Raw genomic sequence first — 72,089 nt, 5'->3', positions numbered from 1 at the left:
CTCATGAAAACCCCAAATCCACAATCTTAGAAAATGAGAATATTGTGAAAAGGTGCAATATTCTAGGCTCAAAGTGTCCCACTCTAATCAGTTAATTAAGCCATAACACCTGCAAAGGGTCTCTCAGTCTGGTTCAGTAGGAATCACAATTATGGGAAAGACTGCTGACCTGACAGTTGTGCAGAAAACCATCATTGACACCCTCCATAAGGAGGGAAAGCCTCAAAAGGTAATTGCAAAAGAAGTTGGATGTTCCCAAAGTGCTGTATCAAAGCACATTAATAGAAAGTTATGTGGAAGGGAAAAGTGTGGAAGAAAAAGGTGCACAAGTAGCAAGGATGGGGGACCCAGATTGTTGGGGGCAATATGCTGACTCTCTGTAAACCGCTTAGAGAGGCCTGAAAGGCCTATGAAGCGGTATATAAGTCTACTGCTATTGCTATTGCTATTAAAAAGGATGATCGCAGCCTGGAGAGGATTGTCAGGAAAAGGCCATTCAAAAGTGTTGGGGACTTTCACAAGGAGTGGACTGAGGCTGGAGTCAGTGCATCAAGAGCCTCCACACACAGACGGATCCTGGACATGGGCTTCAAATGTCGTATTCCTCTTGTCAAGCCGCTCCTGAACAACAAACAACATCAGAAGCGTCTTACCTGGACTAAAGAAAAACAGACCTGATCTGTTGCTCAGTGGTCCAAAGTCCTCTTTTCTGATGAGAGCAACTTTTGCATCTCAATTGGAAACCAAGGACCCAGATTATGGAGGAAGAATGGAGAGGCACACACTGCAAGATGCTTGAAGTCCAGTGTGAAGTTTCCACAGTCTGTGTTGATTTGGGGAGCCATGTCATCTGCTGATGTTGGTCCACTGTGCTTCATTAAGTCCAGGGTCAACAAAGCCATCTACGAGATGATTTTGGAGCACTTCATGCTTCCTTCCACAGAAGAGCTTTATGGGGATGCTGACTTCATTTTCCAGCAGGACTTGGCACCTGCCCACACTGCCAAAAGCACGAAAACCTGGTTCAATGACCATGGGATTACTGTGCTTGATTGGCCAGCAAACTCACCTGACCTGAACCCCATAGAGAATCTATACGGCATTGCCAAGAGAAAGATGAGAGACATGAGACCAAACAATGCAGAAGAGGCCGCTATTGAAGCATCCTGGTCTTCTATAACACCTCAGCAGAGCCACATTGCATTGAGGCAGTAATTGCTGCAAAAGGGGCCCAAACCAAGTACTGAGTACATATGCATGCTTATACTTTTTAGAGGTCCAATATTGTTCTATGTACAATCCTTGTTTTATTAATTGCATGAAATATTCTAATTTTCTGAGATTGTGGATTTGGGTTTTTTTCATGAGCTGTAAGCCATAATCATCACAATTATGACAAATCACAGCTTGAACTATCTTGCTTTGCATGTAATGAGTCTATCTCATATCTTAGTTACACCTTTTAAGTTGCATTACTGAAATAAATGAACTTTTGCACGATATTCTAATTTTTCAAGTTTCACCTGTACATGAAAAATATACAGTAGAAGACCAAAGCTGTCTATTTGGTCTGCCTTTATAGAAGGAGAAGGATATGTAGGGGATTGTGAACCAAGCACAACAACAAAAAAGGCAGAAATTTAAAAACTAAGACATAAATTAAATTGCCATTGAAACATACATACATACATACATACATACATACATACATACATACATACAGTACGTATGTACATACCTACATATATATACATACATACATACATACATACATGAGACATGCCCATGTGTATGTTCATTCACTTACCTGTATAAAATGTCTTATCCTGGGACAGAAGAGGGAGAAACTGCTATACTAAGAGACTTATCAGAAGAGAAGCAGCTTCAAAGGCTAATAATAATTAACTAAACAGTTTGCCTAGAGTCCATTCAATCTACTCTAGCTGGTCTGATTCGAATAAAAATAAAACAAAGCAAAGTAAAGCAAACGTGGATGGAAAAATGTGCATGAGATGTTTTGAATCCTATCTGTAGGCAAGGCTTGTTGAAAGTGTTGTTGCATCCTCTATAGTTAGAGCTTGTGTTATTGTTAACACTATTGCCTGATCTTTCTGTCCCAACCCTTCCTTATCCACCTACTTAATTCCCCCTCTATTCAACAGTTTACAATTTTCCAATTTCCCAAAATAAAGACAAAACAAAACAAACAGATACTGGACACAGAATAAGATCAGGAGAGTTGAATGTTTTTAGCTGGATCCAGACTTTACTCAGCATGGAATGTCTGCCACAGATATGACACTTATTGGTTCCTACTAAGTTTGTATTTTTGTAAACACAGCCAATAACTCAATGGCTTCAAGAACAACTTATGGATTTCTTCCCATAAGTCCTCCTGAATTTAATAAAATGTACTTTTTGGTCAATGAAGGAGATACAATTGTATCCTCAATTTTTTTCACACATCCTGCCAAGCTGTTTTGTCTTTTCACCATTTCTTAAATACATATATTTTCTTGGTTTGTAAACAAGCCACAATTAATAGACTTCATGATGATAACAAAAATAGAATAAACAAATAGGTGGTTAGTTTCTAAAATCAGTCTCAATCCAAAAAAAAATGCAAAAACTAATAGAAACAGCATCCTAATAGCCCCTAGGACCATTTAAAGAAATGTGCAGTTGTAAATATATACCATAAATATGAGAGGCATGTGATTTATCTTCTTGCATATCAGACTTATCCTTCTTCTAATTGAGAGGGAGGAATTTCCAAAAGGCACTGTGATTGTCTGAGAGCAACAGCTTTATGGTTGTCCTCCAATGAATAAGTTTTAAAGTATTTCCAACTTAGCTAAAAAACTTTTTGCCTTTGGGACTTTACACCCACATGCATAAAGGAAACAAAAACAAAAGCTTCTTGTGATGAAGAATTTTTCCTTGAGGGTATAAAGACTTCCCCTTAACTCTTGGAAAATAGGACATATTTGTGTTTTGTTCATGAAAAGAAGATCACCATCTACAGAGCTTGAAATATCAAGGATCCAATTTCCCTCAGAAATATTTGTAGTGTTATAAAATTAGACCACTGTACTTCATTATACAATTAAAATCCTTGATGGCTGCCACTTTGTTGGAAAATGTTATTTTGAATGACCCATCATGTGTCTGTTTCCATAAACATTTCTTTCGATGTTACTTCCTCACATGCTCCTAATATCTTGATGTACTAAACACAATACACGTCCAGGTTTTCATTAGAACACATTCCAATGGGTTCATTCAATACAATAAAGACCTTTCCCAGGGCTGAGTGGAAATGCTCTCCACCCATCCTTCAGTTGACAGAAAAATTATACTGGCATGAAAATTTATACAGCCCTGCCAATCCCTATCCTGCCTCTATTGCTTCTGTATCGTCAGCATCAATTCTCTTTGTTGGAAAAAATGTCCTTCTGGGTTCAGTTCCAAGTGGGGAAAAACACACTGGAAACATGGAGGCTGCTTGGAAAGATGGTTTAATGGTAGACATGAGCACATGGTTTGAGGTCGTGGGGAAAAGGGGGGAATCACATGCCTCAGAGATGTTGAAGAAGAGGAAGAAGAAAGGCTGGCTTGCTGAGCGTCCCTGGGTTTTATCCCCTCTGTTGAGCCCCACCCAGGACCTCCCACTCCTGTGCAAGAAATGCACTCTGGGGCATGCAGGAGCAACTCTGTAAGCTTTGCTTTGAATCCAAGTTTGCTTGAGCCATAACGTAATATAGATTTTTGTTATATAGATTAGGCTGCCTCAGGCCATTGACAAAGGTGGGGCTATTAAGAGTGAGTCTGTTTCCTGCCTAAAAACATGTTTCTCTGGCCCGGGCCTTAATGGCCCATTGATAAAGGTGGTGGGGGATGAGTTTCTTCCTCCCTTTTAGGGGGAAATATTTTGCCATTTAATATTTCCTAAAATACTCATTTCCTAGGAGAGAGACAGGTGCTAACTTTCTACACCTTCAAGATAATTGAGGATAAAATTGACATATTTGTATAAACTTTGAGGCCGTGGTTGGAATATGGAGATAGTAATTAATATAGCCAGAGTTATTTCTTTCATGGACTAAATGAATGGCTTCTCAACCTCAGCAACTTTAAGATAGATTGACTTCCATTCCCAGGATGCCCCAACCAGAGTGCTAGGGAATTCTGGGAGTTGAAATCTGCCTTAAAGTTGCCCTGGTTGAGAAATAATTGGTTTAAGATGAACACTGGGAGGGTCTGCTTGATTTTTGGTCTTTGTAGGCTATTCTGAACTTTCTCAGCTGGAGTAGAATAGAAAAAGTTTGGAGTTGTAACCATCTGAGGTTAATTTCCCCATGTTTTAATTGATGCTGCTCCATCCAGTCCCTACTCTCTCTTATTGTCTGTTCCTCCCCAATTCTCCAACAACCAGACAGTTATTATTGCCAGACAATGCTCTGCAGATGGCCTTAAAAAGAAATTAAATGTTTAAGAGATTAATTTCCATGCCCTCTAGAGGAAAAACCCTGCATGTGTCTCATCTGTGACTGGAACACAAATAACATCCCCAGCTGTGCAAGCTAAGGATAAAAGAATTTTAGCTCAAGGCAATAACATCTAGACTTATATACTGCTCACACTGCTTTTACAGCCCTCTGTTAAGTGGTTTACTGAGTCAGCATATTGTTTCCAACAATCTGAGTCCTTATTTTACCGATGTTGAAAGGATAGAAGATTGAGTCAACCTTTAACCAGTGAGATTCAAACTCCCAAACTGCTGGTAGCTGGCAGTCAGGAGAAGTTGCCTGCAGTACTGCAGTATAATTGTGATAGTTCCATGTGAATACTGATTTAGTATACAATAATTCTCACTAGTTTTTTTTAAACAATTTCTATTTGTTTTTGAACAAGGACAAACAAACATAAAAATAAAAAATCCATCTTCCATTACAAATTGTAGAAAGTGTGTCAGTTGGTTATAGTATTTCCATGCATCTCTTCCATAGTCACCACCTGCTTTTCATATCAAATCGCATATTTCAAATTCACCTATATTTATGTATATCACAATTATTATATCTCTTAATTTGACTATAATTGTTTTTACGTCCTTTTATATATAATATTCAAAATCTAGGATTATATAACATTCCATTAAATCATCCTAAAATCATCCAATCACAATACATCTTTATAATATATTCTAGATAAAAGCTTTTAAACGCCTCTCATAATCTCCATACATTGTTTATTTAAATTTTATATTATAAAACTAATATATTTATATGTATTGTTATCATTATTAATCATCATTTAACTATAGCTATTGTCGCTTCATTTTATACATACTACTAGTAAACTAAATTTAGCTTAATTTTTATTATACATTTTCATTGCATCAACCTGTATCCCTCCAGCATTAGTATGGTCTTATATCTCTTGCAATTTGCAGCATTAATGTTCTAGTTACTTTCTTAATAAATCTTGTATAAATCTCCCTTGGCAACATGCTGTTCCTTTCGTATCTCACAAAAGTTTGAAACCCAACATCTGCTCTTTCCATCAGCTTATCTTTGGTTATTGCTAGTGCTTCTATCAAGATTTATCTCCTTATCTCCGTCAATTTTTCTCTCTTTTCTTCTTCTGTGCTTTAAAGTCTGGGGTAGAGTTCCAATCTATCCATCTCCCCTTTCCATATTCTGCTCTTGCCATTACCAACCACGGTCACCTTGTTGTCAGTATCCACAGTTTTCTTATCTCTTTGCTCATTTTCCCCTTCCATCTTTTGAACTCTGTCCTCCACTTTCTTCATTGGGTAAACATCCTCAGTTTCTCCATCAGATTTTTCAGTTTTGTATTCCATATTCTCCAATCTCTTTTCAATTCTCTCTGCACAACTAATAGATTTTGAATTTCAAATATAATCATTTGCAATGTTACAATTTCTTTTTCCTGCTGGGGCATTTTTTCAATTTTGCAGATACTGCCACTATAGGGTTCAAGGCTATTTAAAAAAACCTCAAACAGGTTCATTTATTATCTTTCAAGTCAAAATGTTGTCTTCTCTCCAATAGCTAGTGATAGAACTTCCAAAAGGCACCTATATAAACAACTTGTGCTCTTCCTACTATCACTGTCAGTAAACAAGCTGAAAGAACCTTGAATCTCAAGTGATCAAAGAGAAAGAAGAAAAAACAATGAATCCAGCCTCCAGCCTCTAAGTGGCAGTGTAACTGCTTTTCCTCCTGTTGTTACAACCCTCTTTATAATGCTTCTTATTTTCTTCTTTATAATCCAAGCTTAAGAAAAAAACCCTTAAATGGAGATCAAAAACAATCCAATCAATCAATCAAATCAAGCATAATTTTAAAAAAGGAGAATCTTAATCCATTGGTATAAGCAAAAGTGAAAAAAGAAGAAAGAATTAATCCATTCAGTTTAAAAAATAGGGAGACCCTGCAAAAGTTCCATTCATGAAAAAAAAAAGAAATTAGAAACTAGATAACAGATTAAGTTCAATGCAGATCAATCTCGCCGCCTACAGTCTTTTGTCTTCAATCTTAACTTAACTTAAAAAAATTTCTTGGGTAATCTCTTCCTCTAATAATAAAATTTCCTCACCAATTGAACACACTTTCTCTTTCCGCTTAATTCCAGTCCGAGAGCTGCCCCAACTTCAGCAGCTTCATTAGCTGCATTTCTGTTGCTGGGAAAAAAGGCTATTCCTGGATCTTTCAGAGACTTTGCAGTGTCTCTGAGATCAGCATGAGGTGCCCTTCTCAATCACTGATTCTGTGAGATGGTTTAGGTCCAAATGGACCGTCCAGCGGCAGAAATTCGACTGCGATCTCGGATCGCACGTCGTGCCATTGCGACATCAGCTCTCTTCTCCAATATATAACTCGTTGACTTACCACCATTCGTTTAGTGACTGAAATTACAATGGCACAGTGACTTATGATTGGTTTTCATACTGAACAACTGTTGCAGCATCAGTTATCAAAACTGGGCGCTTGGCAACTGGCATATATTTATGACGGTTGCACTATCCTGGAGTCATTTGATCACAATTTGTAACGTTCCCAGTAGGCTTTTGACAAGCAAGTCAGTGTGGGAAACCAGATTATTTAATGACTACATGATTCACTTAATGGTAAAAGGTCATAAAATGGGGCAAAAGTGACTTAATAATTGCTTGCTGACCAGCTTAAATTTTGGGCTCAGTTATGGTTATAAGTCAAGGCCTACTTCTAATCATTATCTTTTTTTATCTTAGTATAAAATATAAGGTGGCCATTGTAGTTAATCCTATCAACTAAAGTTTAGAGTAATGACTAATCTATCAAATAACTTCTGGTTTTATCTTATAATCTGCACACATACAAAACACACACGAACAGGTGATCTGTAGACTTAAGCTGCCTCTCCTTTTTTCCCTTTTGTGCCAGACATTACTGTAGCTTCTAATTATCTGTATTTTTCTAATTATAATAAACTCTTATCAATGTCCAACAATAAATTAATATTTCCCAACAAAATCCTTTTCAGATGTGTGGAGTGACAATTTTTGTGAGACTTTGGTCATTGTGATTGGGAATTATGGAAGTTGATATAATGGAACCACAAGAAAAAAAATGATACCATGGATTATCTTCAAATAAGATCATATTTTAGATTTCTCAACCAAATGTGGTAGACATATTGCAATTTATGAGTGAATTATAGCCCTGTCATAAAATCATTGACGTGCAGTAAGGTTTATGGCTGGTGAGGCACTGACGTCATCACAATCAGATTTACAAACATTAAAATCCTACAAATTATCTTATCCAATATTTGATTGGCAGCAGTTAACAGGTTACATTATCAACATTCTTTACACATACTGTAGCATACAAAAAAGCACATTTAATTGAAAAAAAATTGAAGTTATTATGGGTCTTAACCTTTATTTATAAATGAAGTCCATCTGCCGCTCCTTCTGAACAAAAGCATCTATAACTTGTTGGTAGAATTTTTCATTGTCTTCTTTTAGTTTTAAAAGTCTCTCTGTCTCGATGGTGATCACGGACAGGGAAGAAAGTCGTCCTTGATGTCATCGTGCTCTGTGGCTGTCACTTACGCTGTTGCCGCTGAATCACAGCAATAGCAATAGCAATAGCAATAGCAGTAGACTTATATACCGCTTCATAGGGCTTTCAGCCCTCTCTAAGCGGTTTACAGAGAGTCAGCATATTGCCCCCAACAATCTGGGTCCTCATTTTACCCACCTCGGAAGGATGGAAGGCTGAGTCAACCCTGAGCCGGTGAGATTTGAACCGCTGAACTGCTGATCTAGCAGTAGCCTGCAGTGCTGCATTTAACCACTGCGCCACCTTGGCTCACAGGAAGAACGAGCGCCCTCTACTATGAGGCAGGAGAACTGTGTGCCTTACCTAGTCTGACTTTTTAGGCGTTTCATGATTGCTCAGCACAAGAAACATGTTCCACACATAGTTGTTGACAAAAAACACTCCATTTTATATTATATACATCAGCTAAACTATTAAAAGCAATATATAGAGAGACAGCAATACGGTCTCATTACAGATAATGTTAAGCAGAGTTAAGCAGGTAAAACAGTTAAGCAGAGTTATCCACGGCAAGGCAGCAGCTAGCTCAGCCTCACCTCAGCTCTCGCCTGGCTAGTTGAATGGTAAATGTGAGAATTCTGCAATTTTAATACCAAATAATGTAAAACTGGTGAAGTTAAATGGAAAATAACTTTATGATACAGATCAGTAGATAAATACAAGCATTTAATTTATTTTTTCCTTTTACATTTTCTTCTTTTCATGAGAGGTGAGGCTGTGCCTCACTTGCCTCAGCTGACTGCACATCACTGCATAAAATGGTTGCTGAGGGGTACTGTTACTTCATACATTAACTACCATTAAAACCAGACAAGGCCGTGCTGTGCAATGCTTCAAATTCAACAGACAAAAGAGAGCTTTAATGGACCTAGTGGCACTTATGGAGCACCTGTTGTCAATTCCTAAAGAAAAGCCAAGGCTATTTCCAGGATTGGGTGACTGTCTTCTCTAGCACATGTGAGAGTCTTGAAGAAAGATGGCTTTGGTTTAATAAGTTGTTGAAAGACAGGGCCTTCTGTCCTGGTGGGCATCATCTGGACATGAAAAAAAAGTTGTTGAAAGGAGTTATGTATATTTGTTAAAGCTCTGCATTATTTTAATATAGTTTTTTCAAACTTGGCGACTTTAAGTTTCATGGACTTCAACTCCTAGAATTTCACAGAAAAAAATGAGCCGAGGTGGCGCAGTGATTAGGGTGCAGTACTGCAGGCCACTTCAGCTGACTGTTATCTGCAGTTCAGTGGTTCTAATCTCACCGGCTCAAGGTTGACTCAGCCTTCCATCCTTCCGAGGTGGGTGAAATGAGGACCCAGACTATGGGGGTGATATGCTGACTCTGTAAACCGCTTAGAGAGGGCTGAAAGCCCTATGAAGCAGTATATAAGTCTAACTGCTACTGCTATTGCTATATGTTGTCTGAGGAATTCTGGAAGTTCACATATCTTAAATTTGACAAGCTTGAAAAACACTGCTTTAATATTGTACAACCTTCTGAGCAGAATACTATTTGCCATCCTTAAGATTACCTTCCACAAAGCACCCTTTATTACCTGGATCCTAGAAGGGTGGATAGGAAATCACCTTTCTGAATGATTCTGATTTCATTTGAATCATTTTAATTTTCTGAGACAATTTATGGGGCCTGGAGACATTTCTTGCAATGAAGACAACATGAGAGGGCAGTACTTCCCTTTCCAGTATTCAGGGTAGGATCTATTATCCAAGTTAGGCTCTAATATCCAAGCTAGAAGGGGCAGAGGTATTGATAAACACCAAATGAGATGTTTTATCTTTGGCTTACCCCAAATGCTATGTTTAAGGTCCTTTTTGTTGCATACAGAGGAATAGGGACACAAGAGTTCAAAATGCTAAGACTTGCTGTTGCACGTTTCCCTGACCATTATATCAAAAACCAAACTAATATACGCAAACTGCTGTAGGTTCCTTAAAAGTGCTTATTTCAATTTAAGTATGTAGTTCCACTACATATAATTAGCATAACTGGAATCTTATTTGGGGAGATGTAATGGCTAGACTGGCTCCACCTTATGGTCTAAGCTAAGGACTTGTATCTTCTGATCCCCTTCTTCACAAAATGGCTACTCATAATATAGGCAGCAAAGGTCACAGACATTATTGCATTCCAGAAACAATGAAATGCACTTACACCATAAAACACATCCTTACAATTAGAGGAAATATTTTCAATTGGGCTTCTTGAACATAAGAGAGGTTCATGGCATTTTGCTAACCCTTTTTGCTTTAGTACCACAAAAACATTTCCTTATTCAATGATAGCAAGGAAAGATCAGAGATTTTAAAATGTTTATACACACACATTTATATTACTCTGCTGGATATGTTATTTATTCATACTTTTATATAAAAACCTCAAATGCATTTCCCCCTAAGTTATTTAAGAGCCAATCAATACTCAATAGAGATGACAGTGCAAATAAATTACTTTTAAAAATAAAATGGACACAATTAATTAGTAATTAAGGCATCTGACTAGAAAGTGGGAGATTCTGACTTCTAGTCCTGCTTTTGGCAGAAAGCTACCTGGGTGATTTTGGTCAGTCACTTTCTCTCAAGGCAAACCACCTCTGAAAAATCTTGCCAAGAAAACTGCAGAGACTTGTCTTGAGAATTGGGCTTGACTGAAGAGAAAGAAAAACAAATACATTACACCCAACTCAAGAGAACAGAAAACATTGCATGAGAACACTGTTTTCAGCAGGCCAGGATTATATAGAGAAGTGAAGCTCTTGCATTATAATTAACAAAATCCTTGATCAACTGTATGCTTGAATGTCCATATTTTGACTTCGTAGGAATAAGCAATCTTATGTGTGTTTAGCAACAAGAAGATAAACAAATCCAGCAAGGATTCTCAAAGCAGTCTATTCTGAATATTACATGTTTGCTGTTCACATAGCTTAATTTTCAACAATAGTTTCTTAAGTACCTGGACTAGTGCAGGAGAAACATTGAATAATATATTTATATAACCATAGAGTAAAGCTGGAGCATCATTTGCAACTGTCTGTGCCAACAGAAGTGCAAATGGAATTCTCAGTACATCACAGTGAATATACTGGGGAGTGCTGCTATCAGATGTCTTTTAATCAAGGACACCTTAATGTAGATGAGATGGCAAACCATTTTATCTATGTATCTGATGGCTTCACTAGTATCACAGCAGATTGGATGGATACCCAAAGCCCTTCTGGCAGGTAGGTCATTAGAGAAGGGTTTCCCTTCTATGTACTCTGTCATGAACTGACAGGTAGGCCAACTTTTTGAACACTCACCAGTGTTGGCATTGGTGAGATTGTATAATGCTGTAGACCTATTGATGCTGCAATAGGAAAGGAGATTCAAGTTAAGGCTCTGTGGTAAGCCCCATAAACACAGGGGACTGGTATGGGAATGATGAGGGGGCTCCATTGTTCATAATCTGATGCTCTCTTAGCCTTTTCATAATTGTACTATTTTTTTGATTTATTGAATAATTTCATTTTTATATGCTTGTATGCCACTCAGTTATATCACATGGGGTAGCCAGAGAAAGAGAGAGGGTGGGAGGGTGGGAGGGAGGGGGGGAGAGAGAGGGGGGCGGAGAGAGAGAGGGGGAGAGGGAGGGAGATTTAGTCAATTTAGTCAAACTAAATTTCATTGAGGGCTGCACCAGGATTGTGTTTGACCTCAGGGGGGTGGACTGGACTGGGCCTAGTCAGGGTGGACATGGCCAGCTCAACATAACTTGTGTCGGGGGCACCTGTGATGGCCAAGTCCGAAGGCAGGACTTCCCTCAGACCTTCCCTCACTCTCATTAAATTTCCTTCCTTCCTTCTGTAGACGTTATCACCCAGCCCTCTCCCAGAAAAATGAAATATCCTAGGAAATATTGAAATGGCAGAATATTACATTTCCCTAGATGTGAAAAGGAAGAAACATGTTTTAAAGAGAGAATAGCTCCCTGCAGCTTCCTGCCCTCACCCACTTTGTCAATGGGCCATTAAGAAGGCCAAGGCAGTCCCTTTACATAATAAAGAATTCTCCCCTTCAGCTCCAGGGGGATGGGATTAAGGCATGATGATATTGGCCTTTTACTCAACTTGCCACATGGCATCTGAGAACTCAATCAAACCTGGATTCAAAACACAGCCTAGAGAGTTGCCCCTGCATGGCCCCATGGGAGTCTGACAACCAATCAGAATACAAGATCAAGATCAAAGGCCAGAGGGGGATAAAACCAGGAACTCAGCATCTCTTCCTCCCTTCTCTTCTTCTCCACCAACATTGAAGCATGTGATCACCTTTTCTTTTCTGGAGCTCAAGCCATGCGGTCCTGCCCACCAATAAACCATCTTTCCAAGCAGCCTCCATGTCTCCAGTGTCTTTTTCCCCACTTGGAGCCGAACCCAGAAGGATATTTCTTCCAACTCTTCCTTCTTCTTTTTTCTTCCTTCTTCCTTCTTTCTTATTCCTTCCACTCTTTCCTTACTCTTCTTTGCTTTCTTCCCATCTTTCCTTCTTTTTCTTTCCTCGTTCCCTTTCTCCTTTCCTGTCCCTTCTTTCATACTTAAGTGCAAAAGGAGAAACATTTCTCATTTGTTTTGTTTTTAGTTTGTTTGGCTAACCCTATGCCAGCGAAACCGGAGCCAGGGAGTGCCACATGCAACACTCCCGGGCTCCATTTTTGCTGGCAGAGGCACCCGCAGACCAGCCCTTTGCTTTTTCCAGGGAAGGTCCGCAAACCAGGAAGGTCTAAGCACCCTATGGGCCAGATTCAACCTGCGGGCCTTGAGTTTGATACCCCTTTCCTATGTGAATGTGCTTGTGGGAATCCAGGGCACTGGACTGTTTGAAAGCTTTTCCACAAACGGCACAGGAGAATAAGCATTCACCACAGGTGCATCTATTTATGGACACAAAGGCTGCGTCTTTAGACCCAGGGCTTGCCACAAATGCTATTAACGTGGGACTTGGCATCACAACACGGCCTCTTTTGCAGAAGAGGGGCTCCTGCCACCACAAAATTGTTGCACCCACTGCTCCAAGTAGATGTGGCAATGTGTGGCTTGATTGAATGCCTGCTTGAAACACTTTCTATAAAGCTCACAGTGGTGCCCAAGGGAGTGGCTTTTGAAATCAGAATGGGGTTTAAGTGAAGCCTGAAGTGGGAGAAAGGAAGCAGGACAGAAAGCAACACACCAGCCAGCTGCTGAACAAGCTCCAGAGATCACCTGTGGGACAGAGAAAAACAGTGGCTTGTTTGTACACATTACCAGCAGCTTCTTTCATCTATCCAACTGTCATGACTATGTAAATTTACAGGGGGCTTGCTCTTCACTTTAATAACAAAAGATCTTTGCTTGGTCAAGGAATGCTGATGGCTTTTGGGTGGCTGGTGGCTACCAGTTATTAAACAAAATGGGGAAAGGATGCTGAAAGACTGAACAGCCACAAAAAGAATGAATGAGTCTGTATGTACAAGTGAGTGTAGGCGGACAGCTATGGGAAAATTTATAGGTAGGGCATTTTACAACTCCCCCCCCCCCCTGCATCCTTTCAATTTCCCCTTTTTGTACTGAATACACTACACTTCATTGTCTAGCAGCTAAAGGATGTAGTCAGGCAGCCTTGAATGCAGCTGCAAAGGGGAAAGTTGAGTAGCTGCTTCCAAGAATGAGTAGGATGAGGGGAAAGACTCCAAGGGATTGGCATTTATTTGTGGGAGGGGGCAGCTGATGTTTTAGAACTAGCTTGCTCGCCCACTCCTTGCTCAGTATATCCAGACATATTCTGTATACTGTCAAAAGTCACTAAAAAAGTTCCTTTCTTTGATACCTTCAAAAAAAAAAACTGGATTTAAGTGGAAAGCATGGAGCAATATCCTTGATCCTTCCCAGCTGTACAAAGCTCTGTCTGAAAGCAGTGGTTTAATTTTTAACTCATTCTAGAGGCTCGTGGAGGAAACAATAGTTTGCTTTGTGTTCCTTGTAACGTATACCCTTCATTTCCTGGCACTCCAATATCTATAGCTCAGGGAAGATTACAATTTCAGCCCACCACATGCTTCTTACCCACTCTTACTCTCTCATCAGACACGGTTGGCAGCAGAAAGGGTGGTTCTCATTGTGTACCACCTCATGGTTGAACAGCTCCCAGGCCTACTTAAAAGCCCTGGCACAGATGGCACCCTGGAATGGCTTCTCATCTACAATAACTTGTTGAGCCTCCAATTCCTTCCCATCCCCACCGCTGCCCTCTTCTGCAGATAGGACAAGAGCATTGCCCGTGTGGCAAAGTTAGCCCTTTGAAGATAGTCTGGATATGAAGCACTCCAAACAGTACAAGTAGTTCCCAACTTATGACCACAATTGAGCCCAAAATTTCTGTTGCTAAATGAGACATTTGTTAGGTGAATTTTGCGCTTTTTTAATGACCATTCCTCTCACAGTTGTTAAGTGAATTACTGCAATTGTTGTTAATAACATGGTTGTTAGGTGAGTCTAGTTTCCCCATGGAACTTGCTGTTCAGAAGGTTACATAAGATGATCACATGACCCTGGGACACTGCAACTGTCATGAATCAGTTGCCAAGCATCTAAATTTTGATCACATGACCACAGGGATGCTGTAATGGTCCTAAGTATGAAAAATGGTCATAAGTCACCTTTTTCAATGCCATTCTAACTTTGAACAATAACTAAATGAATTGTTGTAGGTCTAGGACAGTAGTGGGTTCCTACCGGTTTGGATGAATTAGTAGTGGTTTGGCGGCCTGGGTCATTGGAACTAGCAGCTACCCAGCAGCTGCCACAGCCCCAAACTGATTCCCCAGATGGCGCCGCCATCTTGTTTTTCAGTTCTGTGCATGTGCAGAACAATTTTAATTGCACTGGGCATGCATAGCACGCACACAAGCAAACCAGCAGTAGTGCCTGCCGGAACCCACTGGTCTAGGACTTTCTGTACTATCTCTATCTTTAATTGTAAAATTAGAATTAACAAAATTAGCAAATCTGAAAGTACATCTCCCTCTTGCCCTTTCAGTCCAAGAAACTAAGGAAGGTCCTTTCTGAAATGTCTCCATTGTCCCATTCTTCTCAGGGCTTAGCTTATTTCCATATACTTTAGAGGTAGGCACCAGCTTGGCTCAGGAATGTACTTCTTGTTTATCAATTAGTTGCACAGTATCATTTGTATATGAAATATCATGTGATTCTCTCACTATTTGTCTATTTTTCCCTGCTCTCTTCTTCTGAAGCTTTAGACACCTCCCAGGGGATGGTCCTGCTCAGAGGTGGTATTCAGCCGGTTCTGACCAGTTCTGGCAAAACGGTAGTGGAAGTTTTGAGTAGTTTGGAGAATTGCCTCCTGAGTCCCAGCTGATCAGCTGGGTCTTCTTTCGCTGCCCTGCATAGGAGAACGGAGCTGGAAAGCAGATTAGTGGGATGGGAGGGAATGGGGATATCCTTCCCCCAGGAGTGGGGTGGGAATGGAGATTTGCAATATTCTTCCCCTGCCATGCCCCCCAAGCTACGCCCCCCCCAAGCCATGCCTACAGAACAAGTAGTAAAAAAAATTGCATCCCACCACTAGTCCTGTTTCATTAATAACAATCAGGGATTGATATTCCTTCCCACCTCTTTGGCCACAATTCCCTTTAACCACTGCTGGTAGGGAAACAAGTGAACTGCAGGGTAGCAACGGTGACTTCTTTGTCCCCACCACCAAGAGACATGAAGATACTTGGAGATTTTCCATCTGAAATAATCTTCTTTTCATCACCACTATAGTCTTTGAAGAATACTGGCATTTCTTGTCAAAACAGAACTTTTTTATTTTTCTTTAAAAAAAAACACAAATATGTCATCATTTGTCAATCATTAAGACATTGAAGTACAATTTTTTTTGTTGGGTGTGCCCCTCCCTCCCTCCACCCCCACCCCCCCTCCTCCTTCCCCCCCCCCCGACTTCCCAGAACCCGTACACGGTATGGATTTTTAACTAACACAGTCTAAAATCTATTGAGAAAAAAGAAATAAAGAAATTAATGACATTCTAGATTGACCTTAGCTTCTTCTTACTGAACTGACTTTTAACAGTTTAAATCATTTCTGATCTTAAGCATAGGCTAACTGGAATTTCTTAGTCCCGTATTTATTTTGTATATAGTCAATCCATTTTTTCCAGTCTCGTTTATATATCTCATTTGAATGATCTTTGAGATATGCCGATATTTTAGCCATCTCGGCTAAGTTTGTTACTTTCAATGTCCATTCTTGGATTGTAGGCAAGTCTTCCTTCTTCCAATATTGCGCCACCAACAGTCTTGCTGCAGTTATCAGGTGCAGAATCAAATTGGTCTCTACCACTGTAAAGTCAGTACATATACCTAGTAAAAATAACTGAGGAATAAACTTTATCCTTCTTTTAAAAACATTTTGCATGACCCACCATATTTTTATCCAAAATGCCTTAACCTTTTGGCAGGTCCACCATATATGATAATATGTAGCATCGAGAGAACCACACCTCCAACATTTAGGCTGTACATTCGGATACATAGAAGCCAACTTTTTAGGATCTAAATGCCATCTATAGAACATCTTGTAAAAATTTTCTCTCAGATTTTGAGCTTGTGTAAATTTCACATTTCTTACCCAGATTCTTTCCCATGTATCCAACATTATTGGTTCCTCAATATTTTGAGCCCATTTTATCATACAATCTTTAACTAATTCTGTTTCCGAATCCATCTGTATTAATACATTATATATCCTCTTTATATGCATTAAGCTTTGATCTCTTATTTGTTTAAACAGATTATCCTCAACTTGGATAAAACCAATTTTTTGATCTATTTTCCACCTAGCCTGTAATTGCCCATACTGAAACCATGTTTGAACTACCTTCTCCTCTTTTAATACCTCTAAAGATTTTAATTGTAATACCCCCCTTTCCAAGGTAAGAAGCTGTCTGTAAGTAATTCTGTCCTGTTTTTGTGCTGTATTCATATTTTCAATTGTGTGTCTAGGAATTGCCCACATGGGTATCTTGTCATTTAATTTATATTGGTATTTCTTCCAAACCCGCAATAAAGCATTTCTTAAAATATGACTTTTAAAATTCTTATCCAATTTTTTGTTGAATAACAGGTAAGCATGCCAACCAAATACCAGATCGTGTCCCTCAATATTCAATATTCTATCATTGGTTAAATGAGTCCAATCACTAATTACAGATAATGCCACTGCATCATAATATAGTTTTAAATTAGGTAGTTTCAATCCTCCTCTCTCACGTACATCTTGCATTATTTTCATCTTTACCCTCGGCTTCTTTCCTGCCCACACAAATTTGTTGATACCCTTCTGCCATTCTAAAAGGTTCGCATCTTTTTTAAGTATAGGTAACATTTGGAAAAGAAATAAAAATTTTGGTAAAATGTTCATTTTCACTGCCGCTATCCTACCCAGCAAAGATAAGTGCAATTTCTCCCATTTTTTCATCTCTGTCTGTATGCTATGCCAAAGTGGTTCATAATTATGCTTATATAATTTCCCATTTGAAGTTAAAATGTTAACTCCAAGATATTTTCCATCTGAAATAATCTTCTTTTCATCACCACTATAGTCTTTGAAGAATACTGGCATTTCTGATCCAAGTCAATCTCAGGCATATAATGTGGTGAAACATCTAAGCCTACTTGTGGGTGAGAGGCAATGTCTTTCATAACTGATACTGTACTGATACTTTTGTGAGCAGGGTTAGATACAACAATAAGACACTTATCTAGTACTTTAGTGCTCAAAGAATTGAACAAATTTTGAGACACCTATATAATATTTCTTGGCCATGACAATTTTTTTTCATTTTATTTGTACTACAACAATGGCTGAGAGACGAGGGCTTATCTAAAACTATCTTGAGAAGCTGTGCTTTTGACGAGATCTCAATTTGTGGTTCAGAAACCCCATTCAAAGGAAGAGTTTTCCAATATGGTTAGGATGACTCTCTTCCATTTCATACATTTCATCATTGACTATATTCTGGTTCCCTAAGATGCTTTGACATCCTATTTCAGTAGATTCTAGACTTTACTTCAACTATGGTTCCATGAGAAGTTCTCAGTGTATGAGAGTTCATGAATAGGAATAGACATGGTAACAGGTCAGCCAATGGGGACTATTTGGTGACTCAGACGGCTTGGAGCCTGGGTGTGGCTTAGCTTGACTGATTTGTATATACTGTAGGAGTTGCTTTGCCTTGCAATATTGCTGCTGTATTATATTGCTTCTGTGAATTGATATAAACAAAGTAATATAGATGATTTTATTGCATGTTTGGCTTAGTGGTTAAGGTATCATGCTAGAAACCAAGAGACTGAGCACTAGCCCTACCTTAACCATGAAAGTTGGCTGGATGATTTGGATGTCAGTCACCCTCTCTTAGTCCATGACTTCAGACTCGGACAACAAGCGGATTATTCAATTTTTGTTGCAACCAAATCCTGCACCAAAACTAGGAAGAAAAAAAAGTACATGTAGAAACATAAGTACTCCAAGCCCACAAATGCAAAACATATTCTTGTATAAACATCATATGCATATACTATATGCAATTAATTGACTATTTCCAAAATAGAAGAGATGTCTTGTACAGATTTTTTTTCACGTTGTAAACAAGCTTTAAATTTCAATGAAATCTTGCCAATGAAACTTCTAAAATCAATGAAAGAATGCATGCGCACACATATATGCATATACAAACACACACACACACAAAAGAAGATTTACCTAAACATTCAATAGCTGCAAAGAAATTCTGTTGCCAAGCACATTTGTACACTATGGAATTACTCAAAAGAAAATTAATTACACAGATTTTGAATCAAGGAAAATATTTTTTGCTTTTCCTCTTTGTTTTGTGGCAATTTTTGTCTGGAATAACCATTGATCCTGGCTTGCCTGGGAACATATTTGTAAATCTCATATACATTGGAGTTCTACTACCACTATGCATGATTTCAGAAATGAATGCATTTTACTCAGGATTGCAGTGCCAAGCTCTGACATTTCCAGTCGTTGTTTTTTTTAATTCCCAAAAATGTCAGATAAAATGGCAGCCAATTATGGTAGTATGGCACTGTTATCTCAGGAATCCATTACACTGGATCAAAATTGATAAAAGTCTGAAAGTCATGGTATGTACTATATTGTTTTATACTTACCTAAGTAAAGATTATAATTCAGCTATTGCTGAAGGAGATGAAATGCAAATATAGGCACAGCAATTCTTTCAAAACAAATATTTTCTATGTCTCTCAAGCCCCCATTCAAACCAATAGAACCATAAATATATAATACTGGATATAGCACTGTCTCCCAATATTTATAAAAGTAGGGCTGAACCTTCATGAACTTAATGAAACATTAAAAAAAATACATGAAATGAGCCAGTAGTCTGAATGACTTAGCATATTTTGTAATAGGCTTCAGAGGCCAGACAAACACATGTGATTTATGACCTCTTCTGATAATCTCCTTTTGGCATGCAACTGGCTTTAACATAGCAGCATCCATAGCAGACCATGATGATGCCAAAATGATGACACAGGAATGAATTGGGATGTTATCACACAATCCCTGGCTTTTCAGATTTGTATCCCAACATCTGACCAAACTGTGTGCATGCTTCATTATATGTTCCCACTTACTGCTCCTACAGACATCCATTTTACAAAAATATGCTATGTTGATTTTACTGCATATTATTCAGATAGTCCTCAATTTACAATCATTCATTTAGCAACTGTTCCAAATTAGGGCACTTGGCAACTGGCATGTATACACAATGGTTGCAGCTTTCCAGGGTCATGTGATTGCCACTTGCAAGCTTCTCAAGTCAGTTTCCAAGCAAAATCAATGCGGGAAGCCGGATTCCCTTAATGACAACTGCAATGATTTACTTAACAAACTAGCTTGGTGCCTTAACCACCAAATCTAATTGGCAATATACATAACATAATTTTATAATATCACATGAAATCTTATTTATAGTTTGGTGTAATTGTAATATATATTATAAATTTATAAATTATAATATATATTATAAAATATAAAGTACAATTATGTGGAGGTTGCATTATTAGTTGTCATGGGTTAAACATGCCTGCCTTAGGCAATGAACAGAAAGATCACCCTGCATAATTTAAAGGAGTACCGGCAGTAGAAATTCTCCCACCAAACTGATAGCAATTATAGTTTATCTTTGAAATGTAATTGTTTTTATTTTATTTATTTTATTTATTTATTTTATTTGCACAATTTATAGGCCACCCAATCCTGAAGGACTCCAGGCGCCTTACAACGAAGAAAAAAGAAATAATAAAAAATGGAAAAAAAAATCCTTCTAATTCTTCTTTCTACTGGTTTTTAAGGTCAATGCTCCACATAGTTATTGCAGACCTAAGGAATGCAGTTGAAACTCAACATAGCTGAGGATACCAAGTAATGGTTAGATAAAGGACGATGAGTTTCATATTGTTTTTGGGAGGACAGCAACCTTGAGGTAAAAGTAACAGAGGAAATCTGGGGGCCTTTCGCCAATATTCCTAAATTACTTGGTCAGCAAATTAAAAAGTGCTGTGCATGTAGACAAAACATTCAGGGTAATCCCAGTTCTCCCTGTGGTAAATTAACGCCACCACTTTCTTACTGAAGGGATGGAGAAAGAAATCCATGATCCCTCCCCCCAAACTCGATGACGACGGGGTGGGGAAAACACAAGAGCTGCTTGGAAATCCCCCTCAAAGGACAGCTCCACCCTGGGCATCAGGTGCTGCAAGCACACAGTCCCCTTTTTGCTTCCTGTGGGAGCTTTGGCGGCACTCATCTTTCAGCCTCCACCTCCTCCTCTTGCTTTCTCCGCCCCTTTTCACGCTTGCACCACTTTGCAGCTCCCCCCCCCCCGCCCAGGCAAAGAATGTGTGCTGTCCACAATTTACAGCTCAGCCCTCTGTTCATTTTTGCAGATCTGGCAGCTATTCCAATTACTGTAATCTCTCCCCATCTCTGTAGCCTGCTCCCTTTCCCTCCTCTATTTTTCCACCTCCAATACTCTTTAACACTTTCACGGGTTCCCATCCTCGCCGGTCTGCTTTGACTCCATCCATTTTTTAGCCACTCCGCTACAGGTTTCTGTACTCCAGATTAGAGTACTGATCAGCAGTCTCTGTCCCCCTGCTGGTTAACCCGTAAAAGTGGCATTAAGAAGGGGGAATGGAGATGAGATGGGCAAAGGCCCTCTGGATCTCTGATGGCACATGTGTCTCATTTCCTCTCCAGACGAGGAATTATATTTCTAAATCTATTAGTTCTCTCCTGTGTCTTTTAAACAAATAGAAAATTTTCAAGAGGGATCAAACCGTGTCCATACATGAGTCAACATGTTAAATGTGAAGTGGTTTAAATTAGCCCTGATTCAAGTGACAGGTCAAAGACCTATATACTGTATCTCTAGACTAGATCTTTAAGAGTTTCCTGTCCATTAGGATGGCCAGAGTCAAATTTGTAGAAAAGTCTTTCCTCAGTAATGCAGTCTCCAGGCAGAATGGACTACACCTTATGAATAAAGGTAAATTTATGTGTCTCGGGATAATGTTGCAAAATTGAATCTGGGTCAGTCACAGGGGCCAGATCCCAATGACCCAGATTCGGACTACACCTTCCGTAGAAGGTAGTTATAAGAGCTAAAACTGTAATCATGCATCCCTCTACTAAAAGAATGAAATATTTTGGAAAATATTAAATGAGGCAGAAAGCAGCCCCAACAGTCTCCAGCAGATGCCTGAAGTTTTTAGAGGTGGATATTTTGTGCTCATTAAGAAATCCAGGCCAGCCTATTTACAAACAAAACACCTTCAGGTCCAGATGATGGGATTAAGAATTTACACACACACAATTTCTAAGAACAGGACCTTTAGGATATAATAAGATTAACCCCACCACCAACACCAGAATAGCAAAAGACACCTGGCTCACAACCCCCTGCAGCCAATGGTGGGTTGCCAATTTTTTTATTACAGCTTCAGGTGCGCTCCCCTGCGTGCTCCACTGCACACACGATAATTCTGCGCATGTGCAGAAGCCACTGGGTGGGTGGGCGGAGTCTGCTGCCGCTGCTACTACAGCTTCATCTGATCCAGTCCGATCTGGGTGCAACCAATCTATCTACAGCATCACAGAACCCTATAAAAATCCATGTACTCATCAAATCAATTTGTCAGCTGTCCCAGATCGGCATGCTGTGGTTGGTTCTGCTAATCAACAAATTTCTTTCCAATCAGCCTCCATTTTATTTCCAGCACCTTTCTCCTGGCTTGGAACCAGACTGGATTTTTCTTCCAACAAACCCATCACATCTAGAGGCAATCTGGCTAAAGAATGGAAGACATTTGAAGATCAATGAAAAACCATGGTTTAGATGTTACAAAAGACATTTAAATATAAACTTTTAATGATTAACCAATTAAAGATTTTGTTATTTAACAAGCGCATTTAAGAAATATGTGTATAATATCTTAGGGATTGTTCAGAACATTATGCAGGAAGGATGTGGTAAAGGTACAGGTGAATTCCAACTAATTTCTCTAGTTTCTCTTTAATAACCCACAGACATACATACATACTTTTATTCAAAGATCGCTAACAAAACAGGAAACAAATAACATTGGTTTGTTCCTGTACATGTAATAAAGTCAATATATTTTCCAAAGCACCAGAAGGCAAGACAAGAAGCAACGCATGGAAACTAATCAGAGAAGCAACCTAGAACTAAGGAGAAATTTCCTAACAATGAGAACAATTAACAGTGGAACAAATTGCCTTTGGAAGTATGGGTGCTTCATCACTGCAGCCTTTTAAAAAGAATCTGCATAGTCATTTGCCCCAATGGTATATATAGTCTACTGCTTGAGCAGAGGGTTGGACCTCTAAGGTCCTTTCCAATTGTTATTCTGTTATGTTATGATTTATAAATTCAATTAAGCTATAGTTGCAGCTGTAGCTGAGTCTGTTGAGAGCTATTAAGTCAGCAAAATGTAAACTACAAATCTTCCTCATCCATAATATGCAAGAATTGTGTGTGAGAGAGGGGGGAGGGAGAGGGAGAGGGAGAGAGAGAAGGAGGGAGGGAGCAAGAGAGAGAGGGAGGGAGGGAGGGAGGGAAAGAGAGAGAGGGGGGGGGAGAGAGAGAGATAGAGCAAGCTTGAGCTTTCTATAATTAAAGGCCAAGGACAAAGATCTTAAAAAGTTAGCAGTGGGAGTTGTATAAATACCATCTATAGTAATTAACATGACATAGAAATTCTGTTGTACGTTTCATTACTGGAGTTCTTCCACAGAATATATGTGGATGGACTGGCACTATTTAGACTGAATGTATGTAGGGCCAGATTTAGATGAAAAGAGGCCCTAGGCTATTCCACTTATGAGGCCCTTTCACCTCCCATTTTTAAGTTTGTAAATTACATGAGAGACAATAAAATACATCATTACTGTGATATATATCAATATATATCAATATATATAGCTGGCCTCCCGACAGAGAGCGGCTCTGCTCTGCGGCAAAGGCAGCGAGGCCAGCCGCCTCCCCTGCTGCGCTCAGCTGCCCAACTCGGCCCCCTCGCCCTCACCTGCCTGGCCACTGGTGGGCTCCACGTCGACGGGGCAGCTACTGGGAGCGGCCACACCTCTCGCCCGACCGCAGGTGCCGGGAACGTAGACGGGCTCTCCAACTGCCGCGGCGCTGGAGCGATCTTAACCAATACATTTTTGTTTGTTTATTAGTCATATGCGTAGAATTTCTCCTTATTTTCAGTTCAGTGTTTTAGTGTTCACTGTTTTTAGAATAGTGTAATTTTAATTTTGCTAACAATTTGAATGTAGGCCCCTCTTGATCTTGAGGCCCTAGGCTGAAGCTTAGTTAGCCTATAGGAAAATCCGGCCCTGAATGTATGTATTGTATGATAATGGTTTGATTGTATTTTATCAATAATCTGGACAGTAATTGTATTTTTTTAAAACATAGAGGTTGTATGTATGTATTCCTTAATTCCTAACATGGAAGTTTTCCAGAATTTCTTGACTAAATAAATCTGTGTAATTATAGGCTAGTCTCAAAAATATTCCATTTTTTGGGGAAAGCGGACCAAGAATATGACCATCTTATAATAGAAAATGCAAATAGATGATATGAACAATCTGGAACCATTTTATTTAGGCTTCCAAACAGAACATGACACCAAAATTACTCTGGTTGTTTGCTGGATGAACTATGCTGGCAACTAAATGGGAGAATGGTTGGCCTAGGAGTTTGGTGTCTTTGAGGGCCATTGGCTAAGATTCAGCCTTGGAAATATCATTTTACAATGTTTCTGGCTCCTTACATTCTGATATATTCAGAAGATGATTTTGAGTGATTGTTATTCAACACCATTCCATACCTAGGGTACTGATCTGTGAAGTCCCACAGAGTTCCATCTGGCTTCCAATATTGTTCAGCACAAAAGCACTGAAGGAAATCATCCAGCATTCTCAAGTGATGTGTTGCCAGCATGCTGATGATAGTCAATGCTACTGCTCCTCCCTATCCAATTCCAATACCAATTCTGTTGGTATTTCTTAATTTCTGCTAAGCTTGGTGATGATTTGGATGAGAAACAAGAACTGATATTAGATCTAGTTAAGAGAGAGGTACAATGGTAAATAGGAAACCGCACCATGGGAGTGAAGTTCAGGGAATGTATTCTTGGTCTGGGATTGTGTCTTGATCCTCAAATGTTGTCAGATTCACAGCTGACAGATGTAGCAAGAAGAAAAATTACACAGAATGTGTCAATGGCAACTGTTTCTGAGTGTGTAGGATTTGGTAACAACTAACCACACACCTTGATAGGGGTATCTTTAAACAGTGGCTGGGAGCTGCATTGCAATAGAATGATAATAACTGACGCAAAGTACTGGGATGATGTGATATTTGTATAGAAAGAGTCACAGTGCTTGCTTATTGCTTAATGGATTGCATTGATATTAATCTTTAAACAGTATTGAGACTCACACTTATGGGGCAGCATCTCACATGACAAAATTACGTTTGTTTAGGGAGCTGCAAGAGATGACTGTGGGAGAGAAAGATCCTTCTCCTATGTCACTGTCAGAATATGATATACAGGACCTTTTCCACATGCACCTAAGCAGAGGACAAACTTTCCCCAGCAATATTTTGCCATAACATTGCTGACATCTCATTTTACCCTGCATTACCCTGTTCTGCTATTAGAGTCTAACTCCCTAGGGTGCAGTGGTGGGTTACTACTGGTTCGGCCCAGTTTGGCACAACTGGTAGTGGTATGGCGGCCTGGGTTGCTGGAACCGGCAACGATCCAGGCCTGCAATGCCCCCAAACCAGTTCATTTTTCAGCGCTGTCGCCATCTTGCTTTTTAGTTCTGTGCATGCGCAAAACAATTTTAATTGAAATGTGCATGCGCATGTAGCACGCATCCAGCGTGAGGCAACCGGCAGTAAAGCCAGGCAGAACCCACCCCTGCAAATCCAATGGCACTTTAAAGATGAGCTAAATATTATATATTTTGCTGCTCATCTGTTGGGGATAAAGTCAGATGATTTATAAAGTCTTAGTTTAGCAGCTACTGGACATTTTAAACTCATGTGGGTACTCAGCTTCCACTCTGGTCCCTGAGCTTGTTCCTCCAGATCCATTTTGTTTTGAGGAGTGGGAGAGCCTAGCCATTTCTAATTGGGCACTCCATTATACCCAGCACCTCCAGGAACTAGAAGATCAGCTGTTCAGTGTGAGATGCCAGATTTGGAATAGCAAGACCTTGCTTTACTGGCAGGTTCTCAGTGAGGGGGGAGCTAGGGGGGGGGGTGTTTCTGCAAAAACTACATGAACCTGACTCTTTTTTTAAAAAAAAATGGCACCTTTTACCACTCTTTAAAATGTCTTCCATGTTTAACAAGACAGCTGAGCAACCGTAAAGCAGATTTATATAAATATGGAGCTTATGAAAGAGTGCTTACTCAGAAAAAAGGGGGGAACAAATATTGAAAGAGTGCTAAAGTTTATGTTTCCCCCTTTTGCCTGGAAGAGGTTAGTGATCAGGAAATCAGGCTTGAATGGGCAAAAAGAGGACACAGGTTTAGCTATTCCTCAAAAGCACCCTCTTGTTACAGTTCTGATTTTGAGTTTGTTGGAATATGGTGACCAGTAATCATGGCTAAGTTGGTGCTTTGAGGTATTTTTTCCCATTGGATGGTAACCTGAAAGTTACCGTACATATGTTCAATGTCATTAACTCAAATAAGAAAAGCAAATAAGTAATGCACACTAGAATGGTTTGCTGCTTTGTATCCAAAGAATGAGCTACTGAAGGCTCCAGGGACTGGCAGCAGCCAATTACAGCCTGAACATCTTCAGCCTACAGGGGAATGGCTGGGTTTATATCTTGTGCTAAACAATAGATTATTTACTACTCTGTTGAATATAGCTCAGATGGCTTGTTCACTTAGCATGCTAAGCAAAAACCAAACAAATCTAGTTCAAGATTAGTATGATCTTGAGTGACCGCTGCCAATAATTTATTCCAAAATGTGTCAAGTAAATCATATGAAGAAAACTGAAGCAGAGAAATTGTGTCACACAATTATTATCTCCATAAGATTTAATGCACACATCCTCCATATTTTTCTATCCTGTCTGTTTTGTTTTACAACACTTTGGGGATGGGGGTGGGGGAAGTATTCATAAGGCTTTTCCAAAAGCAAGAACAGGAAAAAATTGCAAATGATAGCACCATATGATAGGGACCAACCACTTTGGCTGCATTAAATGATTAAGTTGTGATGTGAGGCTAGCTACTGCACTTTAACATAGGCCAAATATGTTTTCCTCCAAAATCTCAGTGGGAAAGCTGGTGCTGCCTGACATCCCTCAGGAGTGACCCATTGTCATGACAATGTCTGTGCCTTAAGCAAAGGGTGGATGGAACATTAACTCCTGCTATTCTTAAAGGGGTCTCTATGATAATACCCCAGAGAGAGAGGCGTGTCTTAGTAACCATAGAGATTTTATGCTTGTGAAAAGCAATTGCTTACTTACACAATCCTCTAAGGGAGACCTCTGCTCAGCAGAGAGAAATAAGAAAAGAGAACAGTACTTTTGCTTCAGCCAAGTGGCAGTTTCAAATTGGATAACCGTTGATCCAAATGGGAAAGGGCAAAACTATTCATCTCTTTTCAGGTCAAGTGGCACACTTCAAAAGTGAACCCAGATTTAACAAAAGACTCCTCCCTACTTCATCCTTTATCTGTCCCAGTTTAGCACCTCAGGTTTAATAAAACTTTCCTAATTGAAAAGCATATTAAGATTTTATGAGTTTGCAAGAAGAACTATGCAGATAGTCCTCGACTTACAACAGTTCATTTAGTGAACCATTCAAAGTTACAACGGCACTGAAGAAAGTGACTTATGACCACTTTTCAGTTACAACCTTTGCAACTTTCCGATGATCATGCGATCAAAATTCAGATGCTTGGCAACTGGTTCATATTTATGGCCATGATTACATGATCCATGTGACCTTCTGACAAGCAAAGTCAGTGGGGAAACCAGATTCATTTAACAACAGTGTTGCTAACTTAACCACTGCAGTGATTCACTTAACAACTGTGGCAAGACATGTAAAATAGGGCAAAACTCAACAAATTCTCATTTAACCACAGAAATTTCAGTTGTCGTTATAAGTCAAGGACTACCTGTATTTGGTTTTATTTTATGTATTTATTATATTTATTATATTTAAGGCCACAATTTCAGAATGACCCTGGATGGCTTACATTATAAAAGAACAAATAAAGCAATAGAAACAACAGTAGATAGACAAAACCTTGCATATCTGGACAAAACAAACTAAACAAAATATACCAGCAAGTGCAACAACCACTTCAACAACGGCTTCAAGAGAAGAGTCAGGTTTTACAGGCTTCCAGAATATTATTAAGTAGCAGCCACACAGATCTGAAAACTGGGTATTCCAGAGGGCAGATAGGAGCAGTGCAACAAAAGCATAATCTGGAATAAAATGAAAGTTACTATGTTTTCAATAAACTGAAAAGGGATCAGACTTTAAACTGTGTATCTCTAGGCTGGAAGGGAACAGCTGATCAGCATAAGTGATCAATTGAGGTATATTCTTACTTGATGTAATGTACAGATAGTCCTCGGCTGATGACAAATCTGAGTCCAAAATTACAATTCCTAAGAAGATGGTTGTTAAGTGAGTATTGCTCCATTTTGCAACCTTTCTCGCCACAACTGTTAAATGAATCACTGCAGTGGTTACTAACACAGTTCTTAAGTGAATCTGGCTTCCCCATTGACTTAATTTGACAGTAGGCCACTAAAGGGATCATGACCCCAGGCAATCCAACCATCATAAATACATGCTGGTTGCCAAGCATCTGAATTTTGGTCACATGACCACAGGGATGCTGCAATGGTCATGCGTGAAAAATGGTCAAGTCATGTTTTCAGTGCCACCATAATTTCAAACAGTCACTAAATGAATGATTGTAAATCGAGAGCTACCTGTACAGTACCAGCAAGATATTAATTAATATAAGCACCAATGTTTCTCAACCTTGACAACTTGTATGATGTATATGGACTTCAGCTCCCAGAATTCCCCAGCCCGGCTATGCTGACTAGGGAAATGTGGGAGTTGAAGTCCACACATCTTTTAAGTTGTCATGGTTGAGAACACTGATATATGGTAAAAAATAAATGGAGAGGCAATTTCAAATCACCTAAGCCAAACATGAGGCAAATATAAATTATTGCTTAAATGGTGGATGTTAATGGACAGAGACAGCTATTTCCTTCTCTGAAATCAACAGCTTCTAATCTGAACATATGAACCATGTCAAATCAGGCTAAGCCCCATTGTATTCTAGCATCTTATTGCTGTCCCTGTCTTTCCCTGCAATTGGTGTTTGAACTTATTTCCTGAACTTGGAGAAGACACGGAGTCTTCAATATTAGTAACTCTTAATAGCCGTCCTGCATGATTCTATTGAATCCCTCCTTAACACCACCCATGAGTGGCTATTACCGCATTGTATAATGAACTCTTATTAGAATGCTGAACTCCAATTGTTTTGGAAATCCAGTCCTGAAAATTCAATTCAAATCTTAGAATGCTGGGGATTGTAATTCCAGCCACCTGGAGAGCACCAAATTGAAGCACCAAATTTACTTTGCTCTAAAGTAAATACTATAGAAGACAAAAGATTTCTCAGGATGTTATGATAAGTTTGATTTACGTCCTATCTGTCCACCAGATATCATAGAGATCAGTCTTTCAATGCTTTCCCCAAAACAATGCTTTCAGGTAGTCTAGGTTAAGAGATAAAAGTCAATCAGAAAACCTTGCTTTCTAGAAGTCTTTGGCATAACTCCTTAGTTTTCATCACTCCTAAAGCAATCTAAGTTTGTGTCTTTCCCAATATATCACACATTGAAATAAGGAATGTATATTTCAATTTTTTCTTCTGCTAAAAAGCAGAAGAGCTAGATGGTGCTTTGTACATATTGGCTTTCTTCTCTGCCTACTCCTCATCCCAATGCAAATTTGCACCTACATTGCAAATTTTAGTTTGGAGATACTTTGGACATTTTTTTTTCTTGTTCTTGCATGCAATGAAGACAATGCCAACATCCAATTAACAAAATTCATGGAAAAGGACAGTCTATAGACCCTATCTCTTCTAGTCTGATCTAGGCAAGAGTTTGCAATCTCCACATACTGTCTTCATGTTTGGCAAAGGAACAGAGAGGAATCACAACCTGAGTGTCAGAGGCCTTGTTCCTGCCATGTTGGTGTCATATGGCAACCTCTGCCCTACCAGGGCTATTGACTTCTAGGAATGGACCTGGAACAGGGCAAGGGTCATTTCTTTGTTGAACAGAACCAAAGGCAATAGGGGGTGACCTGTGGCCCAGTTCTTGATACGGAAGGTGAAGCAAACAATTCAGAATTGCTGGAGACATTCAATCAGGGGCCTTTATGAGGCATTTTGTATTTCTTTGAATTTGAGCCCATAAACATTATATATGATACTACAAATCAATGGATTTGGTAGTTGTGTTAAGAGTTGGTTGAATTAAGAATGACCCAGAATTACCATTCCAAAACCCTGATTGTCAATGATGAAAATGTTGTCTGAAAATTCAAGTAATGTTAATAAAAATATCCAGATTGTTATTATAGAGATTTTAGTGCTTTCATAAAAGCTTTTTGAAATCCCTGAAATTGTTTAAATCAAGTTAAATCTAGCAAAATTAACTTATTAATTTCAAAGACAATTAAGGACAAGGTTATTTTTAGCCTTTGACTAGTATATTGGGAGGACACTGCAAACAATTAATAGGGTCAGCATAAAAAGTGAATGGGATCAAACAAAAGCAAACATTAAATTTAATTAACAGAAGACATTCCGTTCAGTAAAATTGTATCTGCTAATACATTTAATACATTTAATGATTACATAATGTATTATGCTAATACCTAATACATTTAATGATTATCTTTTGTTGCATTGATAAAAATTACACAGTATTTTGGACAGCACTGGGGACTGCATCCAAGTTTTGAGGGCTGCATTTCTCCCTTAAGCTGTGAATTTCCTAATCTATGACTTCTTACCATAAATTAGCAATCATTGCAATATAGAAATTTCCGGAATGTATACATTATGTATACAGTTCTTGCTATACACAATAGTAAATGCAATTATATAGACAAATGCTTCCTTGTGAAGAAAGAGAATGCAATCTTTATATTAAAAATATTAATATTGCACAAGTTTATATTGTGAAATTTAGGAAAAATGACAGTATGATGGGCAGGAATATTCTAAAAGCAATTAAAATTAATTAAGAAATCTTGTTCGAATAAGAGAAAAGAACAGAGATTTTTCAGTTTCTCAGAAACTATAGTTCAAAATTACTAACAGGAGAACATTTGCTTAGGAAAAGAAAATTGCGAGTTATTGTTGAGTTCTTCAAAAACTATTTACAATTCTTTGACAGCTACTTTATCTGTCTCTTCTCTGTGTCCAGGTTTGCCTAGAGTCCTTTTCCAGTTTTTAGCAGAATTAAGATAAAAGCCAGAGGGAAATAAATAATAGACAAAAGTAGAAAAGCTGTGAATGAGAAACAGTAATCAATCCAGTAAATTTAAGACTTCTGTGCTAGGACTTTCCCCTCCTGGAATAATGGGATTTTGCCATCAAGAATTCAGTATTCACGTGTACTTGTCATCTTTCCTCACTCAAAACAATCAGAGACTGTTTCAATCTGCAATTTATTCTCACACAGATCCAATATTCAGAAACCTAGATTCTGATCCAGCTTCCCAGACATTCTTTCAAGAATTTATGGAGGCATTTGAAATGTCAGTTGACAAATATGGGACATGGGACAAATCTGTGGAGGCAGCCTCCAAGTTGTAAACCTTTTCTCTCCCTGAAAGCAATGGTGGAATCCTTACCTAGTTTTTGTCACTCTTACCCTGATTAGCACTGAGGACAACAAATAATAAGTTTGTTTGATCTGGAAGAATTGCCCTGCATTGGGCTCAATGACTGTCAGGTCAAACAAAAAAGTTTTTGGAATTTACCGGTGGAGAGATTGACGTTTCCTGAGACCAGTCTTAGGCTTGCACTCTCCTACCTTGTAGCCAATCAGAGGCAACCAGCGCTGAGAGTTCACCAAATATACCCACAGCTGATGCAACTCGGGTGCAATTCACTGTATCTCCGGCTAGCTGAGTGCGTTCCGCTGTCTGCGCCGATAAAATAGTCCTCAAATCTCATTTTGTCTCTGCTAATGTCTAGTCCGCGTAGGCGGCACAGAAATGAATCGCAAAGCCGGAGTTATGATCTCAGTCGGAGTGGATTGTTAGACTCTCTGACTCTGTGGTGAAAGGGCGTCAGCCACAATCGGGGATTTTCACTGTGCAGTGACGATTAGAAAAAGCGATATATTTAATGTACAGTTAATCGCTACATTTATGGGGATAGGGAAGGAGGAGTGTAACCTTGTGAGCCAATTCACAGTGGGCGTTTAAAGCTACCATTTATTTGATGTGTTGTATAAGATTTTGCCCAGTGCTATGTAGGTTTTACTAGTATTATTTTATTTTGAAAGGAGATCAAGAAAGTGATCAATGGCTGCCAATTAATACCCGAATTGGGAAAGGATTAACTATAACAGGAATAATTAGGAAGGTAAACAGTTGTTGGGGGGGGGGATCCAAATTTAGTTTTGCTTGTACTGGAAGATGACTGCTTGGCAGCCGCTGTTGTTTGTTTAACTGTGCAGATTACACATTTTCCCCTGATAAGGATTGCCAGAAAAACATGCCAAATAAAAGGGACAATATTTGAAGACTTGTTGGAAATAATGTCACTGTGTGATGGTTGGGTTGCAGTAAGTCTATCACTTGTCTATAAATTCAATGGTGAAAAAGGTAAAGTTGTATATACTTTTAGGCAAGACAAACCAATGCACAGGTATGGCATAGGTGACACTTGGCTCGATAGTAGTAACTGAGAGAGATCTTAGAGTCCTAGTGGACAACTACTTAAATATGAGCCAACAGTGTGTTGTAGCTGCCAAAAAAACCAACATACGGTAGCTCTAGGCTACATAAACAGAGGGATAGAATCAAGATCAAGTGAAGTGTTAGTACCACTTTATAAAGTCTTGTTAAGGCCACACTTGGAATAACACATGCAGTTTTGGTTGCCACGATGTAAAAAAGGTGTTGAGACTCTAGAAAGTGCAGAGAAGAGCAAGAAAGATGATTAGGGAACTAGATGTTAAAACATGTAAAGAACGAATACTGGAATTGGATATGTCTAGTTTAATGAAAAGAGGGGCTAGTGTTGACATGATAGCAGTGTTCCAATATCTCAGAGGCTGCCACAAAAAAGAGGGAGTCAATCTAGTCTCCAAAGTACCTGAAAGCAGGAGAAGAAACAATGGATGGAAACTAATCAAGAAGTGAAGCAACGAACAACTAAGAAGAAATTTTCTGACTGAACGATTAATCAGTGGAACAACCTACCTCCAGAAGTTGTGAATGTTCCAACACTGGAAGTTTTAAAGAAGAGATTGGACAACGATTTGTCTGAAATGGTATAGTGTTTCCTGCCTGAGCAAGGGGTTGGACTAGAAGACCTCCAAAGTCCCTTCCAACTACACTACACTACACTACACCACACCAAATAAATATTCATGTTAGGAAAAATAAAATGTGCAGTCTGAAATAACTTTTTTTCTAAGGCTTGTCTTTTTCTTCTATCTTTTAAGGTTTTTTTTGGGGGGGGGGAGGCTGTATTCAGGTATTGTCTCGGGGTAAAAATTTGAGGATTTCAAAGGAGCAATATTGTGAGCAGGCTGAAGACATGCTTGGCAAAATTGATGCTGCAACCGTTCCCCATTTACAACATGGCTGGTTGTAACATATGGCTGTTTATATTTAGCAGAATATACTTTCCTACTATCCTTGCTTACTTTTGTTCTTTTTCTAGACCAGCCTCTTCCCCCACCCCACCATTGAGCAAACAGCTGCATGCCACATTTATGAGGACAATCTGAGGTCTAAAAACATTTCTGGAAATAGCACTGAGAAGTGAGGGTGACAGCAGCCTATTTGCAGAATGTTTGTTTCCTATTCTTCTAATTAAAGCATTATAAATGTAAACAAAGGGTGACATTTTCAGCTATATGTGTGGCGTGAGTCTGAGTTAACACTGTTCCTCCCCACCCAGCAAATTTACTGGGTTATCATAATTCCGATACAGTATTCAATATGAAAGAACTTATTGTAATACATCTATGCAATGGGAATAATAAAACTTTGATGCTCAGGTTGTTGTGGAATAAGGATAATCCAAAATAATTTGTTATATTTTATAATTAACAAAATAAAAGCTTCATATAACAGCAAAGGCTTTTCCACATCTCATTCTATCTCTCTAACTCTTCTTGCTAGCAAGGGATGTTAAAGAATCAACTGAATCCAATCCAATCAGAATAGAAGCTGAACGGGACTTTGGAAGTCTTCTAGTCCAGCCCCCTGCTCAAGCAGGACACCTTCTACCATTTCAGAGAAGTGACTTTCCAGTCTCTTCTTAAAAGCTCCAGTGACATAGCACCCACAACCTCTGATTGCAAGTCGTTCAACTAGTTAAATTTTTTCACTGTTAAGAAGTTTCTCCTTAATTCTAGTTTGCTTCTCTCCTTGATTAGTTTCCATCCATTGTTTCTTGTTCTGCCCTCTGATGCTTTGGAAAGTAGGTTGACCCCCACTTCCTCTTAGTGACAACCTCTTAAAATCTGAAATACTGCTATCATGTACCCCCTAGGCCTTATTTTCTCTAGAGTAGCCAAACTCAAATCCTGCAGCCATTCTTCATATGTTTTAGTCTCCAGGCCTTTAATAGTCCTGTTGCTTTTCTTCTTCACACTTTTTCCAAAGTTTCAGCATGTTTTTGTAATATGGTAACAAAAATGGGATGTAGTATTCCAGGTGTGGCCTTACTAATGCTTTATAAAGTGGCATTAATATGTTAATACTAATACATTACTTTGATTCTGTGCCTCTGTTTATGCAACCAAGGATTGTATTAGCTTTTTGGATGCTGCAGCACACTGCTGGCTCATAATTTGGTGGCTTCATTTATTTGCCATGGGAGCATAAGCTCAGTTTACAGTTAAACTTAAGACTTATTGCACTAACATGCTTGCCTCTGCTCATGTTTTGAAATATACTGAATGTTTTGCCCAAATAAATACTATCAGCTTTGGGTACCGTGGAAAAGAGGATTTTTCCAGCACATTAAGCGCTATAGTTTGGAAATCAGTTTGTATCAAAGGGACAAGGTTATTTTTAAGTATGTGCAAAGTGTATCGAATAAGGGCAGGCTAACTTTTCTGAATGTATCAACTAAATGTTGATTCCTTGAACTTTTTATATATATAAAAATAAAAATCGCCGCCTCAAATGGGTTGGGGGCGGAAAATAAACGAAAAGGGCCGCCTCCCCGCTCTCCAAGCATGCGCATTAGTGAAAGCAGTATCAGGCAAGAAAGTGGCGGAAGGATACGCGACGCCGCTGCGATGAGGCATGGAGGCTAGAGGGATATATATACGGAGGCTCCACCCCGCTGTGACTCATTCTGCTCTTGTCACAAATTTAGGATTCAAGATTTAGAGCGCCGGCGAGGCACGCGAAATCGAGGACATGGCTTTCTAGGGCTGCGTGGATCCCGGAGGAAAACGAGCGTGTGTTGCAGGCTGCAACAGAATCGGCAACATGGAGTAAGTAATGCGTTGGGATGCTGTCTTTTCCCATTCATCTTCTCCCGACTACCACTCTACGGAAAGGGGGGGGGGGTCCCTTACGATGGGAGAAGGACCCAGGGGTGCGGTGGGCTTGGGGATAACTAGGGTCGTGTATAAGGTGCCTAAAGTCCCTGTCCTACTGTCCCCATTTATTTGTACCCATTTCTTGTGTTCTTATTCATGTTTATTCTTATTCCTGTTATATTGTACATGAGCCACAAACTAAATAAAATAAATAAAACTGAAGGAAAAGTAATGAAGCGGGGGTGACGCGTTCAAGGATGTTGGGATTTTCCAAATGTCTAAATAGATGTAGAGTAGCAGTCCTAGTTTCCTCTCTTCCCTACCCCCCCTCCGTTTCCTAGCATGCTAAAACCTGTTTGTCTGCCCGCCCCTCTTTCCATCGGGGAGTAGAGTAAGACTTTCTGCTCTCCAGGGAAGAAAGCAGATGCGGCTTGCGTAACCCCACTGAGAAAAGCCGGGCGGCGAGCGGAGCCTTTGTGTGACCGCAGCTCTGTCACTGCTCCTTCCCCTGTTTCCCGCAAACATGCATGTCTGCACCTGCACCTGCCCTCGAGGTGGTCTTCAGAGGTCTTGGATCAAACTTCCAAAAAACTTATGCTGGCTGAGGATTATGGGAGTTGAAGTCCAACGGTGGGGGGAGGTTCCAACTGTTAGCAAAAGAGGAATTTGTACTATGGTGCTTCTACTGCGAGAAAAGTTCATTGTCCCTATTGCATGTTCTCCTTGGTATTTTGAAGAGCCGAACACCCCCCTTAATTTTCATCAATTTGGCTAACACTCTTGCAGGGCCAAGTTGTAATTATATAATTACTAGTTGTAATTAACCTACCACATATCGTCCTTGACTTACAACTATTCATTTAGTGATTGTTCACTTACAGTGGCACTGAAAAAAGTGACTTATGAGTCTCACACTTATGATCGCTGCAGCATCTCCAAGGTCATATGATCAAATGTCTGGCACCTGGTGTATATTTATGATGGTTGCAATGTCCTGAGGTCCTGTGATTCACACCTATGACCTTCCCAGCTGACCTCTAGCAAAAGCCTGTCCCTTAACGACCATGTAATTCACTTAATTGCAATGTTTCACTTCACTGTGGCAAAAAGATCATAAAATGGGATGTGATTCTTAACAACTGCCTTGCTTAGCAACAGAAATTCTGGGCCCAATTGTGGTTGTAAATCAAGGACTACCTGTATAGGGTATGGTCCCAGCCTAGTTATGTATCCATTATTGGCCTGCCAGCAGAGGCTTGATCTACAAATATTTTCACGGAAGTTGATTGTACCACTGAACAAAGTGCTAAGATTTTTACTACAGGTAAAACAAATTCTAGTCTGTTCAAAAATAGAAAGAAATCTTGGCTAATGATTTCATTGAGAAAATAAGATTCATTTCTATTGTTTTCCAGGTCCCCTTTGGCCACCACCACTACCACCATTATCCTTGCCTGCAGGAGCAGAGCCACATCTTGCCTGCTGCGTACAAATCCTGCACTGAACCTGAGTGATCACCAATACAATGTCTCTGCTGGCAGCACTGACCCTGGACCTGGACATGACCATGATCCCAGCTAGCGCCATGTCTTGCAGGCCGGAGCTGCTCAAGCACCGGCTGCCCCATGCCGGTCACAGTGAGCTGCTACCCGGACCTGTGGATCAGGGCTTTGCCCTCGGCATGGAGCGGCCAGTGCTAACAGGTGACCAGTTTGAGTGATAGCAGAACAAACTTTAGGATTTGAGAACATTTACATATATAAGAAACAAGGAATATCCACTTTAGGGACATAAGATTACTACTAGTTTGCCAGCTATTTTAATACAATTGAGTGCTAACATTCTGAAAGGCTCCTCTTAGCGTTGGGATGATAGTAAAGACAAAGAAAAATCCATTTAGGTATCTGAGTCTAATCTGCATAGTCAGTTGTCATCTTTTTTTCAATCTGGAACCAAGGGCAAAGGTAAGCATTCAGATGATCGGGAAAGAATTAGCATCTTCTTGAATCTTTTTTTAATCTAAGGAAGATATAAATTTTTGAAGCACAAATTTGATAGTTAAGCAAGGAAAGGGTAGGGCTTTTAATAGTCTTTCAATATTCCTTCCCTTAGTTTCTTTCCCCATCATCACCACTACTTTGGCTTTTGTTTACCCATATTATAATTTGGTTGTTCCTGTACTAATTCAGATAACCTATTTCTCTAAAATATTCCATACATAACTGCAACAAGCTTTATTCTGAAACACATGTTTACTTTCTAGCTTGTCTTGTTAAGTTGTGGCTTTGTCCCATTTTGCTTTTGCTACACCATAGGCGATGGCTTCTCAGACTGGATGACGGAACGCACAGACCTGGCCACGCTCCTGAGTGTGTCAGGGGAGTCCTCGCCAATCTCACTGCCCTCTCCTCCTGCTCCAGACCTGGAGGCCATGGCCTCCCTGCTCAAAAAAGAATTGGAGCAGATGGAGGATTATTTCTTGGAGGAAACTCTCTCACCTGATCAGGTAGCACCCAGCACCCCTCCCTCTGATGGGAATTTTCACTTTCCTTTTGGTGATGGCTTCCATTCACTGGACCACCACCACAGTACACCTGCACCCTTGCAAACCTTGGATTCAAGTTGCTTAGAATTGTTGGAGCTCTATGGTGGGGAAATGCCTGCTGAGCTCCCCCTGCAGGGCAATGAAATATGTGCCTCAGTTCAGCAATCACTTGTGCTAACGCCTAAAGGGGATCGACGCCAGAAGAAGAGAGATCAGAACAAGACGGCAGCCCTGCGGTACCGTCAGCGTAAACGAGCTGAACATGAAGCATTGGGGGATGAGTGCCAGGCCTTGGAGGCACGCAATCGCGAGCTGCGAGAGAAAGCAGAATCTATTGAAAGAGAGATCCAGTATGTCAAAGACCTGCTCATTGAAGTGTACAAGGCACGCAGTCAGCGCTTGCGAACCTCCCCCTAGAAGCCCTCTATCCTCATGAAAGGAAAAGTTTGAGGGGAGGCTATGGAACAGCGTATGTAGGCGAGAACAGAACAAGCATGTTAGATATTTAGTTTGGGAAATGTTGGCACATTAGCTTGCATTATCCTTTGGGGTAGGATAGTAATGCAAAACAGGCAGAGTTATAGAGATAAGGAATGGTGGAGGAAGGAGAATGAATTTAGTTTGAAAGAAATTGGTACTGCTGTGGTAGGAAAGAGCTAAGATTAGCCAGTTTGTTGCCATTACCGGGATTATCAGGGAAGGCTGTATTGGGATGGTGTCCTTTTCCCCCACCCCTCCTCTCAACCTGGACAATAGTCCTGAAGCTGTGTATTAGCTTTTTGTTTTGTATGTACTTTATCGAATTTAAGCTACCTGTACCTAACTATGCACTAATAAACACATATTAAACACTTGCTCTGAGTCAAGACTTATAGATGTCCCAGAAAGATGTATTACAACATAAACAGGAGTTTTAAAATATCAAGGTTGGCTTATACACTTTCACCAACTTAAATTTCATATCTGATCACAGAAAATTTCATTCAGCTGGGATACAAACCACTCAGAAACAAAAAGCTGTAATCAGTGTTGCCATTTTATTCTCTACCCCAAACTTAATACAAATCACTTATGTTCAGTACTATGACTTCATGCCAAAAAAACCCTTCAATTAGATAAACTTTATTATTAATAGAAAACATCATCTTTTTCCAGTGACAGTTGATTTTGGATCTGCTGCTGCTTCCGATAAAGTTCAGCCACCTGTATTAAAAGAAAGGCAGCTGAGTATTTGTACATGAGAATTGTAGGATGGTCTCTTGGGGAAACTTTTATTATACTAATTTAACATTTCTTTTCCAACATATAAAAGCAGTTTTTGCAATTCTCAAAATAATCTGAGCATCCCTCTCTTCTTTGTAGCTATGAGAGCAGCCTGAAATGACCTTTTCAGGAGTTTGGGTCATGTTAGTATACATGAGGCATCTATTTTACCATGAACCCCACCGCATTCCAATCACTTCATTTAGAAAATTGAGCAATGTGGGTAATTTGAAGCTCAATCCAAAAGGATAGAAATGTCCACACCCACGCATACCTTGTAGCAAAGCTTTTATTAAAAAAATATGCAGTCCTAGGCTACAAAAATTGCTTAATATGTCTTGTCATGATTACAGGTAATAATGTAAAAGGATATGGATCCAATTTTGCATATACTGCAAATAATTCTTTACTGATTCATTTCCTCTTTATATATAGATATTTTGCCATCTTTACCTCAGCACTGCTAGTCGCCTCCTCTGGTTTCTTATCATCTCGGATGCGCAGGAATCTGGGAAAACGTAAGGAGATGCCCTTTTCTTCATCCACCTGCAAGGAATAATAAATTATCCTTGAAGTTTCATAAAAGCTACTTTCTTAAGGCCTCCTTTGAAGTACTGTTTTCTGGGCAAAAAAGAGAAATGGTTAATTGCTAGTTCTCTTCCCAGTAATGTCTTTTGCTAGCAAAGATGACTTTGGATCTTAATTTGAATCCATCCACAAGACTGCTGGGGGCAACTTTGCTCTCTCTCTCTCACATATACACACACAAAACTACACATATCATGCATCTGGGAAACATCAGAGGAGGACCACACATCAAAAATTAGTTTCCAGTTATCAACTCTGCAGGTGTAGAAACTATTATTATGAACAATCATTTATATACTGAAGCAACCCTATTCAAATATAAAAGCTTATGTTAAGGCAATGGCTATAATAGTTAATATTTATTGTTTCAACTTTGCTTGCTTATCTGAGGCATAGACTATGATGATGTTATAATATTAAATTAACGTGTAATAGCAGAGAAGTGAGATGATTACGTGAGTTCAAAAATATACTTATAGATCATTTTCAAGGCTTGCATGCTCCTACTATATGATTTGTTAGGAGTAAAACCAGCACTACCAGAATGACTCTTCACTGGTTTCTGAAACAATGAGATCTGAAGTTTCTTAGAAAGGCTCTGGGGTTATGAGTTGTGTGAAGGGCTTAGAATCCACCAGATCTTATCAAATCCTTGGACATGCCTCTAGCATTAATAAAGTTACATTAGGTTAAGAGCATATTCTAAATTTATTTCCCCATTACAGGTGGTCCTTGATTAATGACCATTCATTAGTTGTGATAGAACTAAGTTGTGATAGAACTAAACAAGTGGCACTTATGATTTGTCACGGATGTTCTGGCAATTGCAGTATCTCCAATTGTGATCCCAATCTGCATGCTTGGCACCAACTTGCGATTATGATGCTGGCAATGTACTACAGTCACATGATCACCATTTGTGACCTACAAGGAAAGTCAATAGAGAAACTGGCAGGAGGTTGCAAATCGCAAATACATAACTTCGCTTAATGAGGGTGTGGGATTTGCTTAATGATTTCAATCAGAAAGTGCTGGAATGGCCATTGCTAAGTGACATGGTCACATGATGTCACGTTTTATGACTGCCCCACTTAATGCCCAGTCCCCATTGTTAAACATTATTTAGTAGTATTGTTTTATATTTTTCTGTACCTAGTCATTCTGTTGCTGACACAGCATTTCAAAATGTAGTATTTCAAGCTGAACATCAAAAACATAATTATGGTATTTTTAAACATTCAAATGATTAAATAAAATTTAAACTTTTGAGATTACAGCCAGGTCACTCACAGTATAGTTCTGCATTTCCTTCCAGTATAGATTACTGAACAGTTGTTACTTAATATGTGTGTGTGTGTGTGTGTGTGTGTATTACAAGTTAAATGTTTATACCTTATATACTTCTATACAAAACTAAAATAAACTGTTCCAGTGACTAGGGCCTATGCAAGAGCCTAATTAAAAAACCTAAATAATACATGCATGGCATAAAAATAAAATCCTTATACCTATTAAACAGTAACAGTCATTTCTAATCTTAAAATGTCATTTTAACAGCTGAAGATGTAGTTTTACACATTTGCCTAAGAAAATGAGTTGAAATTGCTACAGAATGCTAAAGTAATACTGCCAGAACCGTGATCTCAAAATATTTCCTAAGCAGTGACAGCCAATCAACAGTTTATTCACTATTTGGTAAGTACAAATTACATGTAGTCCTTGCTATACACATATGAATCCCTTCCAAGGTCTCACCCATCACTCACCAAACCCGATGCTGCTCTGTGAATGGGAGAAATGGATAAATCAGCACACTTCACTTCCCAGACATGCTGGGATTCCAACCAGTGATCAGGTTCAGCTGTTCCACCCCAACGATAGTATTGTCGTGGCTGTGAAATCACGCAATCCTGTAATGCAGAGACTAGAGTGAGTACTAAGAATTTGTGATTCTTTTAAAAATTGGAAATATTCTACTTCACATTTAAAATGTACTTTTTGACACTTTTGATAGCATTCAGAACTTGAAATATAGCCCAAATCGAATCATTCAGAGCAATTGGTGCACTAGCAATATTGTATAATACTGAGTTCAATGGATAGGTCGGTCATCTTAGACATGTGAATCAGAGAATAAATCAGGAGTAATTGCCCCATCAAATCAAAAGAGTCTGCTTTTTCTTCTTTAGTTCTTCTTAAGAATTTAAACATTAAAAAATGAAGGAATAAAAGATATCAGTAAACCATATTCAAATGAACAGATAAAAGTTCCTACCTTGAGTGAGTTATGGAGTTTCTCTAAGTCCTCATCAGAGAATCCAGTGCCAATCTGAGAAGGGATAAAGTATACTGACAATTAGATACAAATAACCAAATGTCTACCATTAATATTTTAAGGGACAAGGTGAAATGGAAAATATAAAAGCTACCAATTTTACAGATCAGATACTATTTATTGTCAATTTCTTTTGTAGTATTGGTAGCCCCCCCCCCCCAAGATAAACTGTCATTATGGCAATCTTGTTTTATAGATTCTAATTAGAACAGGCAGAGCCATTTTGGTCTAGTGGTTAAAAACACTAGGCTAGAAACTAGGACATCATGTCTTCTAATCTCCCCTTAGCCACAAAGCCAGCTGAGTAATTTTGACTCTTGCTCAGCCCTAGGAAAGCAGGCAGTAGCAAATCACTTTTGAAAACATAGAATCGTAGACTTGGAAGGATCTTGGAAGTCTTCCATTATAGCTCCCATAACCACCCTCCATGCAGGAACTTTCAGTCTACTCTGGACAAATGACTGTTCAATTCTTTTCCCTGAAAACCTCCAGTGACTGCTCACTATATGTTGCCAAGGAAACTGCCAAGACTTGTCCATGTGGTTTCCAGGAATCAAGACTGACTCAAACACAATCCTCTTCCCTCCATCAAAATTAAAGTCAGGACACTTGATGCTATTCAATAGGAAAAAAATATAACTTGTAAATCAATGATCAAAATGTCCTAAAAGTGGTATTGTAAACATTCTTACCTTGCAGATGCTCTGGAATTCTTCACTTTCCTCATCATAACATGCAAGAAGGAAACCTCCATATGTGCCTGCCCGTTTGCCCTTGCCCAAGTAGGCACCAATCACCACCAGGTCAAGGGTGTCACCAACACCTTCCAGATAATCTTTTTTAAGCTGGTATGGGAAACATAATAAATAATGGGGTAAGTCATCTGCTGCGCAGGATCTAGACCGATATCTATCTAGACAGATTGTTCTGGTTCTGGAAGGATATATCAAGTAGGAAAGAATAATTTGGAATATAACTTTTATTATTTGCATTCCTTATTCCTGACCATTCTGGCTTCTTTTATTCAAACACAGAAACAAATAAAATACCATCCATCCTTGAACAATAGTATGGGCAATTTGAAGAAACGGGGCAATTCTGCCACAAGTCTGCACAGCTAAGCAATTGCATTACATACTATTTAGAGCTGATCAAGCATTTAGTTCTTACCTTCAGCCAATTGTGTGACCTCTTTGCAATTTCATATGTAGCATCCACTTCCAGTGTTTTTATCATTAACCCTTCACATGAGTCTGAGGAAGGCAAACCATTTTATTATCTTCTACAGCATGTTTTTATTCAGTTTTGCTATTTAAAAGCTTAAAAGTGAAATAAATGATTCACTTGTTATTCTCACAGTTGTACTGATCCTAGGTTATCCATCTCTGAAGAGGGATGGTTCAAAAATGTAAAAAATAAATAAATAAAAAATAAATTAATCCACTGAGGTACAAAATTAAGTAAGATGGTAAACTTCATTCTTCTAAATGTTAAGACTCTGCAATATCTGCTTTCATTTGATGCTCAACGGAAGGTTGAGTTTTATAAACAAAGATACTAAAAGAAACTTGTGTATGAGCTACACAATACCTTTGACAGAGCGTTCCAGGAATTCTGCTATCTCATCAACATTACTAGTATCCATGGAGGTGGCAAAAAGGAACTGGCCTTCAACTTCACTGAAAGAATTATGCAGTAAGGTCCGACGCTGCGACAGAGGCTTCTGGACTAATGACTAAAATACAGATAATTTCACATTTAAGAAAAAGTCACAGAGCAGAGACTTCAAAAGAGTTTAAAAAAAGGTAACTACAAAAACAATTAGAGACACAGAAAAAATAAGAAGCAAGATTACTATAAAGTATCAAGCATTCATTTTTAGCAAAAAAAATTTTTTGTTATACTTACCATTCCATTAAGGTACAGCATGTCAAATGCATATATACAAACTTGCACTCGGATATCTGCAGCATCCACATCCTAGAGAACAATGGCACCGTAAAGGGATAGGGCGGTTAGATATTTATACCACAGAATATTAATTAAAACATTTCTGGTTTAATTTTATTGCTGACTTTTACATATCCTTAACTAATAGCTGCCAGAAGAAAAATATTTTTCCCTATATGAGATGTCTTATTTTGAAGAATTAGATATTTTTCACCTCTCCTCCCATCATTCAAAAAGTAATCCATTTCCACAATCCATGCAGTTGTGATATGCCCTAAAGCAGGGGTGTCAAACTCAATTTCATTGAGGGCCGCATCAAGATTGTGGTTGACTTTGGGGGGGGGGGGGCGGAGTGGGCATGGCCAGTTCCCACTGCTACTTTGCTTGTTCTCCTTGGCCAGGTTGCTCATTGTGTGTGCAGGAGGCCCACTCTATCTTCTTATGAAAAGACCTTTGTAAGAGAGCTTTGTAACCAAAGCATCCTTAATGATAGGATGGGAGACCACCAAGAGCGATCAGGAGGGGACAAGATGATGACAAAAGGCAGCAGGGCTGCTGATGGCCAAGTGCTAAGGCAGGATTTACTTTCAATGTCTCTCATTATAAACTTCCTTCCCTCCTTTTTCCTTCCCTCTTCATTCTTTCCTTCTTTTTCTTTCTTTGCTCTCTTCCCCTCTTTCCTGGTCATGTTTTCCGTCCTGGAAATAGCTGTTTGCTACACACAAGGAGGGGATACTTTCATAAGAGCTCACAATTCAAGAATACCAATGTGCACACAAGGTATCTCAGGGTGGAGAAGGCCATGGGTGCCTAGTGATAGAACATGCCCTCAAAGCCTCCCGACCCACTAAGATACCTCATGCTTCTCCCTCCCTTCCTGCCACAATGATTCACATACCTTGCAAACATCTGTCTCCTCCCTTTGCTTCTGTTTGTTTGTCTTTGCTTTGAGAAAGGGAGAGGAGAGTTGGCTGGGAAATGCTTTTTGTGCTGAGAATGGATGCTCCTGGGTGCTATAATATAGCACAGATTCAGGTACCCATCCTCTTTTGCAAAGTCAGGGACCCAGAAACGTTCATTCTCGGCGTGTAAAGTGTTTGCCGGTCTCTTACTCCTCCCTTCCCCACAACTACTTTACACTTAACAAGACCCCACAGAGCACGCCTGCATGCAAATGGAGAGAGAGAGAGAGAGAGAGAGAGAGAGAGAGAGAGGGAGGGAGGGAGGGAGGGAGGGACCGAGACATCCAATTTTGTGTGTGTGTATGGGAGAGAGAGCGATCCATACAGGGCACCTAAGCTGCTGGCAATGGCATGGGTGACAGGTGCCACCTGAGCAGTGAAGCGGAATGATGGTGGTGTACGAAGCAAGGTGAGTGGGTGGGTGCACTTCAGTGCCTTGCTGGTGGAGCGCTCAGATAAGCTGGTGCAGGGAGTTGCTTCGTGCTTCCATCCCCCCCAGCCTTGCTTTGTGGCTGTCACACCAGTGCATTGCTCAGCTTCTTGCTAGGTTATGGCGGTGAGGAGAAATGGTGAAAAACGAAGTGAGGCAGGGGTTGGAGGAAGAAATCAAGGGGTTCAGAGCTCCCCCATCTACCCTGTCCAGCCTTACCTGAGGGCTCTTCAGCCAGGCAAAATCCTCTCTCCACCCAGGGCAGCCACATCCCTTCACTAACCTTTCTAGCTTCTTTCGCTGCTGCCGTATGCAGACCAACTAAAGTAGCCTGTGGGACTACAGTAAAAATAATAGTTCACATCTTCCAACTTATCACGGAAAAAAAAATCTCGCAAGATTGAAAGGTCTGAACTATTTTTCTTTATACTAGTCCCAGACTACTTTAGTTGCTGGGCACGTGGCGATGGAGAATTGGGCCTGTGTGCATGCACACCCACCGGGATGGTGTTGGCTGGGCCGAAGTAATACGGGCCAGACCCTTAACAGTTTCCAGGATGGCCATGCGGGCCCGATTTGGCATCATCGTGGGCTGGATACGGCGTACTGCTTTTGAGTTTGACACCCCTGCCCTAAAGAAAGGACTGTAGCAGGGACAGTGATTGACACATTCTAGAATCATCCAGCATGTTTTACCTTGCGTTTGCGGGTGGTCAATATTTGGAATGGAAGAATCTGTTTTGAAACAGGGTCCCAGGCCACTACCTCTGCATCCAAAATGCATGATTTCACAGTGCTGTTTTTCACCTGCACAAGAATATAATTTTAACTCAACTGAATTTCTGCATGCTGCAAGTTCTCAATCTAGTACAATTTTTTAAAGCATTCCTCCCACTGACTACTGAAATTGCTCTTGTGCCAGCAAAATCATCTCCATGTTGTTCCCTTCTGTGATATTTTTAACAATCGTACCTTGGGAACACGGCTGACAATATCAGGGTACTTTGTTGTGTTGTTCTCTTGGCTTCGGCTATAAATATGTACTTCTCCATTCTCTAGAATGTGGATCTGCATGGAAAGGAAGAGTTAATGAACTACAAATGGAAAGGAGGAGAATAGGAATTCTCTTCTTCGTTCACAACAAACATTGTTACCTGTTCCCGTTCCCCATCATATTTATATTCACAAGTGAAGGCTGCTTCTTCAAAGCGTTTTAATACCTCCCCAATTCCTTTGATTGGATGAGCCAGCATGGGCTTCAGGGGGATACCTGTTGGAGAAAATACACATAGCTTGGATTTGCAATAACTGTTAAATTCTGACTCAATGCATAGTAAAATCCAAGGGGGCAGGTGAGAGCAAATGAGCAAACATACACGGATTATATAGAAGAAATTGATTACAGTACATTGTAGAATACTTATTTTTTATTACATCCTTTTATTGACAATCTGTACTTTAAAAGGCAAATGCAATCATAAGGAATAGAACCTGGTTCGTTTTTAAGATGAAAATGCATGGTTTTTGAAAACCTAAAACAAACACCCAGAACTGTATATATAAATTGCAAAGCATATAAAATTTTGGAGAGAAAGTGCTAGTTCTGTTTAAGGGATAGATTCTCAGTTTATCAAGTGCCCTACTCCCACTAAGATAGTTTAAAAATACCTGGCGTGATTTTGCAGTACTGAGGCAAGCTCTCCACACCATGTTCCAAAAGGACAGGTACTATTATGTCATAATTTGGTAGTTCGCTGAAAACAAAGAAATTAAAATGACAGAGATCTGTGACTAGATCTTGGCTAGCTAAAATATATAAATTCCCTAATCCAAAGTTTGTAGTGGCTTTTGATTGTTCAGTTCAATCAGAAGTGATTCAAGCTAATATTTCTTTAATATTTTGTAAGGCTCCATCACTTTTTTCCCCCTGGCACTTTCCTGCCTTTTCCAAAAGTTCTAGAAAGCTCAGTGAGAGAACATAAGCTATTACAGGGGGGTAGGTATACAGTATTCCAGCTATGTCAGGCTTAAACAACTGGGTCCACACATGAAAAGTTCATGTCGATTACTTTATTATGTTCTACTTATATCAGTAAAAGAATCTCCCAGAGTGTTTGCCTTCCTTTAGGAACACAGCTAAGGCATCATGGAATTTAGGAGGGGTTATGCTTAAGTCTTTTGCGGCTGCATAAAGATACAAGGCTAGTTCTACTTTTGATCTCCCCTCTTGCCTGGCTGGGTATTTCCTAGCAAATATGCAATAAAAAAATAAAAAACAAAGGAAAATTTATGGGTAAGTACATATGGACTGAATTAGACTGAAAACTACTTAGGAGGGCAAATAGGAATAAGTGAGAGAAAGTGAAAGCATAAATGCTCAGGTTTCCTTTCTTATCCATTCACAAAAAGCTTCATTTACAAGTGAAAAAACAAAAAAAGATACGATTGAAGCCAGATACACTTGGTAGCATTTACTGCTGTCAGGAACTTTACCTGTTGCAATTTATGAAAACTGAGAGCTAGAGGCAATGGAAAGGCATTATGAATAATTTATTAATAGAAATAATATTCACCAGAAGGCCTGTTTAACAATCAAGACCCTTTCGTCTAGCCAGGCTTTGCGTGCATCTGCAGATTTGCCCTTTGCAGCATCCAAAACCTTTGGGGGAAATTCTAGAAGGGGAAGAATATATGCATATTAACTTACATACTAATGATTGGATTCCTTTAGCTAGGATGTGCACATATTGAGTAAAAGTACAGAATATCTCATTTGGATTGACCATTACTTCAAAGTAATGCAAAAGAGACTGGGAACTTTGTTGCTAAGTGGAGTGGTTATTACACACAAGGTCACACAACTGTGCTGACTTATGATGTCAGTTCCATTTGAAATCTTTAAATGAATCACCGCAGGTCATTAAGCATGTTACATGACTATGACTTGCTGCCTATTTCCTGACTTTGCTTGTCAGAAGCTAGCTGTGAAAGTTACAAACAGCAATTACATGACTGAAGGATGCTGCAACAGCTGTAACCTTGATGACCAATCATGAATCTTTCTTTACAGCACTGTCATAAATTCAAATGGTCAGTGAATGAGTGGTTGGTAAGTGAGGACTACTTGTATATTAAATGCCATGTACTTTTAGAAAAAAAAAGTACTATTTGAATTTTTAAAGTCTGAATATGCTGTCAATGCCCCTAAAATCATGTTGCAAATATGACTACATTTATTTGTTAATGATTAATTGTATTTTTTGTTCTCTGACTCAAGTCTTTAAATTCTGAATTATTTAGCAATAATAAAAATAGCTGATGTCTTCTAATTAATTCTGACTTAATACAGAATACAAACGTCCTGTCCTATGAATGATCCCAACTTCCTAGATGGTTCTATATATATTCAATTCTTTTGCACTAGAATGCTAATCAGGTATTCCCATGTATTGGGCAGAACTCCATACATTTCCCTTCAGCCCTGATTAGTGCTATTTCATGTTTGCAAAGCAAACTCACTTTGTCCTGCGGGAGTGAGTGATGCTGCCTGGGCAAGAGCTGAGAGGACAGACTGCTCTGCTAATCCAATCCGTAACTTTCCTTGTAGTGACCTGCAATGCACAAAGAACTTTATTACAATACTGAAGAGGTTATGTTAATGGCTGAAGGAGAATTATATATATGCACAGCTTTGTGTTTATTGGAATTAAGGACACTGAGAAATAGAATGCTGAGAGTTTGCCACAAACCAGTAAGTAAAATAGAAGAAATAACTATTGTAATAGTGTTTAGGAAATCACTGGAGATAATGCAAACTAAACATCAAGCACATCATTTTAGCAATATAATGTGGATATATTGAAGTGCCACAAGGAGAACAATTGTGCTACAAGTCTAATTGCACTTACCGAGCCACATAACGAGCCTCTGAATGGCGACACGCAACAAACAAAGATTTGATAATGTCAATTTTCTTGTTCATAGACTGAGGAAAAAAGAAATAGAAATAGGTGTTGAGATGCATAGGGGTGGAAGAAAAGGAAGAAGGATAACTAGGCATGGTAATTTTAGAAAATTTCATTCTATATAATGATAGCAACCTCACAAAAAGGCTCTTCCTATACATACATGAGACAGGACACTTCAGAAAATTGTTTTACCACTATCCAACTTTATTGACAAATAGACATAAGAGTTAAAAATAAATTTCTCTGGATGATGCTTTCAGAAACTCTATTTTCTTCCACGCCAGTGTTCTATTAGACTGTTCTTTCAGAAGTGATAACATCAAATATTTGTGCGACATAAATATTAAAGTTAATATCATATGTTACATTTAACCAACTGAATCCTTGCCATATCCAATGTTCCCTCTAAGGTGCGGGGCCGTGCATGTGACAAGAAAACACCGTGCAGCACAGTGATTTTTAATGTCACAGGCTATGGAAGCTGAGGGATCTCAGATTTTCTGTCCTGGTTAGGGTTAGCATGGGCACGGGGGGGCGGTGGCAGGAGCTTACGCGGCACGGCCGGTCACCTAGGACCTCCTAGGTGCCGGCTGCGCCGCTCAACCATCAGTCGCCCCGTGTTTAGCAAAGCAAGCATGGGGAAGTCCTTTGCAGGCGGCTAAAACTGGCCGCCCACAAAGGACCTCCCCGGACTTGTTTTGATGAGCACGGGGCAACTGACGGTAGTTTGCCCTGGCTGCGCTCTCTCAAACTACCATCAGTTGCCCCATGTTCAGCAAAGCATGCCTTTTTTCCCCCTGAGGGGCGGGAGCTGGACGGCAGGTTTGGACCGACCGTGGGAGGGGAAAAGGGCGCCGGAGTGCTGTCATAGGTGAGGTGGTGAGGAGGAACCTGATGGCAGTGCCATCACGGGGGCCAGTAGAAAGGCAGCGAAGGGGGCGGAGCAGGGAGAAAAAGACCTCACGGCTTCTCAAAAGCATGGCGGAGGAACAGGTGGCAGCAGGGGTAACGCGGTGCCCAGCTCAGGTGCTCTGAGCAGAGGGGAAGGCGCCGCCGCTGCCATCGGCGGGAGCGTCAGCGGGAGCTTTGGCGGCTTCACCTCAGCTGCAGCGCCGGCCGACAGATGCGGTGGTGCTATTGGAGGAGGAGGTGGCAGCAGCAGTTATTCTGGTGGCGGCAGGGGCTCGTTGGCATCTTCAGAGGCAGCCCTGCCCCTGGTGAAAAAACTGAAGATGGAGCAGATCCAGGCTGATGAGGTCGCCGCAGCTGCCAGGTCCGGACGGAGGTAGCCAGAGTGGAGCCGAGGCAAAAGAGCAACATGACTGGAGGAGGAATTCTGGGGGTTGAAGTCCACAAGTCTTAAAGCTGTCAGGTTTGAAGGGTTTTCTAAAGGATTAGGGGTGCAAGGATCTTGTAACTTGACAGCTTTAAGACTTGTGTGCTTCAAATGCCAGTTTCTGAGCCAAAATTTTGGTTGCTAAGCAGGAGCGTTGTTAAGTGATACTGTTATTATTTAACACTTTTAATTAAGCGGGTACCTTGAATAAACATAACTTTTGAGTTTCAAATAATACTGATTTCATTGTTGTCTTAAGTGACATCTGTGAAAAAAATTCAGGTGCTCGGGCATGAAAATGTGCTGCTCAAACACTATACTTTCCTGCTCACACTGAAAAAAAATAGAGGGAACATTGGCCACATCCCCTAATAAACACAGCAGTCTGTGTTCTTAACAAAATTGTTAATATCTTCTCATTCATTACTTACAGAGCTTCCCACCATCTGACCAATTGCTTGCAATTTGCCAAAGACAGCAGCAGCACCAAGTTTGAGTGGAGCAATGACAGTTCCTTGTGTTGTGCGACTGTTTTCAGCAACTACACCTAGATCTCCCTTCTCTGCTGCCTCTGCCTTGATTTGGTCCAGTTGCCGACCTAGAGAGAAGACAAGATCCTATAGTCAAGATTTTTTTTTTTAAAAAAAAAATACTGTCACTAATTTATTAATTCTATAATCCATCTTTTCAGATTATGTTCTACTTTATAACAAGAGCATACTAATGTTTGTTTTATTGGCAGCTATTGCCTAATATTACTTCTCCAAGGAAGATTATAATTAGATAGACTCACCTGTGGCCTGGGCCAGAGCTCTCATGAGGATGGTTTTGCCAATGCCTAATTCTAGGCCCTCATATGCTGGGCCTAACTGATTGAGACAGAGGTAGACACAGGGGAGCAAGTCTTGTGGAGATAGGACAATCGCGGAACGAAAGAGGTTGCTTAAGGTCTCTATAATTTTCAACCTAGAAAGAGAAATGATGTATGATTTTTGAGGACAAGACTAAATGCTACAAATATCCTTACTTATTCTGTAATTTGTAACAAGTCATCTTACCGGGCAGATTCTTTCTCAATATATTCAAAAGTACGAGCCACAGCCAGGTATGGCATCCTGTCAAAAGAATTAGTATAACAGCAATATCTATGAAACTAAAACGCAACATCCAGAAGTAATAGAACAAAGTGAACTTTCTTCTCTTTGCATAAATTTATATCCCCTGAATTTGCTAAAAAAAACCAAAAAAACAGCAATCAGTGAAAAAGAATGCTAAAGTCTTAAAAAGGACTTCCTCTCTCTCAAAAATCAATACTAAATTCCATCTATTTTATTCAATTGGACTTGCATATTGTGATAAGCTATGATTTTTTAAAATATTTTAACTGTTAAATAAGGTATCATTGGGTAGGCTCACACATATCATGCTAAGCCATAACAATTAATAATGCAGATCAAAATAACAAACTAGTGTTTTAGAAAAAATAGTAGCTCGATTATAATAGCTTGACTCTAAACAAAAGACAGTTTATATTAAAGAAGTGTTAGATGGTAACTATGATTGGAAGAAGAGACATACTCTTCACAGGTCTTAAATACCAATTCTTGGTTTAGGACATGAGATAATTAATACAGTAATTTAACATGATTCTATAATGAAGCTCATTATGAGACTGACTGACATGAAAACAGATAAGGAAATATCCACTGGTGCTTGAATAGTAAGAGATACATTTTTAAAAGAAGCAATGTTTTGTAGCATAAAATGTAATCTCAGTGGCACTTACTTTTGGCCAGGGACCCAGCAAGCATCAAGAACAGGATGATAACCACTCTTTGTAGGGTTGTACTCTGCAAGCTCAAATGTAAGAGATGGCTTGAGAAAACTGTAAAAGCAACAGGATGGGGGTGAGGTGGGGGAATACATGGTATGTAGTTATCCTACACCAAATGACTAACTAATTTCTTAAGATTTGGGAGCCACGGTAGCACAGTGGTTAGAATGCAATATTGCAGGCTACTTCTGCCTATAGCCAGAGGTTTGATCCTGATCGGCTGAAGATTGACTCAGTCTTCCATCCTTCTGAGGTCGGTAAAATTAGGTTCCAGATTGTTGGGGGTAATATACTGACATATTGCTCAGAGTATGCTGTAAAGCACTAGGAGCAGTATATAAGTCTAAGTACTACTAATATTTCTAAATCTATCATTAGATTATGCAAAAGTATCCAAGCCTTTTTGTAACAAATCATACACTGGGAAAAGGTGTCATGCGAAAGAAATAACTTCTGCATAAATTTTCATACTTTCTTGAGGCCTGGAGAATTATTGCAACTTTTTACAAATTGGTATTAAAACTAATCCAAGTAGTTTCCAAATTCAATGCATTTTAGAAAATCAGATCAATAAACCTGCTAACCTTACCACTGACATGAAAAGATGACTATAATAAGACATCCTCACATCAGTAAAATCAGGCAGAAAAAAAATGTTTTAACTACGCATAAAAATCATGTATACCACCTTTTCTCTACTTGTCATCAAGAACTGTAGACAACATAGTAAAAAATAACATTGGAAAATTTAGAAAGGAAACTTCGGAGAACTGAGCTGCGTTTTTAATTTTTTTTCTTTGCATAATATAAAATAATCTGTAAAGGCCTGATGGTGGGCCTCAAGCAGAAGAAAATCTATGCATTCTTATTTTGCAGAAAGTTACTCAATTCAGTTCTAGTCTTATTTTCATTTTATCATCTTCTACACTAGAAATTGAAAGTCTACAATATAAAGTCTCTTTATTTGACTATTTAGATACAAATGTTTCTCCACTATAGACACTCCTTCTAAACATGGAGGATGTCAACTGAAGGCAAGGCTAGTGTGTTTCTGTCATTTTGCACCATTCAATATTCAAAAGCATTTGCATATATTATGGTTCCACCACAAAAGCGCGGTCGACAAAAGCGCGGTCGACGAAAGCGCGTATGTGACGTCATCATAGCGCGACGAAAAAGATCGAAAAATGTAAAAATAAAGCAAAAACCTTACCCTAACCCCCCCAAACCTAACCCTAAACCTAACCCTAAACCTAACCCTTAACCTAACGAAAAACCTAACGCTAACCCTTAACCTAACGCTAAACGTAACGCTAACGCTCTAAACCTAACCCTAACCCTTAACCTAACCCTAACCCTAACCCTAACCCTTACCTTTATGTGAATCGGCTTGCTGTAATTTAATTTTTATTTCAATTTTTCGATCTTTTTCGTCGCGCTGTGATGACGTCACATACGCGCTTTCGTCGACCACGCTTTTGTGGAACGCGGTTTTGACGGGTCACGTATATTACTGTATTCTTAGAAAATGTAAAATAATATAATTCCCATAAACCCTATACATAGTTATCTGGACAATAAATATTGTCATCATTTCAGGTAAATGTAATTATAATGACTCAGTAGAATACAGAATCCAGTGAAGTTAGAGCATTACTGGGAATCTAAACAATGCACAAATAATCAGGTTTAATGCAGGCCTAAACAATCCGAAAAACATGAGCTTGTTCTGAACTAGGCCCTCATCATCTGAAAGTTCTTTTTTTTTCCATTAAAAGTTTTTTTATTAGATAAACATTAAAAACATCGGACATAGTGCAACATTTCTGGCATAAACGTTTCCATATAGTGATTAGATCTTACAACAATTACATTTTATATCCATTACATAACTGTATGTATGTAGTCAATCAGATTACCTGTCCATTGATCCTTTCTTTTATATAATTACTAATCATACAAATACATATCCGATTCCTACCTATCATACATTCTTTTTTTATTATTTTTTTTAAATTTTAATTTAAAACAAGTACAACATCTTTCTTTACATGCTATAGAAAGTGTGTCAAACTTTCGTGCATCTCCTCCACAGTCAACAAACATAACTCAAGTTAACTCGAGCATTTTAACTCAAATATTCATACATATCACCATCATCATATATCCATTTTCATTTGACTGTAATTATTATTTAAAGATATTAATAAAAATAATAATCTTAAACAATACATGCCCACACTAGTGGAAAAAGAAAAAGTAAAAAAAAAAAAAAAGACAAAAAGAACAAAAGACAAGGCAGGGAAGAAAAAACCGAACCAAAAAAAAAAAGAACACAGGTATATATTATATATATATATATATAAAAAAGTATATCAGCTGGTTACAACATGTTTTGGTGCATCTCTTCCATTAATTCATATTAATTCAAATATCTTAACTCAAATGTTTACTATATTAACATCATTATACCTCCACTTTTAGTTGACTACAGTTATTTAAACATCCTTCATCCTTAACTATGCCAAAGAATTAATCCATAACACCTGCTGACATTTCATTTACTTGTTTGTAATATCCTCTATTAACATCAAATCCTCATATCCTATTTTAGCTGAACATCCATAATATTTAATACCAAAAAGTCCATCTTCCATGCAGTATAGTTTATTATCATTCTCCCTTCTTTATGTAGTTATATCATATATCATAACATTTTCCCCATATTAATTAACATTTAACTGTATATATTTTATTTTATTTTTTAATAGTGATAATTATTGTGATTAATAACCTTTGTATATAATCCAAAAATATTTCCAACCTTCCTTTCTCATATCCAATTATTATTTATCATATCAACTCCACATTATATACATTACTATCAATATCAATTATTATTCAGCTATATCTATTACAAATAAGAGTAATTAGATTTAGCTAATTTTCAATTGTATTCTTCAATCTATCAGCCTATGTCTCTCCAATAGCAAAACTTCCTTGGCCCTGTTACCATTCTTAAAACAAGTTCCCCAAACGTTTTTATAAGCAAGTCCAAGCAGAAATATCTTCGCACCTTTTTGCTTAGGGTGCCTCTGATGTAATAACGTTGTCCTTGGCTTGTTCCACTCAATTTGTTTTTGATTTTCAAGGGTGGTATCGAAAATTCTGCAAATAATGTTTCATAAAGTATAGATTCTTTAATGCTTCTCATTCCTCCTGCAATCTGTCTTTTGAGATAAATTTTCTGTATGGCTTCCCTTCTTTCAAGCGTTGTATCTCTTTCTCTTTCTGCCTCCGAAGTAGACCAGACACCTGACGTGTCAGCAAGTTGAGAGACTTCCTTTCTAACATTCTTCATTTGAGTTTCAGGAGCACTCAAACATTCAACGCTCTCACTCTTTCTTTCATATTTTGATGTTAAAAACAAGATAGTCCAGTTTTTTTTCAGAATTTTCTGAAGATTTTTCATACGTATCAAACAACTTTTGAAAAGCGGAAAAAATCATTTGAAATGAATCAATTGAAGCAAGTACAGACGCCATGATGTGATGCAGAAGATATTCGCAAGTAAAGACACGCTGAGAGCTATGCAATCTTATCTGATCTTAGACCAACACAGCCAAGTAGTAAAAGTGTCAAGTTATAAGAAGCCAAATTATAGTAAATTGGTTTACAGCCCACTTAAAGAGAGCCTGAGGGAGTATTGAAATAGAGTAAACTTTCCTTTATCCACGTAATCAGCATTCAAAACATTTAAGAAATAGGGTAACCACCAGCCATAAATCCATTAAAAAAAAAACACAATTCGGCGCTAGATTCTTCTGTTCTTTGGTTTCAATTAGCTTAGATTTTAATGCGGACCATCTCTCTTTGAGTAATAAAATCAGCTTACCAGTTGAAAACACTTCTACCATTCTTAGGGGCTGCCTGCAGTTTCGGTTAGCATACAGCTAATCCAGAAAGGGATGGCAAAAGGAAATCCGAGCCCCCCCGAGACCTGCGAACGTCTCTGAGGTCACTGGATCTCCCCAAACCTTCACTGTCTCTCCGGGACAGCTAGGATCGTAAACGACCCGTCCATTTCTTCTGGAATAGGGGAATTTCAGGAATGACCTGAAACTCCGTCTTCTCACTGCTAAGCCCCGACTTCTTCCATCATCTGAAAGTTCTTGATCCCCCATATCTTCGTCCTCATCTACCACCGAACCTTCACTATGAAATGAAGGAAGGGGAAAAGGGGGATCCAACTGAGAAGTGGATAAGGGCCTGGATAAATAGAATGTCGAGGAGGTTGCCCCCTACATTGCAGCTCGACATCTACTCCTTGTGATATAGCTGCTGAGATCATATCCTTTATCTCAGAGGAGAGACTAAAAGGAAGGCCTTCCTCGGATCTCAGCCCTGCTGTCATGGGGTAGAATGTGGCAACTGACACCGAATGCTTAGATGCAGACACCGGAGCCAGGCCAATTTCAGGCAGCCCAGGAGGAGATTGGAGTCTCAATCCCATGTCACAGGAGTCCCTGTGGAATGGGATATCAGGAGACCAACCCTGGGTCCCTGCCCAGATAATAAGAGACCCAGGCAGAGAAAGAGATGAAAGCCTTTCCGCTGTTATGATTGGTGATGATCTGCTAGCTGTTGCAGTAACTGAAGGCTTGGATAAATGCTTCCTTTTTTGTTTATGTTTGGAGGCCCTGCCCGCAGCCACGGATGAGGTGTCTGCCCGGGCTCTATTACATGTGATCTTAGTAGTGAACCTCCCCAGCCTAGCGCTAGTCTTGGCGGGTTCTGCTGTGGCAAGGGAAATGACTTTGCCCCAGAGCTTCTATCAGAGATAGAGCAGTCTGCCATTATCTTGGCCTTATGATGAAGGGAAAGCCCAATTGGTAGACCCAAAGCTCCCGACTGATCCAAGGACCCGATTGAAGAGGGGGATGCATCACTGCTGTTTGCCACTTTCAACAGCACCAAAGAGCAAACTGTAAAGAAGTTGTTGCTATGCGTTGCTGGAGCAAGATTACACGCGACCACACTGCTGCAGACCTCACAATGGCAGCGACTCTCCCAAACCGCATAATTAATGGCTGTTATGATGTCACTGCGGCTTTCAGCGCAAAAGCCAAGCTGCTCCTTCTTCAGCAAGGAAAGATGGCATGAAATTTAAAAGTTGCCTCAAAGATGGCAGCCTGCCCTGATGAGCGAAAACAAAAATGACCACCCGCAATGGCAGCGGTGGGTCGACGTGTGCCATTAAGGCGACCTGATCACTTCTCTCTCCGGCATTCACGCATGCAGATGTTGAGTGTGAGTGGTGAACTGACTCTCAACCACAGCAGACAAACAGGCGAGGAACCGCCCCATGGCTCCACTCGTTGATCAAGAATTCGCAACCTTAATTTATCCTTGCAGAAAATAAACAGCGCCCAGTTTCCTCAGGGTACATGAGCACCTGAATCAATACGGGCGGCTGCCCGTCGGAATGGGAAGCCACCCCACTCCGCTGCAGACCAGGGAAAAAAGTCTCTTGAACCGAAAGGTAATAAATGCTAGCCAACTGAAATAACGCTAAAAATTATAACTAATTAAGATATTATGAGTTAAAATATTGTCTATTGTCCTAAAGAAAATATTTACATTTCTTCAGGTTAAACTGAGTTAAAAAACGGAACTCTACGAGTCAGAAGAGGTGTGGTCAACAATTTCATAACTCAGTCTCTAGGCTAATGGACAAAGTTAACCCATGCTTGGATTCTCCAAGCAGCACACAGGAGAATGAAAAATGTTTGAAGCAAAAACTTAACAAGTTTTATTTTCACAGTTTTTGATCAGTTTATGTGTATGTTTAAAGCTACCAGACCTAAACAATAAAAACACAGTTGAAAAGATATTTATATAACTACTGTAACTGTATTTATAAATAATAAATATATATTTATCATTTTCATAGTACATAGTTATGAATAAAATATTTTATACTTTGTTCCCTCTTTGTGACATTAACACTCACATTGATTTTTCTTGAAATAACTTTCTGTTAAATCCTTTCTGGACAAAAGGCATGAATTATTGTGATCTTCTGCTTACTACATGACCTTATACTTTGGAATACTCCCGGCCTTCCGCAAAGCCACCAAGTCCTGGCTGTTCCAGCAGGCTGCGGGGAGCTGAGAAGCATTTACCTCCACGGAAATTGTGAATGTTGGTTTTGTTTTTAATATGTTGTCTTTGTCTCGTTTTTCCCCTTTCCCTTGTCTTTTGTGAGCCGCCCGGAGTCCTCTGGGAGTGGGCGGCATACAAGACAAATAAATAAATAAATAAATAAATAAATAATACTGATGTAGCATTAAGATAAATATGAAACAGAGCCTTCTTGGAAAAACACACCAATCACTTACTTGTCAGCTATGCTGCTGGTCTCATCATTACTAATTTTATTAAAACACTTTGGTACTGATATGTTTGCTGATACTACAGGTGCTTGCTTCTTTTCTATTTTCACAGAACTCTTCTTGGGAGCTGAAAATGAAAACATAAAAGACATTCCAAATTACAGATAGTCCTTGTCTTAAGACCATTGATTTACCAACTATTTGAAGTTATGACAGTATTTAAAGGGGACCTGCAACCAATCCTTACATTTACAATGTTTTCAGTGTCCTGTGATAATGTAATTGCCACCTGCAACTTTCCTAGCCAGCTTCCAATAAGCAAAGTCAATGGGGAAGCTGGCTGGGAAGGTTGCAAGCCAGTCAACCTTCTTGCTGCAATCAGATTATGATTGCAGCAAGAAAGGTCATAAATTAGATATAATCATGTGATGCCACATTTAATGACTGCACTGCTTAATGATAACTTTTCTGGTCCCTACCATGGTCTTAAGTCAGGTATAAAATCAAAGGCATTAAACAGAATCTGTTATCAGCCAAAAAACTAATCTCCCTGCTAAAATTATCAAGAGGTTAGAATTATGATAATCTCACTTACAGTATATGGAATGCTGATTTGTAGGCATATTTTCTCTTTACAGGTAGTCCTTGACTTATGACTATTCAATTAACAATGGTTTGAAGTTATGATGGTCTCAGAACAGGTGATTTAAATACTATGTGATTGCAATTCAGATGCTTGGCAAGTGGCTTCTATTTATGATGGCTGAAGCTTCTTGTGGTCATGTGATTAGCATTTTTAACTTTCCCAGTTGGCTTCAACAAGAAAATTCAATTGGGGAAACTGCATTTACTCTTCATGTGATTCACTTAATGATCAGTTGCTTAAAGTCAACAGTGATTCATGTTAACAACTACAGTAAAAACCAGGCCCGGTCACATGATAGTGTACTTAACAACCACATCGTTTTTGACAGCAATTGAAATTCAGGTCCCAATTGTGGTCAGGGACCTCCTATATCCGTGATGGTGAACCTATGGCCCGTGTGTAAAGCACTGTAAAGCACATTGTATCAGTCTAAGTGCTATTGCTATCCTCATCAGTCACCACTTGTTCAGACTCTTATAGGAAGTATATGACATTACTTTCTCTCTTAATATAGCACTTTGATTATATTATACTTTTCTTATAAACAAGTACCATATTTTTCAGAGTGTAAGAAGCACCAGAGTATAAGATGCACCAAGATTTTGAAGAGGCAAATTAAAAAAAAAGTTTTTGCACTCTGCAGACCTCCCAAAAACATTTTTTAAAAAAAGGCATACATAGCCTTTAAGAGGCGTATAGAGTGCTCCTGGGAGCTTTGGGGGGGGGGGGGAATTGAGCAAAAAACGACCAGTTTTTCATTCATTTCTGCCCTCTCCAGCCCCCAGAAACACTCTGAAAGCCCCCTAAAGGCTTTGCATGGCCATTTTGGTGAAGAGGCAGGGTTTCTGGAGGCAAAAAAGGCTATATTCAGTGTATAAGATGCACCCAGATTTTCAGCCTCTTTTTTGAGGGAAAAGGGTGCATCTGATACTCTGAAAAATATGGTACTTTCTCCTGCACTCTTAAATTAAAAAAAATTGGAGACAGGTTTATGGAATTCTTTTTTAAAAAAAGAATCACCTCAAATAATTGATAACGTTTGCTATTTCATTGGTCTTACTCCATGCAGAAATGGTGGTATATTTCAAACTTACCAAAAAAACTAGAAATTGACTTGCTGGATGGCTTAGAGGAATCTGGAATTTCTTCTTCCTTTGCATTTTTATCTGTTTTATGCTCCACCAATGTTGCATTCTCACTTTTAACTTCTTCCACTTCTATCAGTTTCTCATTGGTTTTATCTTTAGAATCTGTTTATAAAGTAGAAATCAAATGTTCAACATTATCTGTAGAAAATTGAACTAAGTTTGCTTTGATTTGCTTTTTGATACCTATTTTTGATACCCAAGATAGTTGCAAACTGCTTCTGTGAAACAAACATTTAGAGAACAAACTTGAACTTGAAAAGCCTACAGAAGATCTGAAGACAAGGCAAATTCATGTAAACATTGACAAACATGACTGGACACTACAATATATTATATTTTATGAAAAATATGTTGCAAACTAAAACTGTGCACCTAATTTAGAATATATAAAAAGGCATGGTAGTTTTAGTGACTGAGTCAAACATAAGCTTATTCTCTGTGTAAACTATATTTACAAAGAAATAATTCAGAGAAACTTTATTCCAACCCCCCCCCCCCAGGAAAAGTTACATCTAATATTTTAGCCCAGCTTATAGCCAGTCACTGAGTCATCCCCTTTTGAGTCTCTCATATTAATCACTCTTCTAATAACCAGACAATAAGGTGCTCACCATCTCCATCAAGGTTTTCCTTCCATCTTTTACTACTGTGGTTTTCATGAGAATAACTATTGTCATCTTCCTCTGGTTTACGTTTAGAAAGCTGCTTGCGGGCTAAAGGTAGAATAAATTTCATTTGCAATTAAACTGTCACTACTTTTCCCAACATTTAGGAAACTTTTGCTACCCTTAAAGCAAATAAGAGATCATAGAGATTGATATGCTGTATTTAATTCATATCAAGAGTTCTGCCTATATAATTTTTTGACCAAAAAGCCGTCTTAAAGAAAAAAAGATTTACAAAAATGGTAAGATACAGATCAAGAAAATAGTTAAATGTTAAAGGATGTCTACAGAATGTCACACAAAACCTCGTTATTCTAGATGGAGAGTGTGAATTTCCTCTGCTTTTCTGATCTTCCTCAAAGTTCTCCTTTCCAAAACTCAATGCAAATGTTTCTATGTAGCAAACGGGGAATTGGAAGCAGGGAAGTAGACCTCAATTCTGGATTGGGCTTTGTGTAACATGTTGAGAACTGACCAAGGCATGTTATCCTAATTTATTCAAAGGTTGTTTGAAGTAATAGGAAGGAAATAATGCCTGATGACACTGCTAGTACTGTAGTTTTTGAGGGCTACAAAAGAAAATTAGCAGATATTACTAAATGGTAAATTTTATCAATGTTGGGGTACAATTAACATTCAAATGATAATCACAACTTTCCACATTTCTAAAAATTCAAAGAACATTTCTCCATTATATTTAATAGATTAATTCTGATTGAGGACTGGCACTGCTTGTTGCCATTTCTAATACACCAAACACGATGAAATAAGGAGCCTATAATAAATGTCTATCAAAATCAAATTGAGCCAAACTGCTTTGATGGATCAGTAATTAAGGTTCCATTCTCATCCAGCTTTCTGCAATTTAAATGGATGGACTTCAGCTTATTAAATTCCTCAACAACATGGAAAGTTGTGGAAGACTGTCTAAAACCAGAACTACTCTCTAAGGTCAAGATTTCCTAATTCTATTCGAACGGCATAATAGTTTTTAAAATAACAATGTTAGAATTAAAGTACAAAGATATCAAAGTGGTGTAGCAGTTTCCCTACACAAACTTTTCTGAGTTGGATTATTAAGAGGGTGAATTTACCAGTTTTGCGCCTTGGGATACTGACAGATGTGGCTGAATTGGAGGTAATTGGGCTGATACTTGGAGAGATGCTCTCTTCAGAGATCTTTTCTTCAGAAACACAGTCAGGGCTCTAAAAAGGGATATAGATAGAAAGAATAACCACAAATAAGCATAACCTTGAACATTACAATAAAAGAGGAACAAACCAATGTTTATTATAACTTTTATGTTAGTCTGATAAGAGCAACCTAGCTTGAAATATGTGCTACAATTGAAATTAAATGAGAAACCCAGCTCCCAACAACTGGGCAATTACAAGTAAAAACATATGTTAAAAATAAAACCTCTATTCTTGAAAGATGAAAGCAGAAAATCTTCATGAAGAATTCAAAGAGTTTTCCATGATTAATCTGTCAAAGATTAGGATGTTACAGGAACAGACTTACCAACTTGTTGTCATCTGCTTGTGCATCCTTTCCATCTAATTCCACAGGATCATCTTCATCATCACTCTTAAGGACCTTAGGTTTTTTTGATGCACATTTCACTGTGAAGTCTTCACAGAGTTCTGAATCATTTACTAATTTCCTAAGAACCAAATAATTAGCAATAATTACTGAACTACTAAATATCATGTTTATTACATATATAAATATTGGTTAAAAGTCAGTTATAGACAGATACAGATGTTTCAGCAGCAAGAACTGTGTATTCAAAATCAGTATTCTTTGGAAGATTTGGCCCAAGAATCACTGTAAGAGTGCCTAAGACAATGAATAGACTTGCAGTATAAGTACATATCTCAAAGTAACTCACTTTTGTGAACTAAGCACATCTTCCAAGTTGCTGTCTTCTGTTTTTTCTTTTTCAGACTTTACTCGCGCTAGAGGCTGGAAGAATGATCTGCTCAGACATAAATAAACATGATTATACATATTCTTTCCTATTCTGGGGGCTACAGAGTATATAATTATTTTTATAAGAGAATGATAGCATAGTTTTGGGCAGCTTTCCAGTTCAAAAAGCCATCTTTTGTAACAAAGCAAGTACATAGAGACACACTGGAAAAGTACACCCAAATAAAAGGGCAGATAAATATACAATAGCAATAGCAAATGCTGCCTCTGCAAAGAAGCTGAAGAAATGTGACCCACCTAGCAGCTGTAAGAAGGTCTCACAAGCTAACTAAAAAATGGCATGACAAATGACAACAATGGTGCATTGGAATATCTGCAGAAACCATTTTCCTCCAAGCAAGAACTAGTAGGACCACAAGGCAAAGTAATAGAAAATGAGGAAGTTAAAGTGCTGTGGGGCTTTAGAATTCAAACAAACATCTGCCCCATAACAGTCCTGTCAATAAGAAAGACAAAAAAGGCTGGATGGATGTTGCAGTTCATGGAGACAGCAGAATAGAAGAGAAAGAACTGGAGAAAATCCCAAAATACAAAGCCCTGCAAATAGATGTGGAATGATTGTGGCAAAAGAAAAACAAAAATAAAATGGAGAGATAGAACAACCTTAAGAGCATGTTGGGTTTAATCCCAAAACAATTGGAGCACCACTTGAACACCATCAACTCTTACAAAATGAATTGTAACTGCAGTTTTACATAGAACAGTTTGCATTTTGTAATGATACCTTTAACAACATTAAACAAGATCTGGCTATCCCAGGTCCTTGGGAATGATTTGATAGGTGGATAAACATGCCAAAGCCCGTCTTAAAATATGGCTAACCAATCATAATGTTGTTTTAAAAAAATAATTGATAAAGAAAACCTTTAGAAACATTAATGTCTTTGCCCAACCACTAAAGAAGACAGGGTGCTATTACTTTGGCATTGTTTCTACTCATGATGAGTACATAACTCAACTAATTTGTCCCAAAGGAAGTTGTAGTCTTCAAATGTACAAAAAACTATATTTATTTTTTTAAAGATGATACATTTTTCTATGCTTGAAAACATGTTTGTTGTTTTTTTGGTTTCTTTTTTGTAAGCCACTGAGTGGCACTGCTTGAGTTTATAGCCATATAAACCGTATAAAAAATAAATAAACAAAGTGTTGCTTGAAAAATAAGATTACCTTAGATAATCACTATATTTGTTAAGTATTTTAATTGCTGATATGTTCTTTTTACATACTTCAAGAAATTGTTAACATTTTAAAAAAGTAGTAATGCTATTCAGTCCAGAAAAATCATTTTACAGTTAAACACTTCACCTCATTGTTTCAAATGTGGCTTGGACATCAGAAATGAAATATTTCAACTTTATACTACTATACACCCACTACTACTATTTGCTTACAGATATCATACTGTCACATACCTTATGTTGCTCTGCATTGTAGAGATCTGGATTTTTCCTTAGTTCATCTGTTCACAAAATAGCATAAACAAATTCATGGATTATCATATGGATTATATTCTACTTTCTTTCAAGATACAGCTGAAAGAAAATGAGATAGACTGAATTTGAGCTGTGTAAAAATGTGACCTTTGGAATTCCATCAAGATGTAGTGATGGTGACAAACTTTGATAGCTTTAAAAGAAGGTTGAATAAATTCATGAAATGTGTGTCTATCAAGTTTTTGGAAGACTTGATCCTTCCTTTGCCTTAGAGATATTATGCCTCCCTATACCAATTTCAAAACAAAAAGAACAGGTCTCCCACCACCAATCATCGCTACTACCTATCATCGCCTCCACACACCGTTTTCGGCCTCTGCGTGACCCATTTTCGGCCTCCATGTGTCCCATTTTTGGCCCGTACCAGGCAGCAGGATTAGGTGGCGGCGATCCTCGCCGCCTGGAATGTGCCAAAAACAGGATGCGTGGAGGCCAAAAATAGGATGCACGGAGGTGGCGGTAGGTGGCAGCGCCAAAGGCACTGATAGGTGGCGGCAATCCCCGCAGCCTGGAACAGCTGATTGGTGGTATTCGGGAGGGGGGGCAGATCCAACTGCCAATCAGCTGTTGGTGCTAAATCAGGCTGTGCTGAAGCTGACAAGGCTGTTTGCTGCAAGGAGGCAAACTGCTGGGGGGCAGAGGGAGATTTTTTTTCTTGTTTCCCTCCCCAAAAGCTAGGTGCATCTTACTCTGGAGTATTTTATAGTCTGAAAAATATGGTATTTAGCATCTCCTTGAATACATATAATGGAGTAGAACCTGCTACTTTCTACTTCTGGTTGGTTCCACTTCTAACATTTGAGGAATTTACTGTTCTCTAATCTATTGTTCTACATTCTGAAATGAGGGAGAACAGGTCTTAAACTTCTAAGTGACATCCTTTCAGATTTTGAAGAATGTTATTCATTTTCCACTCACATACCTTTTCTCAGTTTCTTTAATCTCTCTTAAATCTTATTCCTGTTGTTATTCCTAAAAATATTTAATGATTTTAGCACACAATTATATATCTACAGTTTTATTTATTTTTATTTTGTGGAAGTTGCCTGAAAAAAACTTTTCAATATTACTTCTCACTGGACAAGTGAGCTGTTGCAGACCTTGTCCATAAAATGGATAAACATGACAGCATATTATAGCACTACGCAATGGAAACAAGTAACTTTCTAGAAAGCAGTTTTCAAAACATTTCTGAAATAAAAGCACAATGAAGATGCTAAAATGGCATCTTTTGCAGGATTTCTTGAATTGTATAGCAGAGAAGTGCTCAACTCTCTTAAAAATCATAAATTTTAATATAAATTTTAAATCATAGTATTACAAAGTGACATGCAAGTCCACAGTTTTTTATATTTTAATCAAAACTGAAATAACAAAAAAATCAGGTAAGCTAGAACCAGGTAACTTGGTTCCTTCCATATACTTTCCATGTGTAAGATATCAACATGCTGTTCTAGTTTGATTAAATGGGGGGTGTCATTTTATTTGGAGCATTAGCTAGCTATATTCTAAGATGGTTTCTTAAAGAATAGTTATAAGTTCCCAAGGGTCTGCAAAATGAAACTTTTTTGCCAGTCTATGTTGAAAAATAACAATGTTAAAATCCCATCAAACAATTGTGAAAAGGAGTAATGGCAGTGAATGCATCAATTTTAATTTTAGCAATAGCACTTAGACTTATATACCGCTTTACATGCTTACAGCCCTATCACGGCAAAAATGTATAAATATAACCTATAGAAACAAAATCAATTTTGACATCCACCACAATTATTCAAAGTGGGAAAGGGTAAGAGAAAAAATATTAAGAAATACTATTCTAAAAGATCAGTTGTAAGACATATTGGGATGGGTCATTCAAATCTAATGGCATATAGGTCAATTATATTTAAGATGGTGTCAAGTATTAAATACTTTAATTCAGAAGCTTTGCACAGGTACCTTGGAAAATTCATTAAAGATATACTTTACCTGGATTGCTGCTAAGTTCTAGTCTATCATAGCAGTAATATCAGCATTAGCATAATATCAGCATTAGCGTAATATGACATTGTTAGATTCCTTCCTCCAAGAACTCAAGCAGTTATAATACTTCCCCTTAATTCTCTCCCCCAACAATAGCACTGATGATAGATAGGCTGCATTTGTATTCTACTGTAGTTAAAAACTGCTATTACTCGCAATAATTCAGTTGGAATTCAGTGAATCTAATAGAGATGTCTAAAATCTCTGCTACTATTAAAATGTAGCGTCTTTTCTTCTGCACTGAACTATTTATAACATTTGCCATACTAGCAAATAAAAGTTAAAGGGGCTTTCTCTATTCTTCTATTCCATATTATTTACACAAAATAGGAAGTATGTGGAAGAAATCACAACTGACTATGTGTGTATGTATGTTTGTACAGTTTTTTTATTCCATTTCTCTCACTTAGCACATTTTTAATAAGTGCAAATCTGCAGGACAAATACTTGCAAAAAGGGTCCCTAGACTTTCTCATTCATTTCACACACACACACTTGGAAAAATATATACAAGAGCAAGGGAAGAAATAATCCCACAGAACATATACGAAAGAACTAAGTCTGAAAACGCCTTTTCAATGTTTTACAATGTTGCTTTCCTTTCCTTTTAAGTCATCTTTGTAATATATATTTCTTATAAGATGAGCAGTTTTATATCGATTTTTATTTTAAAAATGTCACACGCCATATCCTCCCCATAAAATTTACCACAGTAATTTATACAAGAGCATATACAAATAGAATAACATTATAAAAATGATCCTTGGGGACTAATAGTTCTTTTTGAGAGGAATGGATAGCTCTTTCTGTTATTTAGCTTGCCTCCATCTCCCCCCTCTGTCTGTTCCCTGCCAAATATGACACTCAGGTGAAGGCAAGGCCTGACAATAGCGGCAACTAAATACGTTACAAAACGCACCTCACCGGGCATCAAAAGATAATGAGCAATCGAAATAAACGTCACCGACAGAAAAACCCTTTCTTTGCCACCCGTCCAGCAGCCACTATAAGAGAGACAAGAGCTAATACGTATAACAATACTCGAAAGTCCCGCTTATGTAGAAAGAAAAAAGAGGTAGGTGTATGTGTGCGTGGTGGGAAGTGCTATTGACAAGAAGAGTTCATAGGGCACCGTTCCCGCCATTTCCTTCCGCGCGATTTTTAGAGAGGAAATCACCCTTATTCAGTTCTATCCTGGACGCACGAAATATTCCCGCCAAAAGTATCCCCTCCCCCACGCCCCGGTCGTGCGAAAGCTCCTTCGTCAGCCCCACAGTGGGGACAAGCTCTCTCTCTCGCGCGCGCAAAAAGTGAAAAAGAATTACCTGCCTCAGCTTCAATGGCTCTCCCTAACCTAACAACACGCCGCCCATTTTTTTTCCGCGCGAAAACACAAGCTAGCAATCGGCGGGAAAAAACAACAATCCAGCGACCGGGATCCTGACGTCACACGTCCGCGACGCCTTGATAAAGCTCTGCATATAATAATGTCCCTCATTTTCTTTCGTCATTCCTCCCCACCCCTCCAAGCCTGCTGGGAAAGGATGGTCTTGTTTGAAAAAAGTCTCGCTCATTTCTGTTAACAGAAGGACTTTGAAAAACTTCTGAAATTGCACACAGAGAAGGAAGGGATGTCTGGGAAGGAACTAGGGTTGGAAAGCCTGATAGAAGTGGCTGGCGCTCTCAGTGTTGGAAGCTCACAAAGCTTTGCCCTTTCTCGCCCCTTTCGATCCTGCTGTACGGTGGTAGTGATTTGTTTATTTAGCGAATGACATATAATGTCAGGAAAATCTCCAAACCTAGACACAGTGCAATCCTGACGGCCTAAACTGCTAGCTCGGTATGTTAGGCCCTATCCTTGGTACAACTCGGGAGCGAACTAGCTTACAGCAGTTGGCGCGAAGCTGGGGCAGTTGCCTCTTCCAGGTCCAACGCCGGCTTCCGCTCTTCGCGCACACGAACGCAGCTAGGTTTTTTCCCCATAGAAGTAGTACCCATTTATCTACTAGTGGAGAGAAATTGGTCTTTTAAATCAAAAGTCAATTTGAGAGGCCTTGGGGGTGGTGCCTGATCAGCTAGAGAGCTAGAAAGAAGAGAAAGGTTTTATGTTTTTTGGCGCAACAGTTTGGGATGATTTCCGTGAGGGAATAATTGGCATGCCGGATGAGGGAGTTGCCTTAAACAAAGTTGATGGTTATATTGTTTGGAACCACGTTGGTTGGCCCCGCCAAATCTACTGTGACAATATTTCCAAAGTCATTTCATGGGAGTAGCAGTGGCTTGAGCTTGGGTCAAACGGAATATTTGTGAAAAATAGACAGAAGATGCAACCCCCATTCCCCATTGACTGATATGTATTCAGATTATTTATGTTGTCTAGCTCGTGTTTGAACTCAGTAGATTTCTGATAGACCCACTATGCAATGTGTTTTTGAAAGCAAATGGAATTTCAAGTATGATCCCTCACCTCTCTTGTTGTAGGAACAGAAACGCACAATAAGTGGCAGGATAGATTATTCTGCAAACAACTTATTCCTGAAGATGTAAATGTCTTTGAATAAGAACTGGTTTTTCACTACCCTTGCTCTGTTCTGCAATTCACAACTCAAGTACTCGTTTGATGTGACATTTTTGCTAAATTAAGTTGTTATAAATTCCACGTGAACACTTGCATATGTTGCTACATACATTCCTATATTTTCAAAGCCACATGCTTGTTGAAAAAGTTTTTCCATAATGTTCATGTATTGAAATGATTTCTGAAGCTTTTATGAAAGTTCCAGAATTTGGTTTATTGGTTAATACTGAAATTTATGGAAAGGTGGGAGAGTCCTTTAAATATATATACTTCTTTCCATTCTCAAGTCTTTCTGAAATGGAGACTGGAGACATAGGTCCATTAATGGCTGCTGGTCTGTAGAATTATTTCTAGCCAGGTTTTCAAGACCAGTTGTCTCAGGTAAAGCTGTACTTGAGAACTTCAAGCCTCTGCTTCTGCTTCAATTGGAAGACATCATACATGTACAATATTGATAGTTTAAACATGTACCTGGACTTTATCCAAAGATAACTTAAATGATCAGGCAATTCAGTGTCTTCAGGATCTTAGGCAATGGCAGAGAATCTACAAAGCTGAGAACTGATGTGTTAGATTGTTGAGATCTCATGGTTTTTCAGTTGTAGATGTTCTATTATCCATTTAAATTACAAAATCAGTGCTATGATCTTAATATCAGCATTACCCTTCAGGACATATTTGAAGCATCTGAATATTTTTCATTCTAAATTCCTCACTGGAAAACATTTGTGAGAACTTGGGGCCAATTTTGATATCTTCCTAGATATCTTACTAAACGATCAGAGTTTGCAGGCCTGTCCATAAGTGAAGTGGGTGACTCGGCTGTGCCATTGTTTAGCAGAGATGCCAAATAGGCTCATGATGAGTTTACAGATTCAAAAGCTGATATGAAGGATGAAAAATAAAACCATCTTGACACCTGGGAATTCTATGACTAACATAATCTGAGAAATCTGTGAGTTCTATAGTGTCTTTGAGGAACTTAGTTTGTTTGTTTGTTTGTTTGTTTGTTTATTTATTTATTTATTTATTTATTTATTTATTTATTTATTTATTTATTTATTTATTTATTTATTTATTTATTTATTTATTTATTTATTTATTTATTTATTTATTTATTTATTTATTTATTTATTTATTTATTTATTTGTCTTGTATGCCGCCCACTCCCGGAGGACTCCGGGCGACTCACAAAAGACAAGGGAAAGGGGGGAACGAGACAAAGACAACATATTAAAAACAAAACCAACATTCACAATTTCTGTGGAGGTAGATGCTTCTCAGCTCCCCCCAGCCTGCTGGAACAGCCAGGACTTGGTGGCTTTGCGGAAGGCGGGGAGGGTAGTAAGGGTTCGGATCTCAACAGGGAGCTCGTTCCAGAGGGCCGGAGCTGCAACAGAGAAGGCCCTCCCCCGGGGAGTCGCCAGCCGACTGGCTGGCAGATGGAATCCGGAGGAGACCCAACCTGTGTGATCTAATTGGTCTGAGAGAGGTAATCGGCAGGAGGTGGTCTCTCAGGTACCCAGGTCCGATGCCATGTAGGGCTATATAGGTAGCGACCAGCACCTTGAAGCGGATTCGGAGACTAATAGGTAGCCAGTGCAGCTCGCGGAGGATAGGTGTAACGTGGGTGTACCTTGGTGCACCCACAATCACTCGCGCGGCTGCATTCTGGACTAATTGGAGTCTTCAAACACTCTTCAAGGGCAGCCCCATGTAGCGCGCATTACAATAATCCAGTCTTGAGGTCACAAGGGCGTGAGTGACTGTCTGAAGGGCCTCCCGATCCAGGTAGGGTCGCAATTGGTGCACCAGGCGAACCTGGGCAAAGGTCCCCCTAGTCACAGCCGACAGATGGTGTTCTGTGGGTCCAGGAGGACTCTCTGAGGGGCGTATAATTTCATCCCCCAGCCTGAGAGATGGAACAGTTGGACAGTCTTTGGGAGGGAACATCAGAAGCCACTCGGTCTTGTCTGGATTGAGTGCCAACTTGTTTGCTCCCATCCAGACTCTAACAGCTTCCAGGCACTGGCACATCACTTCTACTGCTTCGCTGAGTTGGCACGGGGCAGAAAGATACAGCTGCGTATCGTCTGCGTATTGGTGATACTTAATCCCGTGCCGGCGTATGATCTCACCCAGCAGCTTCATGTAGATGTTAAATAGGAGGGGGGACAGGACCGAACCCTGCGGCACCCCATACTTGAGGGGCCTTGGGGCCGATCTCTGCCCTCCGACCAACACCGACTGCGACCTGTCCGA

General features: G+C 39.1%; 2 protein-coding genes across 9 annotated transcripts; one reads left to right on the top strand and one right to left on the bottom strand.

Annotated features, from left to right (window-relative positions):
• Positions 1-35,471: 35,471 nt before the first annotated feature.
• ATF5 (activating transcription factor 5) lies at positions 35,472-39,069 on the top strand. The gene is made up of 3 exons (XM_032235288.1): positions 35,472-35,622; positions 37,086-37,373; positions 37,986-39,069. The coding sequence occupies exons 2-3, from the start codon at positions 37,196-37,198 to the stop codon at positions 38,630-38,632; spliced, it is 825 nt and encodes a 274-aa protein (XP_032091179.1). The 5' UTR covers positions 35,472-35,622; positions 37,086-37,195; the 3' UTR covers positions 38,633-39,069.
• Positions 39,070-39,233: 164 nt separating this feature from the next.
• Positions 39,234-69,310, bottom strand: LIG1 (DNA ligase 1). 8 transcript variants are annotated; one of them, XM_032235269.1, is made up of 27 exons: positions 69,138-69,310; positions 65,144-65,263; positions 63,628-63,714; positions 63,258-63,399; positions 62,830-62,941; positions 61,682-61,783; positions 61,017-61,172; positions 59,283-59,403; positions 52,834-52,932; positions 52,106-52,162; positions 51,841-52,013; positions 51,479-51,645; positions 49,652-49,728; positions 49,263-49,354; positions 48,317-48,416; positions 47,412-47,497; positions 46,898-47,013; positions 46,716-46,811; positions 46,440-46,550; positions 44,310-44,381; positions 43,992-44,136; positions 43,572-43,654; positions 43,094-43,246; positions 42,342-42,395; positions 41,833-41,976; positions 39,932-40,024; positions 39,234-39,418 (listed from the first exon to the last, which is right to left on the bottom strand). In XM_032235269.1, the coding sequence occupies exons 2-27, from the start codon at positions 65,158-65,160 to the stop codon at positions 39,344-39,346; spliced, it is 2,730 nt and encodes a 909-aa protein (XP_032091160.1). In that variant the 5' UTR covers positions 65,161-65,263; positions 69,138-69,310; the 3' UTR covers positions 39,234-39,343. The 8 variants fall into 8 exon arrangements, with proteins under 8 accessions (XP_032091160.1, XP_032091164.1, XP_032091158.1 ...); XM_032235273.1 differs by having other exon boundaries at positions 65,144-65,190; XM_032235267.1 differs by lacking the exon at positions 69,138-69,310 and adding an exon at positions 68,575-68,705.
• Positions 69,311-72,089: the final 2,779 nt, after the last annotated feature.

The sequence above is a fragment of the Thamnophis elegans genome, chromosome Z (assembly GCF_009769535.1).
Source record: "Thamnophis elegans isolate rThaEle1 chromosome Z, rThaEle1.pri, whole genome shotgun sequence".
Classification (NCBI taxonomy): domain Eukaryota; kingdom Metazoa; phylum Chordata; class Lepidosauria; order Squamata; family Colubridae; genus Thamnophis; species Thamnophis elegans.
Note: the sequence above shows the minus strand (reverse complement) of the source record. Positions and strands in the feature narration are given on the sequence as shown.

Excerpts from the sequence above, each read along its gene's own strand:
- ATF5 (XM_032235288.1), top strand. The coding sequence starts at position 37,196 with ATGTCTCTGCTGGCAGCACTGACCCTGGACCTGGACATGACCATGATC. Across the intron at positions 37,374-37,985 it reads GGAGCGGCCAGTGCTAACAG|GCGATGGCTTCTCAGACTGG; the intron begins GTGACCAGTTTG and ends GCTACACCATAG.
- LIG1 (XM_032235269.1), bottom strand. Across the intron at positions 42,396-43,093 it reads AATTCCAGAGCATCTGCAAG|ATTGGCACTGGATTCTCTGA; the intron begins GTAAGAATGTTT and ends ATCCCTTCTCAG. Across the intron at positions 39,419-39,931 it reads AGGCGACTAGCAGTGCTGAG|GTGGCTGAACTTTATCGGAA; the intron begins GTAAAGATGGCA and ends CTTTTAATACAG.